Source organism: Lotus japonicus, chromosome 1, assembly GCF_012489685.1.
Source record: "Lotus japonicus ecotype B-129 chromosome 1, LjGifu_v1.2".
NCBI classification, from domain to species: domain Eukaryota; kingdom Viridiplantae; phylum Streptophyta; class Magnoliopsida; order Fabales; family Fabaceae; genus Lotus; species Lotus japonicus.
Genome location: NC_080041.1, coordinates 54574670 through 54646758, shown reverse-complemented (window position 1 = coordinate 54646758; position 72089 = coordinate 54574670). Strand labels below are relative to the sequence as shown.

General features: G+C 40.4%; 1 protein-coding gene and 2 pseudogenes across 1 annotated transcript; 1 reads left to right on the top strand and 2 right to left on the bottom strand.

Annotated features, from left to right (window-relative positions):
* Window positions 1-42648: 42648 nt before the first annotated feature.
* Window positions 42649-43367, top strand: LOC130738645 (putative F-box protein At1g58310; annotated as a pseudogene).
* A 4674-nt stretch (window positions 43368-48041) lies between these two features.
* LOC130738638 (disease resistance protein RPS2-like) lies at window positions 48042-53447 on the bottom strand. The gene is made up of 4 exons (XM_057590731.1): window positions 53429-53447; window positions 50899-50992; window positions 50336-50468; window positions 48042-50225 (listed from the first exon to the last, which is right to left on the bottom strand). Exons 1-4 carry the CDS (start codon window positions 53445-53447, stop codon window positions 48348-48350), a joined length of 2124 nt encoding a protein of 707 aa, XP_057446714.1. The 3' UTR covers window positions 48042-48347.
* Window positions 53448-65071: 11624 nt separating this feature from the next.
* Window positions 65072-67105, bottom strand: LOC130738614 (protein WVD2-like 4; annotated as a pseudogene).
* Window positions 67106-72089: the final 4984 nt, after the last annotated feature.

Sequence of the window (72089 nt, the reverse complement as noted above, 5' to 3'; positions counted from 1 at the left end):
AAGCATATAAAGCCTAATATGTTTCTGAATAAAATGAAAATACAACCAGCTTATTTCAAAATATGCAGCAGGTAAACATAACATAATGACCAGCTTAAAGAAGATAACAAGTTTGATGCCAGAGCTACCATCTTTAACCAAAAAGCAAAATTTAAGCATCAAAAATTTAAACTACAACAGTCCAACGGTGCTATATAGCATAATATGATGCCAAAACCAACTCCCATGTCGCCTTACAAAACCTGTGATAGGATAATTACTTTAAACTTCATCCTAATTGCAAATCTTAGTTCTTGTGTGACTTTTTGAACAAATCAATTGGTTTGAACATCACATGAAATCAAATATGAATATCATAACTTCCTGATAGAACTGGTACCAAATTCGAATCTGGGAATTGCACAATCAACTGAAACCCTAGAATCAAATTGTGATTCTAGTTCAAAGATTTATTGAAGAAACAGAGGATTACAGAGAATTGGGGAAAAAAACGTATGCAAGAAGCTAGAGAAGAAATGGAACTTGGTCACCACTGACCAAAACTAGTTACCACTAACCAGAACCCAAAGTTATTCCTAACCTCCCAAAAACTGTACCAACTAACAATTACAAGTGTATTTATACTACTAAGTAACTAACTACAGCTGTCAAAACTAACTGAAGTTAGTTATGCCAGTTTAACTAGTAACCGACAGCTAGCGGAAGCTGTCCTAGTCAGCTTTCTTATTCCTCTTCCTCTCATAAACCTTGACAATTGGAGGTTTATATGAAGGGGAAGACTTATCAATACCCCCTCCCCCCCTAAAAGAATGACCTTGTCCTCAAGGGGAAAACTAGGAAACTTGTCTTGCAGCACAACAACTTGTTCCCAAGAGTTGTCACAAGGAGGAAGATCCAGCCACTTGACCAAGACCTCCCCATTACCATGCATATCTTCCCTCATAGCTAAGAGATCCTCAGGTTGAACTTCAAGCTCTAGTTCTTCATTAAGCATAGGAGGCAGAGGTTGAGGTTGCTGACTGGGTTTAAGAGCTTTCTTCAATAAGGACACATGGAACACAGGGTGTATCTTAGAATGGTCTGGTAAAAGAAGGTTGTAAGCTACGGGTCCAACCTTGTCAGCAATCTGATAGGGACCATAGAATCGAGGGGCCAATTTAGCACAAGGTCTGGTAGCTAAAGATTTCAGTTTGTAGGGTTGTAGCTTCAAATAGACCCAATCCCCAACCTGAAATTCAATATCCCTCCTGTGTTTGTCAGCTTGTGCCTTCATATAACCATGAGCCCGATTCAAATTAAGCTTCAATTCTTCTAAAATCCGATCTCTGTGTTGGAAAAGAAGATTAACTTCCTCTACCTTAGAGGGAATAAGTCCAGCTTTGGCCAGGGTTGGTGGTTCTCTACCATACAAAGCTCTAAAAGGTGTCATTCCAGCTGAACTATTATAATTGGAATTGAACCAGAATTCTGCCTAAGGAATCCAATCTAACCAGACCTTTGGTTTAGGGCCCACAAAGCGTCTCAAATAAGTTTCCAATGTCCTATTAGTCATCTCTGTTTGCCCATCTGTCTGGGGATGGTAAGAGGTACTTAGCTTCAGTTTGGTACCAGAAAGTTTAAACAAATCCCTCCAGAAGTGACTGAGGAACACTGGATCCCTATCAGAGATAATAGAAGTAGGGAAACCATGTAGTTTGACTATTTATCTGAGAAAAACAAAAGCAACCTCCCTGGCTGTGTAAGGATGCCCGAGTGGAATAAAATGTGCAAACTTAGTGAGGTGATCCCCCACAACCAGCACTGTATCCTTGCCCTTCACCCTAGGCAAACCACCCACAAAATCCATAGAAATATCATACCAAACTTGTGTTGGAACAGGTAAAGGTTGCAGCAAGCCCCCAGGAGCCAAGGTAGAGTATTTGCTTCTTTGGCATACGTCACAATCTTGAACATACTGCTGAATTTGTTTCTTCATGCCTTCCCAGTAGAGGAAACTAGAAATCCTCTTATAGGTTCTAAAATATCCAGAATGCCCCCTTGTAGGTGTGTCATGACACTCAGCAAGAATAATAGGAATTCTGTTGGAGCTACTAGACAATACCAACCTGTTTTTGTAATATAAAACCCTTTTTCTCAACTCAAAACCAGCATGAGCAGTAGGAGAGATTGTCAAATCTTGTATGACCTACAACCACTTAGGGTCTTGTTGAACTTCTTGTGTCTAAGCTTCTGAATCCTCCATAAACACCATTGAAATAGCTTAGTACATTCCCTTTCTAGAGAGAGCATCTGCCACTGAATTTTCAGCCCCGAGTTTATATTGGATCTCAAAATCCAGCCCAATTAACTTGACAGCCCATTTGAACTGCTCATCTGTGAAAAGCCTTTGGTCAGTAAGAAATTTAAGGCTTTTTCGATCAGTCCTTACTATGAAATGATAACCAATCAAGTGGCGGCGCCACCTCTGTACAGCTTGGACTAATGCCATCAATTATCTCTCATACACTGACTTTTGTTGAGCTCTAGCTGAAAGTCCTTGGCTCCAAAAAGCCAATGGCTTGCCTTCTTGCATCAGAACTACCCCTAAACCCTTGCTGGAAGCATCGGTTTCAATCACAAATTCCTTAGAAAAATCAGGGACAGCAAGCAATGGCAAGTTAACCATAGATTCCTTCAGCTGCAAGAAAGCCTTGTGAGCTTGGTCATTCCACTGAAAACTGTCCTTTTTCAGCAAATCAGTCAGTGGTTTAGCAATCTTTCAATAATCACTCACAAATCTCCTATAATATCTAGTGAGGCCCAAAAATCCTCTCAAGCTCTTCACATCCTTAGGCTGAGGCCAAGAACTCATGGTATCTACCTTAGTGTGATCAGCTTCCACCCCATTTCCAGATATGATATGCCCAAGATATCCTAAACTAGTTTGACCAAAACTGCACTTCTTTTGATTAGCCTTCCAGGAGTTCTTGGCTAACAATTCCAAAACTAACTTCAAGTGTTGAACATGTGTAGCCATATCTGAACTGAAAACTAAGATATCATCAAAAAATACCAATGCAAACTTCCTCAAATATGGTTTCAATACCTCATTCATGAGGGCCTGAAATGTGGAGGGGGCATTGGTGAGACCAAAAGGCATCACAAGAAACTCATAATGCCCCTCATGAGTTCTGAAAGTTGTCTTGGGGATATCTTCTTCCACCATTCTGATTTGGTGATAGCCAGATTTCAGATCCAGCTTAGAGAACACTTGAGCTCCTCCTAGTACATCTCACAGCTATTCAATGATAGGAATAGGGAATTTGTTAGGAACTGTGATCTTATTGAGGGCCCTATAGTCTACACAAAACTTCCACCCTCCATCCTTCTTTTTGACCAAGATGATGGGGCTGGAATATGGACTAATGATAGGCCTTATGACACCAGCTTCTAACATTTCAGCCACTAATTTTTCCACTTCAGTCTTCTGGTAATAAGGGCATTTATATGGCCTTAGATTGGGAATTTCTGCCCCTTCTTTTAAATGCTTTGCATGATCATGCTGCCTTTTGGGGGGTAATCCTTGAGGATCACTGAATACATCCTCAAATTCCTGTAACAGATCTTTACACTCTTCTGGAATGACAGATCCTTTCTTGCCTTCTTCAGCCACGGTGTTACAATGAACAAGGAATCCTGCTCCTTCTGTTTTCAACAAGCTCATGAGTGCCCTACTGAAAAGTTCTGATTTGGTTAGTGAAGGGTTTCCAGTGATAGTATATTGTACACCATCCTTCTTTAGAGTCAATTCCAGTTTTCCAAAAACTGCTTTGACTTCACCCAAGCTGGCTAGCCAATCCAGGCCTAAAACAACATCTATACACTTTAACCCAAACAAGTAAAAGTCTTGAACAATTTCCAGCTTCTGAATAGTCATTTTCAACTTGGAACATTTACCCCTGCACTTAATTATGTGCCCATCCCCTACTTCAACTGTAAAAGCAGTATCTTAATTTACCCTTAAACCCAACCTGTCCACTAACTTCTGGGAAATAAAGTAGTGGGAAGCTCCACTGGACTGGGCGAGACACTAGGGTCCCTCGCCCAGGAGACCCAGCCTTAGGTGCAGGACACATCAGGACTTTGGGCCTCTCTCCCCAAGGCCCAACTGGCCCATTGAGATAGGTTAAAGACGCGAAAGCCCAACTCTGGCCCTATAAATAGGAGGGGAATACCAATTGTAAGAGACTCTTAGCTCATTTGAGAAATATTCAGATTGAAATTCAGTTATTTTCTCTCTCTCTAGCAGTTAGAGCTTCTCACTCTAAAACATTCATACCACTTTCCTCACACTTTGGGTACTCTACCCAATTCAATGTTCTCAGGATAGAACATTTGGCGCCGTCTGTGGGGATCGGTAGATTTCGATTCCCGGACTACGTGGATCGTGATTCAGTTGCGTGAAGCTCAATTTTCTGTGCGATTTTCTTCAGTTTTCAAGATTGTTTGTTTGAATTCTTTGACTCACTACCGAAGCAGATGGAAACGCGTCGTAGACGACGTGATGAGGATCGAGAGCGGCAGCGTGTTTCGCTGCCGCGTCACGTGAGAGGTAGACCGCGACGCGAGCCGGTACACCGTGAAGAGACGGATCAATTAACTCCTCCTCCCCCGACACCGCCTCCGCCTCCTCCTTCTCCGACGCCTCTGTTGCCTTCTCTACCTTCTTCGCCGGAGCAGCAGAGGACACCGGAGCATTCGCCTCTGGACTCGGGAGAGGAGACGCAGGCACCTCAGGCACCGATTTCCAGTCAAGATTGGAGACACTTCATTCGTAGTGTTGATGACATCCGTCAGCGAAACGATTATTTGCAGGAGCAACTGGAGTACTATCGCGTCGAACAGCAGGACGAGGGGGAGCGCGAGGCCGAGGCCGTGGCTGAATTAGAGCCGTTCTCGGCGGCTGTAAGGGAAGTTGTGATTCCAGATAATATGAAGAATATTATCCTTGAGACGTACAACTGGAAGGCTGATCCCAAGGAACACCTGCTATACTTTAACACGAAGATGGTGATCAGTGTCGCTTCGGACGCCGTATAGTGCAGGATGTTTCCAGCTACGTTCAAAGGCACAGCCATGGCATGGTTCACAACACTGCCTTGAGGATCAATCACGAATTTCCGTGACTTCTCATCCAAGTTCTTAGTCCAGTTCTCGGCAAGTAAGACCAAACAAGTGACGATTGAAGACTTGTACAATGTGCGTCAGTCTGAGGGCGAGACGCTGAAGCAGTATGTGAAACGTTTCAGCGCCGCGTTAGTAAAGATAGAGGAGTCGGAGTCAAATGCCTGTGCCCGTGCCTTCAAGAACGGACTGCAACCTGGGAAGCTAAATAGCAAGTTGAGTCCCAAGCCAGCCCGATCAATGGCTGAGGTTCGGGTGAGAGAAAACACTTATATACTTGACGAGGAGGACGATGCTTTTAAGCGAAGGCGCGCGAAGGTAGAAAGAGATGGCGATCAGAGGGATGCATCGCTAGATGACAAGCCGAGCAAAGAGAAGGTGGAAGGGAGCAAGAGACGAGATAGAAAGGTTCGTACGAGTGAAAAAGCGCCGAGAGAACCATTGTACCCCAAAAAGGAGAATTTCGAGCGCCGCCGACCCTGGCACCAATCAGACTCTCGTCAGCGGGAGGAATAAAGGAAGAGTTTGAATGCGTATTTGACGGAGCTGCTGCGTGAGGTGAAGGCGACGCACGCAGTAGAGGAAGGCAAGAAAGAAACAGGCTCGCCCAGGGCGATGTTAGATAAGACCAAGTGGTGCGAGTACCACTGCTCGGCAGGGCATGACACTGGGGACTGTTTTACTCTGAAGAATGAAATTGAGAGGCTCACCCGAGCGGGGCGGTCGCAGCTGTGTGACCGTGGTGATCGCTAGAACGGGGAGCGACAACGAGGAAACAGGTATAATGGATCTCGCCAGAAAGATGATCGTAAACGGGAGGATCGCCGTCGTACCCCAAGCGCTGACAAAAAGGAAACACTGGCCACACGGAAAAAGGGGGCAGAGGAGACCTTCAATAAGGACCTTGAGCCGCCGGTCAGAACGATAAACACGATTACAGGTGGTTTCGGTGGGGGTGGAGAAACGGCTTCGGCGAGGAGAAGGCATGTCAGGGCAGTAACGTCGGTACAGCAGTACGAGACCCCTTTCGGTTTCCATCATCCGGATATCGTGATATCGTCGGCGGATTTTGAAGGCATAAAGACGCACAAGGATGATCCCGTGGTTGTCATGGTAAGGATAAACAACTTCAATGTGCGACGAGTTCTTCTAGATCATGGGAGCACCGCTGATATCATCTATGGGGACGCGTTTGACCAGCAAGGATTGACGGATAAAGATCTGATGCCTTACACAGGGACATTGGTAGGTTTCTCGGACGGGCAAGTATGGGTGCGAGGATATATCGATTTGGACACAATCTTTGGTGTCGACGAGAATGCCAAACTTCTTAGTGTGAGATACTTGGTGTTGCAGGTTGTGGCTTCATATAACGTTATCATCGGAAGAAACACACTCAATCGCCTTTGCACTACAATTTCAACAGCACACTTGGCAGTGAAATACCCCTTGATGTGTGGAAGAGTGGGAAAGATTGTAGTGGATCAGAGAAGGGCAAGAAAGTGCTACAACAACTACCTCAACATGTACGGAAAGAAAGGAGCTGGCGAGGGACACCGGTGCCACGAGGTTGAGATTCTAGAAGGCAAACAAGACAGGTTGAGCAAGCGGAAGCAGGAGACAGAACAGACTCTCGACAGGAAGGTAAAGAGGCAACGGGACAGTCAGAGTCGGGTTAAGTAAGAAGGTAAGGCAGGGCGAAATGAGCAATTCACAGATATCCGGGCAGTGGAACGCTGGGCTGGGATTATTGATGACTTGGAAAGGTATAAGTTTAGTAGGGTGGTGCTGGCAATCGAGCCTAGGCTCACGCCAGGTCAGGAGCGGCGATTGGAGAAGTTTGTAGAGGATAATTTCGACCTCTTCAGCTAGAGTCCGAAAGATGCGACAGTATGGGAACTTCTGCGGTTCAGGACACCAGCTCTTTCGAGCAAGGGACCGAACGAGCAGGAAGGGAAAGTGGCGATAAGCCAGGACATGGACTCAGAGGTTTTTCAGCGCCAAGGTTACGAACAAAAGGGAAAGGAAGGGCTCGGGCGGACCCAGGGAAAGCAAAAGACGGGGAAGAGAGGCCCGACGTACCGCAACAAGAACAAGGGAAAGGCTAAGGCAAAGCAAGGGAAATCGGCCAGAACAATGACCTTCGGGAACAAAAAAGCCAAGTGGAATGAACAAGAAAGTGAATTAGAAGCAAGCTGGCAAGAAAGGCAACTCCGCGACAACAGGGAGTGGGTGGCGAGTACGTCAGGCACTAAAGGCGAGGTGCTGGGCATGATACTTTGATTTGGGAGTTTGGCAACCGAGGCGAGAATGCAGCCTGGCAACCAGGGCGAGGATACAGCTAAGGAACAACATTGGGAGGAATAGGACAAAAATAAAGATGCACTCTTTTTCTCCATCTCGAGAGTTTTTTAATGAGGCATCCCTCAATGTGCAAAAAATCATTTACAAATGAAATATAAAAAGGATATTCACCAGCAATACTCCTAATTCAAAAGATGCGGTTGCCCGGTGGGAAAAATTCCCCAAAGGTGGCAATCCCAACACGACCTTGATGTCTGGGGATTGCTCTGGGAAAGTCCGGCGCGAACCGGTGCTATCCAAATAGCAACTCAACTAACATTTCACGTTCGCTCGGTGGGAAAACTTCCCCGAAGGTGGCAATCCCAACACAACCTTGATGTATGGGGATTGCTCCGGGAAAGTCCGGCGCGAAGCGCTGATCTCTCGTTGGCGATGTGTGCGGGAAAGTGACTTATCCCCAAAATGGGGTGGGTCCCTTATCCCCTTAGTCTCCCCGAAATCTGGGAATACGAGGCCTCCTCGAAATATGCGCAAGAACACAAACTAGGCATAAGTCTGGGTAAACCCATATGGCCATTGGCCCCCTAGCGATGTAAGTCCTTGACGGGATAAAACCGCCAAGGCCACACCTGCTCTTACGGGAAATATTGGTGTGAAGAAAAGTCTCAGTCCAAGACTGAGCAAAAGTCCTAGTTTCTTTGGCACACCTTCAAAATCGCTACACGAGCGCTAAAGGAGAAACAAAGCCTAAACGGCGGAGAAAAATTCAAACGAGGCCTAAAAGGCAACGAGGCGACCACAAGGCGAAAATTCACAACGAAACCATGCATAAAATAAACTAAACAAAATGGGAATAATATTCAGTTACAAAACGGGAAAGGAAAATCAGTACAAGATAATTATATTACATTGACATTTTCTCTCTTTCAATTTCAGCAGCAGCAAAACGCTCAGCAGTGAAGCCTGGGGGATCGTCAAGACCAACAAGCCCCTGAGAAGTAACCTTCTTGAAAGCTCCCATCCCGTCGAGGTTAATTCCCTTGTATAGATGTTGCACCTGAGCCTTGGCGAGGAAGAAACCACGGCCACGTTCTTCCACAACCTCGGCTGCAACTCCAGCCACCAATCTTGCCTGAGAGGTCTTGATTCTGGAATCCATATCCGCAAGGGCTTGGGCCTTTGACGCAAGTTGGGACCTCACGTCGGCAAAAGACTCGTTCTTCGCCCCTAACTCGCTGCGAAGGGACGCGATTTCTCTGTCCTTCACAATGCAGGCAGCCCTTTACGCGTTGATCGCCTCCGTCTTCGCCTCCACTTCCTGTTGCAGCTCGACCCGCTCCATCTCCAGTTCTTCCATTACTCCTTTGCACGCAGAGAGATCTTCCTCGCGCTGGCTCATATCAACACCCAAGTTGTTCAACCTCGCCGTCTGAGTCACCACTTGGGTCAGCAATTTGTCACATTCGCCGTACACTTTTTGTGTAGCCACGCGGTAGCCCTCGGCTTCCTGGCGAAGCTCTTCCACCTCCGCAGAAGAGGCGGAATCTTGGGATAGCTTGGCAAAGAGACACCCCGCGCGCAAAAGTTTGAGGATGACTTCCTGCGCAACACCGTCGAGATCAGGATTCTCAAACCCCCTCATACTTCCGAAAAAGGAATCGGTCAGCATGAAGTCGATAAGAGAGGGTTTCTGGTTTGAAGCACAACCCATCTGACCATCAACAATGGGATGACCAGCATCAGGGGAAGAGTTGCGAGGAATAGGTGAGGCGCTGGGAGTTGAACTTCCACCGGGAGGACTCACTGGATGAAAAAGGGGGACCTCAGGTGGGTTCACCCCGACCTGAGGACTTGAGCGGTCAGAAGAAAGGATCACTAGGGGAATGCCTTCAGGTGTTTGTTGATCGGTGGAAATTCCCTCAGGACAGGGCGAGGGCTCGGCATTGCCCGCAGAAACTGTAAGGCCCAAGTTTTTCAGTTTATACCAAGTGAATAAATCCTTATTCACCAGTAGGTTTGATGTATTGTGAAGGGAAACCTGAACTAGAGTTTACCAAATGAAATAAATTTATGAAGGAGAAAGTTCAGGAAAAGTCAAAGGATTACATCATGATCGATAAAAGTTATAGCACGAACGTTTTACGCTTAAACCTAGGTCAGAAACCCTAGTATATAGCTAATTTTCACTTTTAGGCACGATGGCAGTTAATTCCAAAAATCTTCAGAGAAATGTTAGAATTTCTCTTTTTCCATATATCAAAATCGTTTCGAGGCGAAACTCTAGGATCTACGAACGTCCGATTCCAATCATCGGAAGTTTGCCGAAACCGAATCCCTGGTATTTCAAAACCCTAGAATTTCTCGACAATGAAGACTTTATCTATTCATAGCTTCAAATGAATATTCTACACGCGTACACCCATTTCTCTTGATGATTTCAATCTTTCTTCCGAAGGAAGTTTTCCATTCCGACATTCGAGGCAAAAAGCAACTTATCGGGTAAAATAGTTTTACACCGACTTTGCACCGACTTTGCATTAGTTGCCAAAAATACAAGGAGGCATCTTCTTAGCTTAGGAATTCCTTTGCCAAAACCTATCTTAGAATTCATGGAAAATGATGCCGGAAAAATCGGATTCGCGAAACTTTCATTTTCCCGCGAATTTCCACCTTCTATATATAGCAAATAAAGGAAGAAAAAACACAATTTTCCTCCATTTTCTCTCCTCTAAACCGCGGCCAAGAACAAGGAAGAAGGAAGAAGAGTTTTTCTTCATCGTTTGCTTGATCGTCGATCAATCAGTTGCTACTTCAAGGCTTCAAGGTATAGTCGCTAATCCTTACCTCCGATCGCTTTTTCCATAGCTTTTCTGTAGAGTTTTCTGAGTGGATAGTTTATGGGTTTTTGCAAAACTATCCTGAATCTTTCATTTCTGATTCTAAACCTCTTCTACATGTGCCCAAGATCACTTCTGCCGGATTAGATTTTCCGTTATGTCGCCGGAATTCCGCCGGAATCAATTTGAACCTAAAATACCCATTTTATGTAGTTTTTGAGTAAAGTTCCAACCTCTAGGCTGAAAACTATCGCCTTAGCTTAATGCTAGTAGGATTAGTTGTCATAAACGTCGTTGGTGACGTCCCTGCAAAATTTTATTTTTGGGATTTCAGTTTTGAAAATCCTAAGTTAAAAATCATGACCAAAATACCCCTGCGACAGTTTTCGATCCGATAATTTTTCCGAGTTCAGAATACCCTTAGTTACGGCTTATGAAAGCATAGGAACCAAGTTTGATCGAAGAAAAATCGAGCCCCATAATTAGCCAAAGTGGTCGAGCCCTATTAAGGGGGAGGAAGAAATTTCCTTTTTCCGAAAACTTGTCTTTCGCGCTAGATTATCGTACCTTAGAGCATAGATTACTTCGAGTAACCTTAGTAAGTATCGATAACTTAGTTTCCGATAGATTCTTATAGTATTCTGTGATTTCATTGTAAAGGTACTTTCGAGGATTTCCCCGAGGACCAACACTTTGAGTGCGAGGAAGCACTAGTTGATCATTCTGGAGAACTTTCAGGTGAGGGCTTCTCACTGAATCTCTAGTTAATGCTTAGGGTCGATATTTCGACATTGTTTACTGTTTATGCACTGAGATTGTGTGTGATTGAAAATGTTTTCTGAGGCTTCGGCTGACAATGTAGATGATTCATCTACTGAATGTTTTTGAAGATTGACTTACATGCTATGTGCTATGTGGGTAATCTAGGATGTGTGGTGCATGCTTTATATGCTAAGTGCTAAGTGTTAATGTTGAGATTTCTTGATATATGACATGTTGTTGATTGTGATGATTTAAATATGCTTTACACTGGAAATCTGAGATTCTGAATGGTGAGAATAGCGGGCAGGTCATGCCGATTTTATTTTGAGAGTTTTGAGAAAGTTTGATAGGACGAACGAGGTTCGGGCCTTGATTTTGTTTAGTGGATCGAGACATCCTCTGGAAGCGACTTGGGATTGGGAGATCCTGCAAATGCATAAGACTTGCGATAAGACAAAATGGAATCTATTTTATAAAGAAAACTCATAAGACCTTAAATAACCTCTAAATCTTTAAGTAATGATAACAACCTCGAAGGAAGGCATTGGAAGTGAAATCTTAATTTTGGAAAACGAGGAGTGTCGTCGGATCCAAGTGTTGAGTATGTTGTCGTTGTGCTGTTGGAGCAGCGTTTGATGTTGTGCTGTTGGAGCAGCGTTTATTGTTGTGCTGTTGGAGCAGCGAGTGTTGTTGTGCTGTTGGAGCAGCGAGTGTTATTGTGCTGTTGGAGCAGCGTGTGTGGTGGTGCTGTTGGAGCAGCTATGTGTCGTTAGGAAGTGTGTCTTTTGGTCGCAGAATCGACTTTACCTTAGGGTAAGCTTTTAGAGACTTTAACTTCCCTAGAACACGTGGCGACGTGTCGAGTGAGGTCGGAGACGTTGTTTGACTAATCATTTTGCATACATGCAACATTAATGAGGTATTAACACAGGACGTACTCTGGACCTCGTCGGTTTCCAAAATGGTCATAAGACCCGGAATGCCGTGAAAGAGCGTTTGTAGACGTCTCTTGTAGCAGACCGAAATGGCAGACCTACGGGTTTACTGCTGATCTGACTACCCAGTGGGAGTAAGAGACATCACGGGCCGAAATGGCACCACCGTGGCTGGTGAAGGGCTGATCCGATGATGTCCATCCGTTCCGGATTGCATATTGGTTGACTGGGTTAACCTGCATACATATCACGCAACATGCATACTGACTTAGTTGATGAGTGTGGTTGCTATTTGATAAACTTACTTGGAACATGCTAATTGTTATTATTGTCATTATGATTTTGTGGAACATGCAACCCTAGGAATGATATCTCTAGTTATAAGCCTAAGTGGCTATCTATTATTTGTACCTATTGGGTTTATTATCTACATAGTTCTTTTGAGTTGACCCTCGCGTCTTCTGTGTGTGTTTTGGCGGACAACGCCTTTTGTCAGATGAATATTGCGGACTGGTACACCATGGTCCACCCTTCGGGGGGGATTAGGTATGAGATGATCGATCAGGACGACCCCGGGTCGTGGGTGGTTGACCCCGCGAGCCACCGAGCGACGTATTCGGGGCGTATCATGGAGGATCACGTGGACAGTGGAGGACTCTTGAGGTCAGGAGTGTTGAGGCGATGCTCTGTCAGCTTCAACTTGCCACCGGGCGTTCACTGCGGACCAGGATTCGGAGGAGCACCGCCGCCACCGTCATCTTCAGAGGAGGAGGATCCCTCAGAGGAGATTCCAGTGGGAGTGCCTTCGGCAGGGTCTAGTGCACCCTCCGTTGCGATCATTGATGATCAGGGTTCGGGCCCTAAGCCCGTGAGTCCAGCATCGGAGCGCACTACGGTTGCGAGAGGAGGACGGATAGGGTTAGTAGACTTGGTCGTTCTGGATTCTGATTCAGACGACGATCATGCTAGCACATAGTTTGAGTGTTGGTATGAGCTCCTCGAGTTAGGATTAGTGTAGGAGTAGAGTTTTAGCTCTGACAGTCTTGCTTCATTGGTTACTTAGGGGACAGGGTAGATCCGCCTATAGCTTTTTGTGTGGTTTCCTTACGGGAATCACAGAGAGTTGGTTGGACTTAGGAGGTCTTATTTTCAGGCCATTGGGTCAGCTGATTCTCAGTTTTGAGGGATGGTGTTGCGGGAACTTCACCCTTTTCATTTGGTCTGTATATATTGCCTACGGGCGTCGCACTTTTCTTTCCGTCACTGGAGGTTTACTCGTGACGAGGTTACTACTACAGCGGGGGCTGTTTATATATTGTATATTAGTCCTGATTATTGTTATTGTTGGGTTTTATTTAATTCAGTCTTGTCTTAGTTATTATCGAAAAAAAAATATTCACGTTTTTCCGCATTAAGTTTATTTTGGTTACTAAAGTGACGCCACCGAAATCGGGGTGTACATTGTGGTATCAGAGCACGGTCGAGTCTTTCGGGAGTTGTTGGGGAATAGGTCTTCTGTGCTAGGTTGTGTGACTCTGCAAAGAGTGAAAATTGATTGTCTGCAAGCGATATTTCGCTTAAAAATTGATTGAAGTTATTGCTTAATCATATTGTATAGTTATGCCAGAGACTATCTTGTGATGAGTACTAACTGTTTGTTTGACTAAGCATAGGATGGTAAGCCCTGATCGAATGGCGATGGCAATAGCTACCATGATTGAGGCAATGATGAATCAGGCTGCTGAGGACGCTTACGGACGCGCTGAGGGGGCGGCACGTGAGCAACCTCAACCGCTAATCGAGGCGTCCAAGCACCAGCAAAGCAGGTTGGATCGAGCTAGAACTGGAGGGCCAGTGAGGTCAGGTTCTCAGGAGTACCGACCGTGGAAGCCATACCAGCATCTTGAGGGAAGAGACCCTATTCCGGGATCACGTAAGTCGACGACCGCAACCATTGGCCAGGAGGCTGTGTCATGCTACCGTTGTGGAAAGCTTGGACACTACGCCTTTCAGTGCTCAGTGGCTGGAACAAAATGCTGGAAGTGCAGACAACGTGGACATTTGGTCGTGAACTGTAGGACGTTCCAGGCAGGACCGTCTGACAACAAGATGAAGGGCAAGCTTCCTGCCATGGTCAGAGGGGAAAAGAAACAAGTGTCATGTTACAGATGCGGGGAGATTGGGCACTACTCCACGAAATGCTCGAAGGGGAAGCCGAGGTGTTTCAAGTGTGATCTACCAGGACATCTGGCCAACAACTGCAAGACACCCAAGGTTGAGCCGTTTGTTAACACCGTAAGGGGAAAGCGTTCTGCTGCTAAAGCAAGAGTTTACACCATGGACGGTGAGAGAGCCGAGGGGTTTGTCAGAGGAGAGCGCAAGGACGATGGTAACATTCTAACCATTCTTTCTCATTTCAGTATAATATATTCCATTACTCTCGTAGCGTGTGCAAACACACCTAACTTATTTATACTGTCTAAGCTTTGACCTTATAGTTATTACGCCTACTAATACCTTATTTGAACGTAGCTCGTATTTTAGCTATAGAAGTACCCGAGGTTTAAGATAACACGTTAAGCCTAGAAAGTCGTCTTGTACCGATGCGTCTGACCAGAAGCTAGAAGCTAAGGAATGAATCTTAGAGAGATTTCGTATGGATATTATACCTATGATGTCGGGAGTGTGTAGTTCCGAAGCGACATCATTGAGGATTTAATATCAAGATATTTGTGACTATTGGATGATAGGAACTCATTGACTGATCCAGTAGGTTTTTCTAGATTTCCACCTTCGATGTATTAGGTCTGATCAACTTAATATTGAGGGGGTGATATTCGGAATCACAGCTGGCTATGGACTTTGATAGAAGGATTGGTAAGATTAACTTGAATGTGTAAGACTTAGAGAATCGGCAGGAGTTTTCGGGAGTGACTAAGTGTTGAATCAATGATTAAGTAGAAAAAGAAAGTTTTAGCATAAGTTGAATCCTTGAGGTTGTTGATATGGATTTCAAAGAAAATATGCTCAGATTACTAAGTGAGATTTACTAAGTTGGATTGGAATCTTAGGGTTAAGATTGACCTTGAGAGTTGAGAATCACGTACGAGTAGGAGATTGGAGATCTGAAGATGAGTTGCGGATTAAGACCTTGAGGTATAGTATAAGAGAGATCTTGAAGTAAAGAAATTATGAGTTGTGTAGAGTGTTAAAGGTGGTTATAAGTTGGTAATCGATTGATGTTGATTATGAGACTGCGGACATAATGAACCATGTGATAAGATTTGAATGATGTTAGCATAACAAGTTATGACTATGGATATCAAGATCCAGTTATGAGTGTGAGAACGTGACGACACTTATCAGGTTGTTTGGGTAAGCGGAGGAGTTATAGTTTTAAGAAATGGATATTCACTTAAGGAGTATTGAGGGATTAAGAAGTTTATCGACGAGATGGTAATCAAGTTACAAGAAGGAAAGTGTTAGTATTAAGATGAATACTTGAAGTTATCATATTTGGACAGGCTACTCAGAGTCTAATAGTGAATGGAACTTTGTCATGGATTTCGGTGATGCATGCTAGAGTTAGCAAGTGAATTTTGCTCAGTTGAATAAGAATCCTATGATTAAGATTGACTTAGGGAGTTGAAAATCATGTATGAATAAGGGATGTAGTGGTGATAGCAGTTACGATAGTAGTTAAACCTCAGAAGGTTGGAGGATCGGATGATGAAATGACTAGTTAAGACCTTTGAGGTACAGTTATGAACTGATCTTCTAGAGGATAAGTCTCGATTTATGCGAAGTGTTAGGGATTTCAGTAAGTCTGAGTTGGTTTGAGTGAGGAAGGTTTTGAGGACGAAGACGATAATAATGAATTGTTAGATATTAAGATGAAGGTTAGCTTATAAGTTGTTGATAAGTTAATGTTAAAGGGGATGAGTCTTGTGATGCACAAGGTATTAAGACTCAAGTTGAGCATTCACTCCGGAGCATAGAGATGTACCGAGTTTCTAAACAACATTTTGGACGAACAAAAGCAAAGAAATAAGTGGTAAAGGCTGTGCGATTGCACGAATGCCAACAAATATTATTCCCAACGGAGACCCGATGCAAGTGGTCGAACCGGACAACATAGAATTGAAAGATGATATGTCTGTTGAGACGCCGTTGGTCAACATTGGGACTAGAAGAGTGAAACAATCGAAGGGAAAGCAGAGTGCTTTAGTAAGAGTTATTTGGAACAAAAAAAAAAAAAAAACACAGACGATGCCATATGGGAGTTAGAGAAAAAGATCAAGAACGATAGTCAGAGCTTTTACTGAACCCTAAGTTTCGAGGACGAAACTTTCTTTTTGGAGGGTAGTAATGTAAGGCCCAAGTTTTTCAGTTTATACCAAGTGAATAAATCCTTATTCACCAGTAGGTTTGATGTATTGTGAAGGGAAACCTGAACTAGAGTTTACCAAATGAAATAAATTTATGAAGGAGAAAGTTCAGGAAAAGTCAAAGGATTACATCATGATCGATAAAAGTTATAGCACGAACGTTTTACGCTTAAACCTAGGTCAGAAACCCTAGTATATAGCTAATTTTCACTTTTAGGCACGATGGCAGTTAATTCCAAAAATCTTCAGAGAAATGTTAGAATTTCTCTTTTTCCATATATCAAAATCGTTTCGAGGCGAAACTCTAGGATCTACGAACGTCCGATTCCAATCATCGGAAGTTTGCCGAAACCGAATCCCTGGTATTTCAAAACCCTAGAATTTCTCGACAATGAAGACTTTATCTATTCAGAGCTTCAAATGAATATTCTACACGCGTACACCCATTTCTCTTGATGATTTCAATCTTTCTTCCGAAGGAAGTTTTCCATTCCGACATTCGAGGCAAAAAGCAACTTATCGGGTAAAATAGTTTTACACCGACTTTGCACCGACTTTGCATTAGTTGCCAAAAATACAAGGAGACATCTTCTTAGCTTAGGAATTCCTTTGCCAAAACCTATCTTAGAATTCATGGAGAATGATGCCGGAAAAATCGGATTCGCGAAACTTTCATTTTCCCGCGAATTTCCACCTTCTATATATAGCAAATAAAGGAAGAAAAAACACAATTTTCCTCCATTTTCTCTCCTCTAAACCGCGGCCAAGAATAAGGAAGAAGGAAGAAGAGTTTTTCTTCATCGTTTGCTTGATCGTCGATCAATCAGTTGCTACTTCAAGGCTTCGAGGTATAGTCGCTAATCCTTACCTCCGATCGCTTTTTCCATAGCTTTTCTGTAGAGTTTTCTGAGTGGATAGTTTATGGGTTTTTGCAAAACTATCATGAATCTTTCATTTCTGATTCTAAACCTCTTCTACATGTGCCCAAGATCACTTCTGCCGGATTAGATTTTCCGTTATGTCGCCGGAATTCCGCCGGAATCAATTTGAACCTAAAATACCCATTTTATGTAGTTTTTGAGTAAAGTTCCAACCTCTAGGCTGAAAACTATCGCCTTAGCTTAATGCTAGTAGGATTAGTTGTCATAAACGTCGTTGGTGACGTCCCTGCAAAATTTTATTTTTGGGATTTCAGTTTTGAAAATCCTAAGTTAAAAATCATGACCAAAATACCCCTGCGACAGTTTTCGATCCGATAATTTTTCCGAGTTCAGAATACCCTTAGTTACGGCTTATGAAAGCATAGGAACCAAGTTTGATCGAAGAAAAATCGAGCCCCATAATTAGCCAAAGTGGCCGAGCCCTATTAAGGGGGAGGAAGAAATTTCCTTTTTCCGAAAACTTGTCTTTCGCGCTAGATTATCGTACCTTAGAGCATAGATTACTTCGAGTAACCTTAGTAAGTATCGATAACTTAGTTTCCGATAGATTCTTATAGTATTCTGTGATTTCATTGTAAAGGTACTTTCGAGGATTTCCCCGAGGACCAACACTTTGAGTGCGAGGAAGCACTAGTTGATCATTCTGGAGAACTTTCAGGTGAGGGCTTCTCACTGAATCTCTAGTTAATGCTTAGGGTCGATATTTCGACATTGTTTACTGTTTATGCACTGAGATTGTGTGTGATTGAAAATGTTTTCTGAGGCTTCGGCTGACAATGTAGATGATTCATCTACTGAATGTTTTTGAAGATTGACTTACATGCTATGTGCTATGTGGGTAATCTAGGATGTGTGGTGCATGCTTTATATGCTAAGTGCTAAGTGTTAATGTTGAGATTTCTTGATATATGACATGTTGTTGATTGTGATGATTTAAATATGCTTTACACTGGAAATCTGAGATTCTGAATGGTGAGAATAGCGGGCAGGTCATGCCGATTTTATTTTGAGAGTTTTGAGAAAGTTTGATAGGACGAACGAGGTTCGGGCCTTTATTTTGTTTAGTGGATCGAGACATCCTCTGGAAGCGACTTGGGATTGGGAGATCCTGCAAATGCATAAGACTTGCGATAAGACAAAATGGAATCTATTTTATAAAGAAAACTCATAAGACCTTAAATAACCTCTAAATCTTTAAGTAATGATAACAACCTCGAAGGAAGGCATTGGAAGTGAAATCTTAATTTTGGAAAACGAGGAGTGTCGTCGGATCCAAGTGTTGAGTATGTTGTCGTTGTGCTGTTGGAGCATCGTTTGATGTTGTGCTGTTGGAGCAGCGTTTATTGTTGTGCTGTTGGAGCAGCGAGTGTTGTTGTGCTGTTGGAGCAGCGAGTGTTATTGTGCTGTTGGAGCAGCGTGTGTGGTGGTGCTGTTGGAGCAGCTATGTGTCGTTAGGAAGTGTGTCTTTTGGTCGCAGAATCGACTTTACCTTAGGGTAAGCTTTTAGAGACTTTAACTTCCCTAGAACACGTGGCGACGTGTCGAGTGAGGTCGGAGACGTTGTTTGACTAATCATTTTGCATACATGCAACATTAATGAGGTATTAACACAGGACGTACTCTGGACCTCGTCGGTTTCCAAAATGGTCATAAGACCCGGAATGCCGTGAAAGAGCGTTTGTAGACGTCTCTTGTAGCAGACCGAAATGGCAGACCTACGGGTTTACTGCTGATCTGACTACCCAGTGGGAGTAAGAGACATCACGGGCCGAAATGGCACCACCGTGGCTGGTGAAGGGCTGATCCGATGATGTCCATCCGTTCCGGATTGCATATTGGTTGACTGGGTTAACCTGCATACATATCACGCAACATGCATACTGACTTAGTTGATGAGTGTGGTTGCTATTTGATAAACTTACTTGGAACATGCTAATTGTTATTATTGTCATTATGATTTTGTGGAACATGCAACCCTAGGAATGATATCTCTAGTTATAAGCCTAAGTGGCTATCTATTATTTGTACCTATTGGGTTTATTATCTACATAGTTCTTTTGAGTTGACCCTCGCGTCTTCTGTGTGTGTTTTGGCGGACAACGCCTTTTGTCAGATGAATATTGCGGACTGGTACACCATGGTCCACCCTTCGGGGGGGATTAGGTATGAGATGATCGATCAGGACGACCCCGGGTCGTGGGTGGTTGACCCCGCGAGCCACCGAGCGACGTATTCGGGGCGTATCATGGAGGATCACGTGGACAGTGGAGGACTCTTGAGGTCAGGAGTGTTGAGGCGATGCTCTGTCAGCTTCAACTTGCCACCGGGCGTTCACTGCGGACCAGGATTCGGAGGAGCACCGCCGCCACCGTCATCTTCAGAGGAGGAGGATCCCTCAGAGGAGATTCCAGTGGGAGTGCCTTCGGCAGGGTCTAGTGCACCCTCCGTTGCGATCATTGATGATCAGGGTTCGGGCCCTAAGCCCGTGAGTCCAGCATCGGAGCGCACTACGGTTGCGAGAGGAGGACGGATAGGGTTAGTAGACTTGGTCGTTCTGGATTCTGATTCAGACGACGATCATGCTAGCACATAGTTTGAGTGTTGGTATGAGCTCCTCGAGTTAGGATTAGTGTAGGAGTAGAGTTTTAGCTCTGACAGTCTTGCTTCATTGGTTACTTAGGGGACAGGGTAGATCCGCCTATAGCTTTTTGTGTGGTTTCCTTACGGGAATCACAGAGAGTTGGTTGGACTTAGGAGGTCTTATTTTCAGGCCATTGGGTCAGCTGATTCTCAGTTTTGAGGGATGGTGTTGCGGGCACTTCACCCTTTTCATTTGGTCTGTATATATTGCCTACGGGCGTCGCACTTTTCTTTCCGTCACTGGAGGTTTACTCGTGACGAGGTTACTACTACAGCGGGGGCTGTTTATATATTGTATATTAGTCCTGATTATTGTTATTGTTGGGTTTTATTTAATTCAGTCTTGTCTTAGTTATTATCGAAAAAAAAATATTCACGTTTTTCCGCATTAAGTTTATTTTGGTTACTAAAGTGACGCCACCGAAATCGGGGTGTTACAGAAACTGTCTCTTTCTCGCCCCCCAGATCTTGGCGAAGGGCAGAGGCTTCACCAGTTTTGGACTCTTTGGTTTTCTTTTTTTTCTTCTTCAACTTTTGAGGCGAGGAAGCCTCGGCCCCAGATTTTTCATCCGGGCCAGGATCAACCCTTTTGGACTTCCGGGACTTTTTTGAGGGGGAAGGCTGAGTGGCATCATTGTTGGACCCAGGAGCCGGAGCGTCAATAACAGGCGGCGGGGCGGAGCTCGGTATGGCTTCTCCATATCCAGCGACATCTGGGGCGGGGTCAGTTGAAGAGGACCCTTTTACCCTCTTCGACGGAGGGATGGCAGCCTCCGCATCAGAGTCGACGACAGCACGCTTCCTCTTGATTACCTTGGTGTTGAAAACAGGAGGGAACTCGAGTGAGTCAGAAGCCAGAGCACGTTGCAACGCAGCCTCGGTAAAGTTCATTTCTTCTAGGAATGGGCGGAGGGAGTTCTCACGTGCAGCCTCAAGCAACTGTGATGATTCAAAGATAGGAAACTCGGCGAAGAAGCCAAGGATGGCTTTGTCTTCGTCGCTTAGTGATGCATCTGACGGCGGAGGGACGTCGCGGGGGCTCTCGGTCCAATAAAAGGGAAACAGAGCGGTCCCGTCCCGGCAAGTGAAAGCCTCGGGATAGGTGGGATGCACGATTATGCGAAAATATCGGCGCCCAGGCCCCTTCTTGACGTTGCTTTTGTAAGGAAGAAGGCGTTGCCGACCCGTACGGGATTTCAGGGAGATCCACCCAGGGTCCTCGGTCTTCAAGGATTTCGGCTCCACGCCATAAAAATAGAAGAAATGGGAGGTTTTTGCTTCGAGACCGACGGCGTTACAGAGAATCTCGAAGCATCAAATGAAAGCCCAGGCGTTCTGATGGAGTTGGCAAGGGGCTACGTTGATCTCCCCCATAACCTGACAGAGGAAGAGGGAGAATGGTAGTTTGATTCCCAGATCAAGGAAGAAGTACTCATAAACATAAAAGAAGTGGGGTTGTTCTGCGCCCTGCTCGATCGTGCGACACTTCCAAGGACGGCGGATGTCCAAACCCGGCCTGTGATGAGGACATCTTCAAGGGACTTCTCGTAGCAAAACCCTTTGGCTTGGAGAATTAACTCGACGATGGACTTATCGGTGGACAACTCAGAAGGCTGGCAGATGGCCCCCTGAGTGGGTTCCCGAACTGTAGACGGGGAGAGGGTGGAGAAGACTTGGCGCCAAAAGGCATTTTTCTCGTTCTCATTGAGGGGAAGCCCCCCGGCGGGGGGAGGGTTAACCGGAGGTGGAGATGCTTGGGCAGTGTTGCGGGATCGAGAAGATCCTTTGGTGCGGCGTTGGGAAGTCATTTTTCGCTAACAAAGAAGGTTAAGAGCGAGAGGGTAAAGGACGCAAAGTTATCAGCAAATTGTTAGAATTCCAGAAGCAGTGAATGAGAGAAGAAAGAGGAATTCAAAAGTTGATATCAGAAACGGTTGGGGAGTCGTGCCTCATCATGACAAAGGTGGAATGATTACTCAAGGGAGCGTGGAGCGGTTTCCGAGAAATGAGGGTAGAGCATTAAATGGAAAGTTACAACGGTTAAGGCTGATTGGTTTGAATTCAAATTGTCACGCTTTATCACGATTCGAAGGGACGTTTCAGAGATAGCAGTTGGGATTCGCTGACCCTAGCATCACTTCAGAGCGTGACGCGTGGCGAAGGCTCGACACATGTCAAAGTGTTGCGAACCGGAGCGCGTGCGTAGCGGTGATGGGGCGAGCGCGCCGGAGAAGCTATTGCCTCAAGACTGCTTGTGGACTCCGTTCGCCCGAGAAGGGGGTGACGCAGCACAAAGTCTGGAATATATGCATTTTAAATGCTTTATTCTCTAAGCCATGTTGGCTACTGTTCTTCATTTTGTTAAAATTTTAGGTCTTAGCATCGATTAGGTTTTTATGGCTCGCGCCTTGGTTTTTCTTTTTAAAGACACACTTAGCTCTCATGCTTCGAGCTCGGTGTCTTGTGGACTTGTGACTGGGCGAGACTCTAGGGTCCCTCGCCCAGGAGACCCAGCCTTAGGCGCAGGACGCATCATGACTTTGAGCCTCTCTCCCCGAGGCCCAACTGGCCCATTTAGATAGGTTAAAGGTGCGAAAGCCCAACTCTGGCCCTATAAATAGGAGGGGAATACCAATTGTAAGAGACTCTTAGCTCATTTGAGAAATATTCAGATTGAAATTCAATTATTCTCTCTCTCTAGCGGTTAGAGCTTCTCCCTCTAAAACATTCATACCACTTTCCTCACACTTTGGGTACTCTACCCCATTCAATGTTCGCAGGATAGAACATCCACAATCTAGAAAGATCACCAGAGCATCATTGTTCACATCCCCTTCCACTTTCCATGACTTGGCAGAAGTTAATCCAGCCATAGATCTCAAGGACAGTTGCAATGAGTTAAATTCCCCTGAATCTAAGTCCTCTGCTTCCAAAGAATCCTCAACTTCTTCTTCCAAAATTATCATTCTCAGTTGTCTATTTTTACACTTATGTTCCCTTGTATAAGGTTCATCACACCTGAAGCACAAATTCTTTTCTCTTTTCTCCCTCATCTCTGCTGATGTTAGGTGTTTATAATCCCCTCCTCTAGTCATAGAATTCTCTCCAACTTGCAGGACTCTATTGCTATTTGCTACACTACCAGCAGCAGAAGTAGGTTTTATTTTCTTTTCACCAAATAAAGTTGAATCTCTATTATATGTTTTATTGTAAGAATTGCTTCTAAAGGTACCTGTTGTTTTCTGCAGATTACCATTGCCCTGCTTGCTTTGCACCAAATGGTTTTGCTCCAGCAGAATAGCCTCTTGAATCACCTCCACCAAGGTTTGAAACTCAAGCAACCTCAATTCCACCTTGATTTCCTCCTTGAGACCATTCAAGAAAACTCCCCTGACAAAGTCTTGATCTATTTCTGTCAAAGCTCCTGCATATTTCTCAAACTGCTCTACATACTCCTCAACTGTCCCTTCTTGCTTCAAAGCCAGAAGAACCTCGAATGGGTTCTGAATCATGGAAGGTTGGAACCTTCTGACAACAGCAAGTTTGAAGCTCTCCCAAGTTGGATTGGGGTTGCACTTCTCCCACCATTGGTACCAACTCAAAGCTCTGCCTTCCACAGCCACCATGGACGCTTGTATTCTCTCTTCCATTGGCAATTCTCGTAATTGGAAATACCTCTCCAATTTCTGGGTCCAGCCATAAGCATCATCCCCTGAAAACACAGGGATTTCCAATTTCCTCCAAGGAACCCTGTTTCTCCGCTCCTCATGCACCTCGCGAATTCCATCCCACTCTTCTTCTTCTTCCTCGCGATTTCGCTCCCTTCTGGTTCGCAAATTTGCCTGAAGCGAGTTCAAGGGTTCCTCTGAACGTCGAACCTGTTCTTCCGCTCGGCGCGCTTGCTCCTCTTCTCGCAGGGTGCGATATTCCATGTGCTTTGCGCGAGCTTCAAACATCTCCATCCTGAGTCGCATAGCTTCACTCTCATACCTTCAGCCATCTTCGGAATCGTGCTGATCAACGCTCCTCACCATGCTTCTCGTCTCCACCATGAAAGGACCTCGAGTACGCAGCTTCACAGGGCACCGAATCGATGCTCTGATACCAGTGATAGAACTGGTACCCAATTCGAATATGGGAATTGCACAATCAACTGAAACCCTAAAATCAATTTGTGATTCTAGTTCAAAGATTTATTGAAGAAACAGAGGATTACAGAGAATTGGGGAAAAACCCAAACGTATGCAAGAAGCTAGAGAAGAAATGGAACTTGGTCACCACTGACCAAAACTGGTTACCACTAACCAGAACCCAAAGTTATTCCTAACTTCCCAAAAAATGAACCAACTAACAATTACAAATGTATTTATACTACTAAGTAACTAACTACAGCTTATGCCAGTTTAACTAGTAACCGACAACTAGCAGAAGCTGTCCTAGTCAGCTTTCTTATTCCTCTTCCTCTCATAAACCTTGATAATTGGAGGTTTATATGAAGGGGAAGACTTATCACTTCCCTTTGGGGAATTGATAAATTCCAAAGGAAAAGATGGAGAATCATAATCCTTAGCATAGCCTTTTCCTTTTGGAAAATGGAAATTAATCAAGATTAAGGTGTGAGCATAAAGTCACAAAACCAAGCCCCCACAGGGATTAATCTCATAAATCCTTAAATAACCAGTATAGCGATGACAAAATACATTTCCCATTCTACAAAGAAATCTTTAACAGAATCATAATCCACTTCAGATATTAAAGAGAGCAGTTTTAAGGCACCCAAGATGACGAAAACTCTTAAAACGATACAATTGTGAATCAAGCCGAGAAAGCATTTTAAGAAGCAATCTACCACAGTCCATGAAATTAAGATAAGGAAAACATAATAGCTTGTTTGTCATTGCTGTTGAAAAGATTTGTTAATATCCTCAGACAGAGAAAAGAAAAATAGAATGATGTCTATTGCAAAAATATGTGAAAAGCAAACTGAACATGCGGATTGTGCAGAAAAGAACTAGTCTGGTAAGAAAAGTCTTTTGCCATTTTAACTGTCATTTTACAAAGTGCTCAACTCAACCCAAAGGCAATGAATGTACTTAAAAATAAATTATATGGTTTTCCTAGTGAAGCAAGCTTGAAACTGAGGCAGATTTACTGCAGTAGCTATAAAAATCTACCATTTATCACAGTATCTTAAGATTATCCACAAAACTGAGTCTTGTTCAAACGCAAAAAGGCTCCATTGCCACCAAATTTGTGTTGTTGCTGAGCCACCTCCGTTCAATGCAAAGGGCCCCGATCTCCTCCATTTGCCCGGACTGAACCTCTAGCCTCTTCGCGGCCCTTATGCTGCACAGGGCTCGCCGCAACACTGTTGTCGAACACACCACTGCGGGTACCAGAGGAAAACATCATCCCATTTTGCTACACAAGTCCTTGCATTCGTTGCTCCAGAAATAGCTCCAACCGGATCAAAGCAACAAAGAATCAGAGTTGGATTCTTTTTTTTGGTTACAGAGTTGGTTTCTAAAATCAACTTACTTGTATTTCAATGTGAGATGTTCAAAATGAAAGAAGATTAAAACATCAATGGGATGTTTGCAAGATTTTAGGCCTTCATCAATCAAATGAGACACCTTAAAAGAACCTATGATATTGCTGATCAAGTCAACAAGAGAGAAAAACTTTGAAAAAGAAGCAAAAATAGCTTTAGACAAATTAAATAAATCATTAAAAAAATGAATGAAATTTTCTTTTAAATGTTATTGGTAATCCATATTAAATTCAACTTCATCATTCACGGTACATATTGTGATTAAACAGAATTTTTTTTTTCTAATTTTGGTTCCATTCATAACATATTGTTTTGACGCCGGGACTCGGCGATACCAAACATGGTCCATGTTGTGTTATAGTCCAATTACATTGTTTGCATATGTCCGCATCCCTTGTTGCATCATATATATCAAACCTTTTTGTAGGGCTATTTTTCCAATAAAAATAGCAAAAAAATTTTGTTGTGCCCCAAATGTTGACTTTAAAACTCCATTCAACGAAGGCACCGTGATGGAGAAGATGTTCTCCAAGATCATCATCTCTGGATTTGCAGTGAATAGTTAGGTCCAGGTTCTCAGACAATGAATTTGTTACCCTCACATGTATTTTTTTTGAAAATGAACTCTGGCATGATGCCAACATAAGAAAGGAAAGTAAAAGAACATTTTTCAAAAAAGAGACATTCCAGTTGTGTTGATGTGTTATGGGTTGTGATTCTTTGTTATATATAGGCAACGATCCACTTGGTTAGATAATTTTAACAAAAACCTCCACAACTACTTACTCGGTAGATTTAAAAAAAAAAATATAATACTTATTTTTGTAAATCAATTTCTTTTAAAATTTTAAGAATTTATTTAAATAAATGGAAATTATTAATATTAAATATTTTAACATTTAGTTCAAAAATTGATAAAAATTTATCTTAATTTTTTATGGAATCTCAACATTAGTGTCTTGAAAAAAAAATTATGCTGAGACATTTCAATAAATAGTATTAAAGGTTTATTTGTGTAAATAACATATTACTTAAATTTAATTAATAATTTATATTTTATAATCATCAGTTCTTGAAACTATATTTAATAATTTTCATTAATGTAATTTTAAAATTTTAAAATTTTATTATTTAATGCGATAAAAAATCATTAAAGTGTCATCAATTAAGTAATAATAACATATTCTTTATATTCTTTATCAATAATAAAGTATTTTTATCATTTGAAATTATAATAATTAATAAGTTATAAATTTAATAGCGTAAAATACTATTTAGTAAATTTATATTTATTCAACTTTAGTCATAATTATTGTCCTATGTTATGCTTCCTTAAGTCATTTTTACTAATATATAATAGACCAAAAATACATTTAAGTAATCTTTTTCAAATAATACACACATACGTTATAACAAATAGTAAATACCTTATAACAACATTTAAAATGGTTATTCATGTATAAGTCAAGTCAACTAAGATTATTGTTATTATAATTATTATTTAAAAAAATTCAAGTTGTGATTATAACAAATTAGAGCTTACAACTTTACAACTATAGAAGATTATAACAAATTACTATTTAATATTGTTTTTCAAGTAAAGGACAATTCAATTAAATTTGTTATTATTATCATTATTATTATTTAAGAAATTTTCTCAAGTTGTGATTAAAAATTTAAATTTAAAAAATGATCATTTTCATTTTTAAATTTTAAAAACTGAATAAAAAACATAATTAGTAACTAAGATAATGAATAATATAACATATCATCAATATATAATTAATGTTTTTATTAATGTATAAGACAAATGAAGTTTAGTTATATATAATGATTTATACTTATTTTTCTCAAGTTGTGGTTAGTAATTAAAATTTAAATAATGACACTTTTTATTTTAAAATATGCAAAGCAGAAAGAAAATTTAGTTATATAAAAAATTTACAGATATCTAGTTATAAATGTGAAGGTCAAGTTCATTTTATTTTTACTTATTACTATCATTTATTGATTTTTCTTAAGTTGTCATTAATAATGAATAATTATTATATTTAAATATGTGAAACTGATTTTTTTAAAACTAGTAATTAATACTAAATTTTATAAATAACTAATTAATATTTTTATTAATGAATACATCAAGTCATCAATAAATAATTAATACATTTATTAATGTATAAAGTGGCATTTACTAATAGGCGGAGACTATGGTCCGGCCATTAATAAGGGAGGCACTCATGCCCCACCAATCCTGGCCGTATTTAATAATTTTCTAATTGAATGGTATAGATTGTTTGAGGAATGGGTTAGTCCTCTGAATTGTTCTAATATAATATCTGGTACAATCTCATTTATAGCCTCACGTAAATACTCCAAACCTTTCATAAACCCGTATAGGCCATCTAAGTTTTCTTATTTTTTTTGTAGTCCTAACTATATGTGCACAATAAGAACCAGATCTCTGGAGGATCTATAGATTGAAGTTTTATTATTTTATCTTGGTTCACCCCTAGAATGATAGGGTTGCGCCCAATCCTTGGCAGCACCGAGATTTCACTATGCAAGTATCAAGGACTTCTCCATACAAGTACTATTTGGACCCTGCCTCTTTAGGAAAAACAAGTATTCTTTGTCCCTGTCTCTTCAGGAAGTTGAGTATTCTCTGGCCACTGCCTCTCCAAGCATTGTTGAGTATTCTTTTGTTCCTGCCTCTCCAAGCACAAGTATTATCATGACTCCTCCTTTCTAAGTATTATCAGGACTCCTCATTTACAAGAAGTTTAAAGGACTTCTCCTCAAACAATCTTTCTCAAGATCATTTCATCTACAAATAGTCTCTTTTAATAAGAGTGATGGTAAATGCATTTAAGTTCATGAATCATAAAGTATTTTAGATGAGGTTTGACTTTGAGTATATACTTTATGTTCGGTTACATGAGAGAGTTACAAAGAATTTGAGTGTTAAGAAAATCTACTCTCCGTGCTAAAGCAGACGTTGTTGATGATCATCTCTGAGTGTTGAGCATTGAGGCTTCTTTTCACGCTTAATTGATTTGAGCATAGAAGCTAAATCTCTGTGAGCATAAGCGCTACCTCTTCAAGTCTTTACCTCTTCCCTTTATACTTATGAATCTTCTGTGAGATGAATTATAGCCGTTGGAGCTTTTTCTTCATGAAGATTCTAGCCATCGGATCAAACAGTACAAAATGTACTAGCGTTAGAGCGTTGTACTGTTTGATGGAGACCCTTTGTCGTAAAGATGTAATATGTCATCTAGCAAGTAGCATATGTATGAACTTCTATCTGTTGGTGTACAAATATGACAATGTGATACTAACATCACGATTCCTTGAAACTTTTTCACAAAGCTTTCTTGGCTTTTTCTTCAACAAGAAGTGTACTTGATTTGAATTTGTAGCTTGCATTGAGTGAGAGCTTGATTCTTCATATGATCTTCTGCTTCTGTCGTCATCACCTTTCTTCAGACGATCTTTATTCATCGTTCTTCATTTCTTCAAATGATGATTTATGCTTCAGTCATTCTGCTTTTCTTTTAGATGATTTGACTGTGAGGCATATTCTTCTTTCTTTCTTTCTGAAGTTGCAGACTTCTTCTTACAGTAGAAGTTGTCCTTTTGGAAGTTCTGCTTCCACCATTCATGTAGGCTTTAAACAATGCCTCTTTGCTTCAGCCGCTTTACTCTTTAAATGATCTATCAGTTCAGCACAACTTCATTCTTTTCTACCATTGGTCATTCAAAATGTATCTGATGGCGTTTGACCAAATCTTCTTCTTCTTCATAAATGGATTGTCTTGTGTTGCCTAAATCAGATTAATGTTTATAGGCATAAACAATAAGTTTTGCTCAATTTCTTCATTTCTTGGTGGAGAGAGAAAAAAAAAACTTTTGATGTTGACATGGTTGCAATTGTTCCTTGGTCAATGTGCTTTGTAGAGTATCACGTGATTTTTCAGCACTTGACTTTCCCCTCAAGAATGTCAGAGATATTTCTATTTGGATATAGTGTTATTTTCTCATGACATTGCTTTCCTTTAGTCAAACTTGAGATAGACATTGAACGTAGAAGTTGAGTGCAGTCTTCTCATACGATCAAATAGCTTGGACTGTTTCTTCATGGAGTGTCCTTAAATCTTTGAATCTTCTTAAAATAGTCTTGAAGCTTTGCTTGATCTCCATTGTGTAGCTCTAAAGCTTTGACTATCTCCTCAAGTGGATGTGCTTGAATCATGAGCTTTTTCCTTCTAAAGAAGATCTAGGTAAGATTTGACTCTTTCATGTTTTATGATCTCTTCTTCTTCTGAGTCTTCCTTTTCATAGACGATGTGGAAGATATGATACATCCTTGCTGGCTCATGATGCCTTGATACTTTTGATTCTTCTTGGTTGACCCATTCAACATAATCAGCATTCCTTTTGTTGGCCATCTTGTCTTGCAGCTTTGATCAATCTCTTCTTTGTTAATGCTCAGACGATGTGACATGCTTGACTTTCTTTCACTGTGTCGTCTGTCCTTGTTGTAAGACCAAGATTTGGTCATGTGGTACAACTCTATGTTTTGATGATAACAAGTTTATTATTGTGTATGAACAATTAGGGTACTCTAACATTTGTCTTTTAAGTGTGTGACAAACAGGTTCTGATTCTGATTCAAAGACATATATACCAGAAGTTGAAGACCCAAGAGTAACCAATGAAACGCTTCTGCAATCACTACGTTCTTCTGAACGGTAGCAAACGCTTCAGATGTTCTGAAGATCAAAGCTCTGATATAGACTCTGAACGACTCAAGCACTGATGTTCTGAGGAACGGTCCAGAAGCTGAAGACTTGAAGATTCAGAAGTCCAAGAGTAAGCTGGCTTCCAAGACCAAAGTACTTCAAATTCTGAAGGCTAGAAGTTCAGAATGAACGGTCCAGAAGCAGAAGTTCTGAAGGTCAGAGGATCCAAGCTTCCTTCTGACTCTAATCACATTGCTTCACAAGTTCCAACATGAAGCGTCGCCAAGATCAGAAGTCAACTAGGCTAAGGCAATGTCATTGTCAATTGTACAAAAGCAAGTGTACTATTCTGACCGCCTTACCTCCGATGATCAGCCACAACAGGTTCTGGAAATTCCAGAATTTCCCTCCAACGGATGGATTCTTTCAACGGATACAAACCCTAAACCTTGGAGTATTTAAAGGCTGAAGATAGAAGAAATTGGCCAAGAAACCATTGTGCAATACAAGTGAAAACCTACAAGCAAATACCTTAGCAATATTTCTTCATTGTTCTTATTGTGTTTACCTTTGCTTGTTTAGAAGCATCTCTTTGTAAACCAAACCTTCTACAAACTTTGTTTGTATTTTCCTTGAGAGACCAGTGAGGTCAGGATTCTTGAGAAGACTAAGACAAGGTTGTCTTAGTGTTGCTAGTTCTTAGATTTGTTAGTCACTGAGCAAGGTGTGCCAGTGCAGTTGTAACAATCTTTGAATAGTGGATTGACTTCATTCTAAGAAGGAAGAAATCACCTTAACGGGTGGACTGGATTAGCTTGAGGGATTTATCAAGTGAACCAGGATAAAATCATTGTGTGCTTTCCTCTATCATTTATCTCTTGCACCTTGTGTTCTTTATACCGAAAAGATTACCAAAATCTTAGAGGGAAAGCTTTAAAACTTCAAAACCCTATTCAAACCCCCCCCCCCTTCTAGTGTTTTTCATACCTTCACTTGTTGCTTTGTCCTTGCTTGCACTTGACTGGGTTGACTCCTTGCATAGTCTTGCTACTTTAATCAACCTCTTCTTTGTCTTCTTGTCATCTTCTTGCGTTGCTTCTTTAGACGAATTAGCGTGAGGGGTATACATGTGATTTCCTGAAATACAATTCACATGTTATATTTAATCACAACACTTACACTCTTGAAAATTGTTATCATTCAAAACATGATAAACGATATGATTAACGTTTGATCTTAAAATAGATATTCTCTCTTCTTTGAGATTAGTACTTCTTCCCTTGAAATGCCCCACCACCACCTGCTCTGATCTTGCACCACTGCGACCACTACCTTTGTTTCCCCTGAACCCGATCGTCGTCACGACACCTCTAAAGGTATGAAAAACGATAGAAAGGGGGGGGGGTTTGAATAGCGTTTTCAATCTAAAACTTTTCCCACTTGAGACTTTAACAAGTCTCTTCAAACACCGAAGATAAAAGTGCTAAGATAAGAGTTAGAGGAAAGCACACAATGATTTTATCCTGGTTCCCTTGATAAATCCCTCAAGCTAATCAAGTCCACCCGTTAAGGTGATTTCTTCCTTCTTAGAATGAAGGCAATCCACTAATCAGAGTTTGTTACAACTGCAGTTGCAACCTTTAAAGTGACTAACAATACAATGACTTAGCTATCACTAAGATTCACTCTCTTAGTCTTCTCAAGGATCTGACCAACCTTGGTCTCCTTAAGGAAAAACAAACAATTGTTTGAAAGTTTTGGTTTACAAAGAAATGCTTCTCAGAAAGCTAAAGTAAACACAATAAGTACAGTTTGAAGAAAGATTGCAAAGAGAATATTTGAATATTGCGTGAGCTTGAACAAAGTTTCTTAGGCGGCATCTTTCATCTTCAGCCTCTTTATATACTCCAAGGATTAGGGTTTAGACGTTTGCATGGAATGCTACCGTTGGAGGGTAGATACGGGTTTTCCAGGTTCTGCTGTTGCTGAATAAGTTAGGTAAGGTCGTCAGGAGTAGTACAGTTGCTTTTGTACTTTGGATAGCGACTTGACCTTTAACCTAGATGACTTCTGATCAGAGCGACGCTTTATGTTGGAACTTGTGAAGCTTGGTGATCAGAGTTAGAGGGAAGCTTGGATCCTCTAACCTTTGTACCTTCTGCTTCTGGACTCAGAGGAGAAGTACTTGGTCTTCAGAGCCAGCTTACTCTTGGACTTCAGAGTCTTCACTTCTCAGCTTCTGGACCTTCAGAACTTCTGGACCTTTAGAGTTCTGGACCTTCAGAGCTTCTGAACCTTCAGAGCTTCTGGTCTTCAGAGCTTCTGGACCTTCAAAGCTTCTGGTCTTCAGAACTTCAAGTGAACTGAATCCATATCAGAGCTTTACTATCTTCATATCTTCTGAAGCTTATTCTACTGTTCAGATTGAACATAGTGAGTGCAAAAGCGTTGCGAAGGTTACTCTTTGAGCATAGTGCTTCTGATTTATGTGTAATTAGATCAGAGTCAGAGTCTGTCATTAAAACACTCAGAAAACAACGTTAGAGTACCATAGTTGTTCATACACAATAGTTAACATGTAATCATCAAAACATAGAGTTGTACTACTTGATCAAAACTTGATCTTACAACCTCTAACACTCAAAGTCGCTGAATCGACCTTATCTTCCACACATCATCTTCCACACCCCATCGAATCCCTCTTATGCCTCACCAACACCTCAGCACTCTGTTTGTCCAAATCGTTATTAGTTTCCAAATCGCACTGCCACGTCCTAATCGTTATCTTTGTCCACCCTGAGGTCGTGTTGTAGGTCTGAATGGACCATGTCTGATTTTTTGCCGGGACTAGATCTATAGATAGAGAAAACAAATATGTAGATAGAGGACACAAATCTGTGGGAGAAGGAACATTGATTGTATGTAATAATTGGGCTATAGTTCTCTCTTTTCCTCATGAGATACTTGTTCCATGAGTGTTTCTTTATCAATAAATCTTTTTCATCCATTTCATAAATCTAATACTGCCCCGATCCATCATTAGTGTTCCCCCATTAGACCTTTCTAATGGAAGAAAAGAGAAAGGAATCATATGAATAAGCTTTTTTTTTGTGGCCCATCATTGTCACACCCTTCATTGTCGCCCCATCAAAATCAAGTTCACAGATACATCTTTCCCGTTTGGTGGGTAGGGTAAGTAGATAGTGTAAGACCCAGGTTTTTAGACCTAGATTAAATAAATTAATTTCCAACTGACGCATAGGTTTTGGTGTAGCGTGAGAGGAACCTAAACAAGTGTTTTCTGATTTGGAAAACTTAATGGAGAATAAAATTCAGGAAATGACTAAGGATAGTACAGTAGTAAGTTTAAGTAATAGCATGAGCCATTTCCACACCCGGCTAAGGTCGAGGGTGTCTGAAAAAGGATATTTCCGCTACTAGAGCACTGCTTAAGCAAAATTAAAAATCATTAGAGAAATAAGAACCTCCGGGTATTTTTCCCATGACCAGTGTTTCGTTACGGAACTCTGGATTGTATGCCGAATAGGTTATCCTTCCCGAAAGTCCGCCGAAGCTAGACTTTATCTTCTTAGAGACTTAAATTTAGACCCTGAATGAAGAGTTTTTTCTATTCGGAGCTTTTAACGAAGTTTCCGTCCACGGTTCCTCATTTATTTCGACGTTTGCGATATATTTCCAAAAGGAAGATTCGTCATCCAACGCCAATTGCAAAAAGTAGTTTTTCGGCATATTTTAATCCTTATTGCATTTGAATCATTATCTTCAATTTAAAGAATCTCGTTTTGAGGTTTTTGCATTATTTCGTCAAATACTCACTTTTAATCAGCTGATGGAAGTACCAAAACGACCAGACCAGGGAAATCTTTCTTTTTTCTCATTTTCCCTTCCCGATAAAAGGAAAAAATAAAAACACAAAACCTTCCCCATTTTCCCCAAGCAACCCGCGACTAGAGAGAGAGAGAGAGAGGAGGAGAGATTTTTCTCGCTTCTTTCCCGATCGTCCCGATTTCTGTTGCATTGGATTGCTAGCAAGTTTTGATCTTGGGAACCTTGGGAGCAAGCGAGGAAGCAAGTGAGAGAACCCCACATTGTAAAGTTGGACAACTTAGAGGTGAGGACAACTTACTTGTAAGTTAATGATTAGGCGTCAATAACTTTGACTTGCTTATTGATTATGATGATGTTTATTGAGCTGAATTGGAAAATGTTTTATGAGGCTTTGACCATTGTTAAACCTTGAGACTTGTGTCTCTGTTTTCTGGGGCTTCGGCCGTTATTTACTGTTGAGGTTTTGTGTTTTGCTATAGTTGATGTAGGGCTGAATCACATGTTATATATGTGCTAAGTGGCTAACCATATGTTGTGTTGATAGAATCTGTGCATATGTTTTGTTGAACTGTGCTAATTGAATTATGCATATATATCTTTGGAACGTCGTAGTGTGGGGAAACGTGAAGTTATGTCATGCTAGTGGCGGGGTTTTGAGAGAATGTTTGATAGGCCGGACTGAGGTTCGAGCCTTTGTTATTATAGGGGATCGAGACCTGCTCTGGGAATTACTGGGGTTTTAATGGGATCTTTTGACTTATATAGTTAGAGAAAAAAAGAAATAGGAATTGATTTGCAAATAAAATTCATAATACACTAAACAAAACTCGAACGCTTTAAAATAGTGATGATAATCTCTTGAAGGAGACTTAGGGCTTGGAAATGAGTTTTGGAAAATGAGAAGTGTCGACGATCCTACTTTTGGGGAAACCTTGTGTGCTTTGGCATCTTTTACTCGATGAGAAGTTCGTTGTTTGGCTATCTAAAGGATAAGCCTGAGAGACTAATAAGTTTCCAAGTACGTTGGTACTCTTTTACTCGCTGAGCTGTATTCGACCATCTAAAGGATGAGTCAGGTGACTCGAGTAGTCATCAAGGGTGTTTGCACTCTTTTTGTGTTGGAATTTTCGTCGATAAATCGCCATTGACCTTAAGGTGTTTTAGAGACAATATTCTTAGCTAGACACTTGCATTGTGAGGACGATACGATGTTTAGCTAACTATATTGCATCATTCATACATATTGAGGTTAATGCGGCAGGACACCGGAGCAAAGCCTTAACGATCAAAAGATCGGGTTTTCACATAAGAACACCAAGAGTGTGTCTTTGGTAGCAGATAATAAGGTTAAACCTATGGGTTAGGACCGATCTGACTATATTTAGGTGGTAAGCGTCACCCGAGCGTAATGGTTAATGTAGCACCCCGATTTCGGTGGCGTCACTTTAGTAACCAAAATAAACTTAATGCGGAAAAACGTGAATATTTTTTTTTTTTATAATAACTAAGACAAGACTGAATTAAATAAAACCCAAATGCGAAAAGCCATAGAACTAATATACAATATATGAACAGCCCCCGCTGTAATTGGCAACCTCGTCACGAGTAACCTCCAGTGACGGAAAGAAAAGTGTAACGCCCGTAGGCAATATGTACAAACCGAATATAAAGGTAAGTGTCCGCAACACTATCCCTCAAAACTGAGAATAAGCTGACCCAATGGCCTGAAAATAAGACCTCCTAAGTCCAACCAACTCTCTGTGATTCCCGTAAGGAAACCACACAAAAAGCTATAGGCGGAACTACCCTGTCCCCCAAAGAAACAAATGAAGCAAAGACTGTCAGAGCTAAACTCTACTCCTACACTAATCCTAACTCGAGGAGCTCATACCAACACTCAAAACTATGTGCCAGCATGATCGTCGTCTGAATCAGAATCCAGAACAACTAAGTCTACCAACCCTATCCGTCCTCCCCTCGCAACCGCAGTGCGCTCCGATGCTGGACTCACGGTCTTAGGGCCCGAACCCTGATCATCAATGACCGCTACGCTGGGTGCACTAGACTCTGCCGAAGGCACTCCCACTGGCTCCTCCTCTGAGGGATCCTCCTCGTCTGAAGACAACGGTGGTGGTGGTGGTCCTCCAAGTCCTGGTCCACAGTGAACGCCCGGTGGCAAGTTGAAGCTGACAGAGCATCTCCTCAACACTCCTGACCTCAGGAGTCCTCCACTATCTACGTGGTCCTCCATGATACGCCCCGAATACGTCGCTCGATGGCTCGCGGGGTCAACCACCCACGACCCGGGGTCGTCCTGATCGATCATCTCGTACCTAATCCCCCCCGAAGGGTGGACCATTGTGAACCAGTCCGCAATGGACATCTGACAAAAGGCGTTGTCCGCCAAAACACACACAGAAGACGCGAGGGTCAACTCCAAAGAACTATGTAGATATTAAACCCAATAGGTACAGATAATAGATAGCCTCTTAGGCTTATAACTAGAGATAACATCCTAGGGTTGCATATTCCACAAAAACATAACGACAATAATAACACTTAACATGTTCCAAGTAAGATTATCAAATAACAATCACACTCAGCAACTAAGTCAGTATGCATGTTGCATGAAATGATATGCAGGTTAACCCAGTCAACCAATATGCAATCCGGAACGGATGGACATCAACGGATCAGCCCTAGCACCAACCACGGTGGGACCATTTCGGCCCGCGTGCCTCTTACTCCAACAACAACGGTAGTCAGATCAGCCGTAACCCGTAGGTCTGCCATTTCGGTCTGCTACAAGAGACGTCTACAGACGCTCTTACACGGAAATCCGGGTCTTATGACCATTTTGGAATCCGACGAGGTCTAGAGTACGTCCTGTGTTAATACCTCATTAATGTTGCATGAATGCAGGATGATTAGACAAACAACGTCTCCGAATCTCACTCGACACGTCGCCACGTGTTCTAGGTAAATTAAAGTCTCTAAAAGCTTACCCTAAGGTAAAGTCGATTCTGCGACAAAAGACACTTCTTCACAACAACACATAACCCACGATGATCTCCAAATCATCCGACTCATCTCAATCCGATGGTCAAAACTGCTCAATGAGCAAGAGTATCAACATACTCGGGAACTATCAATTCCCCGGACTTATCCCCAGGATAGCCCAACAACATAGCTGCTCCAACAGCACAACAACAAACGCTGCTCCAACAGCACAACAACAACATCTACATACTCGAAACCTCTCAACTTTCTCAACACTGGGATCCGACGACACTTCTCGTTTTCCAAAACTAAGATTTGACTTCCAAGCCTTCCTTTCGAGATTGATATCATTACTTAAAGGTTTTAGAGGTTGTTTAATGTCTTATGAGTTTTCCTTATAAAATAGATTCCATTTTGTTTTATCGCAAATCTTATACATTTTCAGGATCTCCAAATCCCAAATCACTTCTAGAGAATGTCTCGATCCACTAAACAAAAACAAGGCCCGAATCTCATTCGTCCTATCAAGCTTTCTGAAAACTCTCAAAATAAAATCGGCATGACCTGCCCGCTATTCTCACTACTCAGAATCTCAGATATCATAGCAGCAGCATAATTAACTCATCACAGTCAACAACATGTCATATATCAATAAATCTCATCATAAACACTTAGCACTTAGCATATAAAGCATGCACCACACATCCTAGATTACCCACATAGCACATAGCATGTAAGTCAATCTCAAAAACATTCAGTAGATGAATCATCTACATTGTCAGTCGAAGCCTAAGAAAACATTTTCCAATCACACACAATCCAGTGCATAAACAGTAAACAATGTCGAAAGCATCGACCCTAAGCATTAACTAGATATTCAGTGAGAAGCCCTCACCTGTAGGTTCTCCAGAATGATCGTCTAACGCTTCCTCGCAAGCAAAGCCTTGTTCCTCGGGAAATTCCTCAAAAGTTCCTTTAAAACAAAATCACAGAAATACTATCAGAATCTATCGAAAACTAAACTATCGATACTTACTAAGGTTACACGAAGTAGTACATACTTCGAGGTACGATAATCTAGCGCGAAAGGACAAGTTTTCGGAAAAGGAAATTTTTCCTCCTCCTCCCCCTATAGGCTCGGCCACTTTAGGTAATTAGGGGACTCGATTTTTCTTCGATCAAACTTGGTTCCTATGCTCTCATTAGCCGTAACTAAGGGTATTCTGAACTCGGAAAAATTATCGGATCAAAAACTGTCGCAGGGGTATTTTGGTCATGATTTTTAACTTAGAATTTTCAAAACTGAAATCCCAAAAACCAAATTTGACAGGGACGTTACTAACGACGTTTATGACAACTAATCCTACTAGCACTAAGCTAAGGCGATAGTTTTCAGCCTAAAGGTTGAAGCTTTACTCCAAAAACTCCAAAAATGGGTATTTAAGGCTAAAATTAATTCCGGCGGAAATCCGACGGCATAACGGAAAATCTAACCCGGCAGAAGTGATCTTGGGCACATAAGGAAGAGGTTTAGAATCAGAAATGAAATATTCAGGATAGTTTTGCAAAAACCTCAAAACTATCAGCTCAGAAAAGTCTACAGAAAAGCTATGGAAAAAGCGAGGAGGTAAGGATTAGCGACTATACCTCGAAACCTTGAAGCAGCAACTAACGGATCAACGATCAAGCAAGTAATGAAGAAAAACTCTTCTTCCTTCTTCCTTGTTGAAGCTCGCGGCCTTGGAGAGAAAAATGGAGGAGTTTTGTGTTTTTTTCTCACTTGCTTGCTATATATAGAAGATGGAAATTCGCGGGAAAATGAAAGTTTCGCGAATCTGATTTTTCCGGCGTCATTCTCCGTGAATTCTAAGATATGTTTTGGCAAAAGAATTCCAAAACTAAAATGAGGTCTCCTTGTATTTTTGGCAACTAATGCATAGTCGGTGTAAAACTATTTTACCCGATAAGTTGCTTTTTGCATCGAATGTCGGAATGGAAAACTTCCTTCTGAAGAAAGATTGAAATCATCAAGAGAAATGGGTGTACGCGTGTAGAATATTCATTTGAAGCTCTGAATAGATAAAGTCTTCATTGTCGAGAAATTCTAGGGTTTTGAAATACCAGGGTTTCGGTTTCGGCAAACTTCCGATGATTGGAATCGGACGTTCGTAGATCCTAGAGTTTCGCCTCGAAACGATTGTGATATATGGAAGAAGAGAAGTTCTAACATTTCTCTGAAGATTTTTGGAATTAACTTCCATCGTGCCTAAAAGTGAAAATTAGCTAGGCTAAAAAGCATTTTTGGCCCCTGATGTTTCAAGTTTGTGCAAATTCTGCCCCTATCTATTTTTGTCGATGTTTCTACCCCTCATGTTTTCAAACAGTGCACCGTCTACCCCTGACGGAGGGGTAGACGGTGCACTGTTTGAAAACATGAGGGGTAGATGATGCACTGTTTGAAAACATGAGGGGTAGAAACATCGACAAAAATAGAGTAGGGGCAGAATTTGCACAAACTTGAAACATCAGGGGCCAAAAGTGCATTTTAGCCAATTAGCTATATACTAGGGTTTCTGACCTAGGTTTAAGCGTATAACGATCGTGCTATAACTTTTATCGACTTCGATACAATCCTTTGACTTTTCCTGAATTTTTTCCTTCATAAATTTATTTCATTTGGTAAACTCTAGTTCAGGTTTCCCTTCACGATACATCAACCCTAATCGTGAATAGGATTCTATTTACTTGGCATAAGTTTAAAAACTTGGGCCTTACAGTTAAACACAAGGCATGTGTTAGGACTAACTCGATGGTGTCCAGCCTGTATTCCGGAGCATCGTTTTAGCATAACATTGCCTGTCAAATCATGCACTTGATGACCTCGATGATTTGATGTTGATGAACATCATTATTGTAACTTGAGGATGCGATACTTATATGCTATGATAAGACCTATTGAACCTAAGTATTTATTCCCTTATCCTTACATGTTTTCTGTATTATATACATTATTCTGTGAGTTGACCTCGCGCCTTGGCTTGTATGTCTGTTTGTGTTTGCGCGGTCAGCAAAATGCCAGATGTCGCTGGGAGACTGGTTCTCGACGGTTCACCCTTCGGGGGGATCCGCTACGAGATGATTGATAGGATTGCTCCGCCGCTTGGGTGACTGAGCGACTTGCATGGGGTGACTGATGGAGGATCGAATTGATGAGCATGGAGATTTGACGAAGGGAGTGTTACAACAATTGACACTGAGCTTTAACTTGCCGTCTATGGTGCGCTTTGGACCCGGCTTTGGGATGTGACCACCTTCACCACCGTTGTCATCTGAGGATGAGGATCTTTCTAAGCTTGACGCTGCTACGGGAGCACTCCATGGACTGACCTCTCCTGCTGCCATTGACCCTACAGACATTACGTCTTCCTCGAGGCTCGTAGAGCCAAAGAGGGAGCCAGTCGCCACACCTTCCACCCGTTTTGGTGCTTCTTCTCCCTCTAGTGGTTACCGGGTGGAACCTTTGGTTCACATGATGGAGGAGCAAATTCTTACCGACGTGTTGATGTGGAGACGGGCATGACTAGGGCGGTGAGCAGGACTGTGAGGCGAGAGGTCCTTGATTTGGATGTAGAGGTGATTGTTGTGGACTCCAACACCGAGGATGACTACACCAGTGAGGAGGAGGAGGAGGGTTGGGAGACCCCCTCCTTGGGTGACTTGAGTAGGTGTCAATAGTTGTAGCTTTGATTCGTCATTTGTATTTTGGGGCAGGGTAGGTCTTCAACATATTACTTTCTGTGTGGTTCTCTTACATGGGGATCACAGGGAGTAGTTGGACGTTAGGAGGTCTGGAGGAGGTCGTTTTGGGCTGACTCTCCTACACTTTGGACGAATGTAATTATGACTCTTTCACACTGACCACCAGACTAGTACATATTTGCCTTCGGGCTCACTTTCTATCACTTGCAGGTACTTGTGACACTTTTGGTTACAACGGGGCTGTAAATATATGGTATATCAGTTTCTGTTATGCGCTTTTGAGTTGAGTCCTTATTTTGGACAAGTCTTTTAGTTTACAATGAAAAGAAAACGAAAAACAATACTTGCATTTTCTGCTTATAGTTTAGGACTGGTTACTTTTGTGACACCTGAAACTCGGGATGTTACAGACAGGATAGGATAGCGGTAATCCTATCCTGCTGCAATATGTTGTTTGTTGCGCTAACAGGATAAGATAACACTATCTTTTCCCTTATCCTATCTTGTCTATCATGTGTAAATGTTATTTTGAGGGGGGAGATAGGCTAGAGATTATCCTAACAGGATAGGATATCATTTTTTTTTCTTTATTACCATAACTCAAAATTAATTTCAATATTCATATTTTATATTTTTTAATTATAAATATAAATTTATAATTTTAATAAAATATTGATTTTAGTTGTTATTGTTAAGTTAAAATTATTTAGTTACTAGTAAATTTAATTAAAAATAAACTGATTTGTAAGTGGTTAAAATATTGGATTTACTCATATAAAATAATTAAATTTTTCTTATCACTTTCTACTACTTAGTTAAGATTAATTTTTTTTATTAATATTATAATAAAAATACACAAAAAGTTCTTCATTAAAATAGGCTACTCACATAAATATAAATATTAATTTTTAATAGTAAATATAGACTAATTTATATTGTCATATGGTATTATTTAAAATTATTTCTCTAATTATATAATTATAATTAATAATTTAAATATTATTATTTTTGAAAGAATAATATCTTTGAATAATTTTATACAAATTGGATTAATTTTTATTATTGATCACTTACCCCTACTAAGTTAAAACCCATTGTAACATATATAATAATTTTAATTTTGTAACAAAAAAATATTAATAAAATAGACTCCCTTAGAAAAAATTAAAATAGTAGAATTAATAAAAAATAATTTAATTTAATTTTAGTTAATATTAAAATATAAGTTCATTTATAAAAATGTAAAAAATTAAATTTAATAAAATAATCACTTTTAAAAAAAACTATTTAGAAAATTAAATTTTAAAAAATATTATGTATTTTTTATTTCAAAGGAAAATTTGATATATTTTTCCTTGTTGTATCATATCCTATCAATATCCTGTTCACCTCAAACGCGGGATAGGATAATAGTTTATGTTGCTCTTATCATATCTGTCATTATCCAATCATTTATCATGTCATGCTCTTATCATATCTAATCAATTATACCATACACAAAACGAACCAAGACAAAAGGGGAAGATCAAAGAAAGAGAACCAAAACCATCTAACCCAAATACCAAGCCTCAGCCATCTAACGTCCGCATTTTTTTAAACAAAATGACTAAATTGAAAGACTTTTGCCATTTTCAGGGAGGATCACTTCCACGGACCAAAATGAGTATATATTACAAGTTTACAACTAATTCATCCATTAACCAAACCAAACCCATATTCCCAGAAACATTAACAATTCATCAGCATCCGAGTTGTAGGATTTATGGCGCCGGCTAATATGATCGACAGGATTAGCATGTTGCCAGATGAAGTCCTCTGTCAAATTCTCTCATTTCTCCCAACCCAACAAGCTGCTGCCACAAGTGTTCTCTCAAAGAGATGGAGACACCTATGGACCTCAGTCCCCGTTCTCGACTATGATGAAGAAATCTATCGCAAAAACGGTAAACCTTCTTCTGACTTTGAAAAGTTTGTATACGCAACCATTTTCGCCAGAGATCTCAAACAACCGATTAAAAGCTTCCGTCTCAAATATGATGTTTCTCATTGTCAGCGTTCAGATGCTGATGTTAATGCATGGTTAAAAGCCGTGTTACGATGCCATATTGAGAACATTCGCATTGACATGTACCTTACAGATGTTATGATTAGTTTGAGTTGCTGCACTTTCAGGAGCACAACACTTGTTGCTCACAACTTGACAGGGTTATTTCTGAATGTTTCTTCTGTTGAGCTCCCCTCTCTTAAATCCCTGCATTTATATTGGGTTCAATTTGCGCGACATCGCAATTTTATAGAGCTTCTTTGCGGATGCCCGATTCTTGAGGATTTAAAAGCACATTATATTATGATCATGAGGGCTCTTTTTGTAAGGAAGAGTTTAAAAGCTTACCCAAGTTGGTTAGTGCAGATTTACATTGTCTTAGTGTGGATCATCCTGATGTTCCCCTGAAAGCAATATGTAATGTGGAGATTTTGAGCATCACAAAGGTTTGAAAATATAGGAAAGGGAAATGTGTTGTTGAATGTAACACCCCGATTTCGGTGGTGCCACTTTAGTGACTTTAAATCAATAGTGCGGAAAATGCGTAAATATTTTTTTTTTGTGGTTTTCTTTTCAAATAGAAGACTTAACATAATGAAGACTCAACCCAAAGATAATAAACATAAAGTAATTGGAGATAGTGCCTGCAGGCGAATAAGTATATCCCATGGTCAGAGCCATGAGTTTTGTGAATATAGTTTTCAAGAAGATAAGTCAGCCCCAAACGGGAAAGGACAATCAAAGCTGTGAAAACAATCCCCCCATATAATACACTCCTAACATCGACCCTCATCCGATCATGCATGAAGTCCGGTCCACGTCGAAGGCTCAGTTGTAGTCATTTTGCTCAGGATCCTCCCCGAACGACGAACCATCTTGAATCAGCTGTTGGACGTCTGGCAGCAGGCCGACCGCCCAAACACAACCATACACACAAAGCCAAGGCGCTAGGGTCAACTCACGGAATATAATAGATAATACAAGCAACATGTGATGAATAAAGGGGTATATATATATAGTTGTACATAGACATATAAGTTCTGCATCGTCTACCCTAAGGTATATACATAACATGTTATCAGATTTCTAATACAATTCAATCATCAAAGCACATAACGACATTTATCAACATCTACTCATCAAAACACATAACGATATTTATCAACATCAACTCATCCAAATCCCAACGAATATAATTAGAGCGCATGATATGTAAATGCAACGTCAATCTTGACGATTCCGGAAGAAGTAGGCTGGGCACGATCGAGTCGGTCCTAACACTGGCATTGTGTCGACCATAACCCTCAAGTGTCACTTACAACCTTGACATAGCCGGATCAGTCCTAACCCTGCGGGTCGACTTTTCCCTCCGCTATGCCCGACAATCAACAGGTCGATCCTAACCTCACGGTCGATCATATCCCCCGTCGATGTCCGAAGTACCTGAAGGTATAAACTGTACCCGAAGGCATAAACTGTACCCGAAGGCATAAACTGTACCCGAAGGCATATACTGTACCCGAAGGCATAAACTGTACCCGAAGGCATAAACATTATCTCATGATGATCTCCAAATCATCCGACTCATCTCTATCCGATGGTCAACACTTCTCAACGAGCAAAGAGCATCAACATACTCGGAAACTACCCGTTTCCCGGCTTATCTCTCAGATAGCCCAACAACACAACTGCTCCCAGAGCACAAGAGTATCAACATACTCAAAACCTCTCAATATCTCAACACTTGTATCCGACGACACTTCTCGTTTTCCAAAAACTAAGATTTGACTCCTAAGCTTTCCTTCGAGATTATTATCATTATTAAAAGGTTTAAAGGTTGTTTAATGTCTTATGAGTTTTCCTTACAAAATAGTTTCCACTTTTGTCTTATCGCAAATCTTATAAGTTCTCGGGATCTCCTAATCCCAAATGACTCTAGAGAATGTCTCGATCCATGAAAAACCATAACAAGGCCCGAATCTCATTCGTCCTATCAAACTTTCTCAAAAACTCTCATAAAAATTCGGCATGACTTGCCCGCTATTCTCACTCCTCAGTACCACAGATATATGTGAAATGACATAGTTAAATCAGCACAGTCAACAACATGTCACATATATCAACACATCCTAGAATAACCACGTAGCACTTAGCATATAAAGCAAATATCACACATCCTAGATTAACCATTTAGCACGTACCATGTAATTCAATCTCAAAAACAGTTAGTAGATGAATCATCTACATTGTCAGCCGAAGCCTCAGAAAACATTTTACCAGTCAAACACAAACAAGTGCATAAACAATAAATCAAGTCGAATTCGTCGACTCCTAAAGCATTAGCTAGTAAGGTAAGTTGCCCTAACCTCGAACTCGTCCAGTGTGTTCAAGCAAGGCTCCTTCACAATCCTCTTTTCCTGCTCCAAGTGTTCCTCCAAACGAATCTTTGAGCAAACGAAGCGAAGGTCAATCAAAACAAGTCAATTCGGTCAATATAATACTAACTAGCATTTAGACAAAGCTTAAGAAGCTTCAGAGTATAATTTTTAAGCATGAATAGATGACAGAACCTCGTTTGCTAAAACGAGCATAACTCGAGCTACAAAACTCGGAATGACACGAAACCAGCGCCAAAGTTTCGACAATCGAAAGAGCTACGCAATGGCTCAGGTCATAGAGACCCAAAAATTATTTTTGGACACGGTACCCTAAGCAATAGGTTTCGGACACTATGTAAAATAGGGTTTTCCGAACTTTTTCTTCGATCTAAATCGATTCCTAGGTATTCTTAGGCGATATCTAGGCCAAGGAAACTCTCAGAAAAAAATATCGAATCGAAAACTGTCGCAGGGGTATTTTGGTCATTATTTTCAGCTCAGAATTTCAAAATCAGAGTTTCGAAAAACATATTAGATGGGGTTGATACTAACGACGATTATAACGACTAATCTTACTAACGCTAAGCTCAGTCGAGGGTTTTAAGCCCAAAGGTTGGAACTTTAGCCAAAAATGGGTATTATGAGCAGAATTGAAACTCGGCAGCAATTCGACGAGAATCAGCAAAATGTAACCCGCTAAACATGCTCAGGGCACGCAGGGAATAAGTTTAGATAGAAAGATGAAGGTATTTGGATAGTTTTGCCAAAAACTCAAAAACTTAGAGCATAGAAAAACATAGAGAAAAGCTACAGAAGTTACGATCAGAAGAAAGGATTAGCATCAGTACCTTGAGACCTACGTGTAGCAACGAACTATGGAACGATCAGACAAGAAATGAAGAAAATCCCTCCTCCTCCTTCTTCTCTCCAAGCCGCGGGTTGTGTGTGTGTTTTTGGGTGAGATTTTGTTTCAAGCTTCAACATATATATAGGGAATGAAATGGAAGATATTTATCAAGGATCGGATAAGTATGAATAGATATTTATCAAGATTGGATAAGTATGAATAGATATTTATCAAAGATTGGATAAGGTTGAATAGATATTTATCAGAGATTGGATAAGAATGAATAGATATTTTGTAAACCGGTACAGATTTGTTTAGATATCGGAGGATTTAGCTCATAGAGTTACGATAAAAATATGAGAGTTATTTCCGATTCTTCCTACTGATTCTAAAGTATTCTAGACACGATATTCTCCCCGCTGAATCTTCTAATTCTTCAAAGAAATATCGGTATGATTTTTTGGTTTTCGAGGCTTGTTTTTAATGCTATATATAGAGGTTGGCAAAACGCGGAAAACGAAAGTTTCGCGATTCTGATTTTTCCGGCTTCATTCTCCGTGAATTCTAAGATAGGTTTTGGCAACATAAACCCAAAACTCAAAAGAGATTTCCTAGTATTTTAGGTGACTAATGCAAAGTCGGTGTAAAACTATTTTACCCGATAAGTTACTTTTTGCATCGAATGTCGGAATAGAAAACTTCCTTCCGAAGAAAGATTGAAATCATCAAGAGAAACGGGTGTACGCGTGTGGAATCTTCATTTGAAGCTCCGAATAGAAAAAGTCTTCATCGTCGGTTGATTCTAGGGTTTTGAAATACCAGGGTTTCAGTTTCGGCAAACTTCCGATGATTGGAATCGGACGTTCGTAGATTCTAGGGTTTCGCCTCGAAACGATGGTGATATATGGAAAAAGAGAAGTTCTAACATTTCTCTGAAGATTTTTGGAATAAATTCCTACAGTGTTCCAAGGGTGGAACATAGTTTGATTTCCTAAGGTTCTTGTCCTAGGTTTAAAAACGAATATTAGTCGTGCTATAACTTAAATCGACTTCGATACAATCCTTTGACTTTTCCTGAACTTTCTCCTTCATAAATTTATTCCATTCGATAAACTCTTGTTCAGGTTTTCCCTTCACGATACGTCAAACCTAATCGTAAATGGAAATCTATTCCACTTATTCTAAGCTTAAAAACTTGGGTCTTACATTGAATTTCTTACTTACTTTCCTTTTTAGTTAATCTAAATAACCTATATTTCTCATAATTTGTCTGTATGTATAACTTTTGCAGTACCAATTGGTTAAGGTGGTTCCTGAATTTCCAATTTAATGCATGTGGTCCTCAATCTTGTGAGCTGGGATTCGGTGCTTGAGATGCTAAACAATTGCCCCAAGCTTCAGGTTTTGGCAATTTCTTCATGTCAAGGTTCTTTTTCGCCTGACCCTCATATTGTTCCGAAATGTCTTACTTCACGGTTCAGCGAGTGCTCTCTTAAATGTTGCTATGGTACAGCAAGTGATCTGCGATTTGCAAAATATATAATGCATAATTCAACAACTTTACGGACCATGACGATTTGCTGTGAGTCTTCCTTACGTCCACCCAGAAAACATGAAATGCTTAAAGAATTAGCTTTATGCCCAAGGAGATCTGCATTATGTGAACTCTTATTTAAATGATAACTGCTAGGCTGCAAATTGTTCTTAGATAACTGCATATGTTACTAGTTAATTTAATGCAACAGCTGGTTTTGAAGAACAAGAATTTTATGTAATTGTTTCGTTTTGTCCTGTACTCATTTATCTGCTTATTGTTTGATAAACTCAATTCTGATTCCTGACCACAGGATGTGAGGGTTTATATGGATAACAGTATTTTGGTGAGGCATTACTCTGTCTCTCTCTCTTTAAAAATATTATTTTTCTTTTCTCTTTTGATAACAGTATCAAGGTCCCTAGTCCTGACTGCCATGTTTATGTGTTCTTGAAAGTAGAGATAGAAATCTTTTATTTCGAAAGTAAACTCTAGTTCCTAATAAACCAGCCCAACCAATTCCAACTAAATCAAAAACTCCTAACTGAGGCTTTGATTCCTCTATTTACAGCTAACACCTAACTAACTAAAAGTTAGTTACAATTAGTCATTTTTCTTCTCTGTTTAAGCCTATACCTATTAGACACTGTGTTCTTCGTTGCAAAATTAATGGTTAATGCAAGATGAAGGAATCCATATCGGCTAGAATCTTTTTTCTTTTTTCAGGTGCACTGGAGAAATCATTGGTGTTTTCAGTACCAATAATGTGCGACTCAGGTGAAAGACTAACAAGTGAAGGTAAGGATTCAAGCGTTAGAGAACGCATTTTCGGGAGCCTGATCTTGCTAGTTTGTCCAGCATCCTCTTGTTCTTCCTTGGCTATGATATAGGTCATATCTTTACATTCTGAAATCTCAATTTCCAGAAGTTCAGAAAGGTGTTTAACCATGGAATGCAATAAAACAGACTCCATCCTATCACAACCCTTTACTTTGATAAGTTGCAGTTTGGTAAAAGCTTGTGCTGGAAGTGGGCCAGTGCATATTCTCTCCATGTTAATCAGACTGTGAATGATCAAAGACTCCAATTTGGGGAAGGCATGATCATGATGAGCCCACTCAGTTGAGCCAATAATGCTCTGCATTTCATCACAGTTTTGGATATTAAGATGCTTCAATTGTGAAAATCCTTCATCATTCAATTCATAAAGTATTTCCTTGACACCCTTTAGTTCAGCTAAATACAAATCTTCAGCGTGAATCATCAGCAACTTCATCCCATAATCCATAAGAATGCTTGGATCCATGCTCAAATTTAGCTTAAGAACTCTTGAAGTTTGGTAATTCTCAGACTCCACAGCGGACCATTTCCATCCATCCCCGATGATAATCTTGTAGCTTTCAAGTTTTCCAAAGGCTAGCAAGTCTCTAGGAAAAACTGAAGTATATTTTATCTGCATATTCAAAGTTTTTAGTCCATGCAAATGTCTTAACTCACTCAATCTTGAATTAGTCATTTCATTTTCATTTCCCTCGGCCTCCCATTGAATATTACAGTTCCCCATGTAGAGCTCTTCCAAGCTAGTCAAACTAGATAATAGGTTGCAAGGTATTTCTCCTAGTGTGGAGCAATCAGTCAAATATAGCAACCGTAGATGAGTCATTTCTCCTATTTCTGCAGGGAGCTCTTTGAGCTCAGAATTTTCAAGGTTGAGAATCTCTAAAGTTGGGATTTGTCCAACAATACTAATGTCTTCCAACATGCATTTGAACAGACTCAACGATTGGAGGTTTGTCAAAAGACCAAGAGATGGAGGAAGGGATGGAGTACAATTCACTCCTCCTAAACTTAGGACCTTCAATTCTTTCATCAGAACAAAGAAATTGTCAGGAACTTTCAAATTGTTGCCTTGACAGTTGAGTTGGAGTATCTTCAACTTGGGACATTCTAACATCTCAGGAAGTTCATGGACAAAACACCAGTCCAGGAAAATATGATGACAAGTTTTAAAGAGATCCATTCTTGGCCATTCTTTCAGTTCAGTGTTTCTCTGTACAGTGAAGAAAGGTTTGACCGTGGATGAAATGGATGCAGCGACATTGCGAACAATATCGAGCATCACAAGCGAATCTCTTTTCCCTTCAAATAACAAACAAGCAGCTCTCAGGTTGTCTATCAATTTGTAAAGTCTGTTTCTCCCATCTGCCAGTGTATCAACATGTTTATGCAAACCCAAGCACCAACCAAACACCAACAAATCTTTGGTGCTACAACCATTTCCCATTGAACCCAAAAGGAGGAAGAACGTTTTGAGTTCTTGGCTTTCTAAATAATTATAACTCATCTCAATAGAAGATTGCACTTGAGAATAAAAGCATCCATCCAGGTCAAAATTTTCTATCTGCTCTAGCGCATCCTTCCAAGCATAAAAATCCTTGTTCTTTAACGCGTCCACCATTGTGACTAACAAAAGTGGCAAACCAGCACAGCTTTTGGACACTTTCATTGCTACAGGTTGAATGCTTGTGCTTCCTCTACAGCTGCATGCACTCTATTAAACCAGTCGCCTACAGTGTCTTCTATCTCTTCACCATTCCTTTTGGCTGCTTCAACAGTGTGTCTGACTTCTTTCTCCTCCCGTTTCAGCTTCTGAATCTGGACCTCAAGGTCTGTGAGGTAACTGTTGTACATCAATACATAGGTTATGTTTCGTAGTAAAGGTACAGCCACGTTTGAAGCTACGCTAGCAATAGCATCCATATTTGTCTCGGGCTTCTTGGTTATGTTCCCTGATCTGTATAAAATGGAACAAATTAAACTAAGAAAAAGATTTTATTCTGTGTTAATTGGCAAGCACCAGATTTTTATTCTTTTATGTGTCACTGTCAGGAACTTGCTGAGTATGCCACTTATTTTCATGTAAGAGTCATTAGAGATAAAAGATCAAACAATTTTAATCACTTCCTCAGTGATAAAGGAAAATAAGAGACTCAAATCAATGTGGACTCAATACATACAATACGTGAAGAAAAGCAAGGAACCACAAGTCCGAATTAGAACTGAACTTGAATAGCAAAAACAGACAAAAGCAACAAAGAAATTAGTTGAGTTGAACAATACATAACAGTTGGCATAAGAAATATTTACGAAAAACAGAGATGCTGATATGAATCAATTTGGTCAAAGGACATGTAACACAATAATGTTTTGAGATGCACTCATACCTATGGGCTTGATTGATGTTCTGCTCCCTTAACCTCTTGAATCTTGATACAAGCACCACACCACCAGCAGTTGACTTGAGAATACACCAATATCCTTCTCAGCTCTCAATACTCACTCAATAATAACATTTAATAAGAGCTGGGACCCTGGCAGCAGGTTTTATCATATTGGAGCAACAACTATTTTTATTTCATCAAACTCCATCTGCATAATATTGTTGTAAAACTTTTTAATACATTCACACTCACTTTCTGTTCTATTTAAATGTATTTTATTTCTATCTTTTTTTTCTTTTTTATACCATATTACATATTATATTTTCATTTCTCTCTTTATATTCATATTTGTCTTTAAGTCTGTTCCGTACTAAAGTCTACATAAGAGATAAGGGAATATTCTAGTAAACCCTAGCAGAGCATAAATGGAAAGATGATGTAAAATAAAGAAATATTCTCATTAATTATCAAAAAGGTGTCTAGTAAAATGAGGAGACCCCCTTTTATAGTGGATGTAGTCCTTATCTAGAATATTCTTACATTTGGGTCTCACAAACAATGTTCAAATCTCTATGCAAATAAGACAAAAGGAGATAGAATCGGACAGCTGGCCTGGGACCACGTATCAGGCGGGTATCTCTTTTACTGCCCTGATGGTCGCAGGTGTTTAAGCAAGATCAATCCCGCCATGCTATTTTAGTATTCTGGGCGGGCATTTAGGTAAAGCATACCCGCCCAGGCCACAAGCCCACAAGACACGAAACTCAATGTCATGCCTTAGAGTTGAAGTGTCTTTCAATGTCTTCAAGTTCCTTTAGGAGCCACGTGAATAGCGCTCGCCAACCCACAAGATACGAAGCTCGATGCCCACGAGTTGAAGTGTCTTTCAATGTCTTCAAGTTCCTTTGGGAGCCACGTGAATGGCGCTCGCCATCCCACAAGCCCACAAGATACGAAGCTCGATGCCCGCAAGTTGAAGTGTCTTTTGATGTCTTCGAATTCTTTTAATCTATCACATAAATAGCGCTCGCCAACTACAACGACCTTTGCCCTTTCCATTTAACTGTTCCTTCGTATTCTTTCTTCAAAAGTCAAACGACGGTCTTTTCGCCGCTTATCAATCACACGTCAATCAACTTTCTTTCTCACTAACACACGCTTCACGTTTTTCAAAAAATTTGCCATCATTGCCAACGTCATTTACTAACTCATTTATGCAATTTGCCACCGGAAGTAAGAGATTTGAGGAATTTCCTCGTTTGGTGAAAACCAAGGGTTTAGGGGACGTCGTTTCAGTTTTCGCCTAGTCTTTCTCTTTCTTCTCCCGACATTTCACGCTTTCATTCCACTCATTCTCTTACTTCCGGTGTCGTTTCAGCCTTCCACACACTCATTTTTCCTCTTCCATTTGCCTATAAAACCCCCTTCCCCCTTTTCTTTCAAAACTTCTTCCGCTTTCAAAGTCCTAAACTCTCAAACTCTCCAAAGTTTCTTGATTTTTCCGGTGAATCTCCCTCCGTTCAGTCGTCATTGCGCAATGCTTTTCTTTATCCTACGTCCTTGCCAATTATCCTCCGACAGATAATTGAGCCTTATTTTTCTTTTACCTTCTTGTTTTGGTGTCTGTTCTTCTTCCTTCATTGTTCTTGGTTTTTTATCTAAATTTCTCATAATGTCTTTCAAAAGTAATAGTGTTTCAACCTTTGAAATGTCTTCTTCTTCAATGGATGACGATATTTCCTCGCCATCCTTAGTTGTTATTCCGGATTCCCCCACCTTTCAAGATGAGTCTAGCCCGGCCTGCTCTATCGATTATGTTCTGTCTTCTAACAGGAAATTAACTTTGCCAGAGTGGCGATACAACGAGTATCTGGTTGAAGATAAGTGACTGTACCGCTCCGTTTGGGGTAGTGTTGGGAGTCTGAATTCCCACCGTTTGAACGCCCAGGGTTTTACCAAGGTGAATCCCGCCACCAATTGCAACGATGATTTGCTTTTGAACGTCGCACCCTGTGGCGACGAAGTCTTTATTTATTACTCTTCGAAAAGAAGCGTTAGATGGGTCGCTTGACTTCTTCTATGTATATGGTTATTTCTTCAACGATCTTAACATAAAACTCCCATATTCTCCTTTCATTTGTCATGTTCTTACTTTCCTGAATGTGGCGCCTTGTCAACTTCTTCCCAACGCGTGGGGTTTCATTCGATGTTTTGAAATCATGTGTGAGCACCTGAGTGTCACGCCCACATACCCTTTATTCTTTTACTTTTACAAAACCGTTACCACAAAGCCTACCTCCATCAAGTGGATTCCTCTTCTCGCCCGAAAAAAGATGTCGTTGTTCACCCCTTTGAAGAGTCATTTTAAAGTTTGGCAAAGAAATTATTTCAAAGTGGTTGAATCTCCCGAGATAAGTAATCTTTTCCGGGATTCTGAAAACTGCCCCCTTTTTACTGGACAAAAAATCCCCGCCAGAATATAAATGTTGACTTTGAAGCTTTAGAGCTTTCCGAGCAAGGGGTCGCCTATTACCTGAAGTAATTGCCCACATTTTTCGGCAATGATTTGATTCAGGCCGCCAAAGATGGAACTGTTGCTCAATTTTTTAGTAAGTTTATTTCTTCATGTGCGTATCTTCGCTCGCCATTTTCTCAAGTTGTACTAACCTTGGATATTTTTTATGCAGCTAAAATGGGTAAAGGCAAGGCTGACACAAGTGTTGTGACATGGCGGCCTACCAAGCTCAAGTTGTCGCTGAAATTAAGAAGAAAAAGGACCAGGAGTCCCGACCCGAGGGCAAATCCGATGCTAGTGATGGGCGGGAACCGAAACGTCAAAGAACCTCCGGTACCACTGAGAAGACCGCCAGTGAAAAGGTCTTGAAGCAAACCACTCTTGATCAAACTGGCCCGACTCCAAAGTCCAAACCCGCTGCGGAGAAAAAGAAGGGGGATATTCTTCCCCCGCCTATCCAACAATATCCAAGCGCCTTGATCGCCCATACTCGTCCTGCAACGCCATTTGTTCATGTTGGCTCTAGTTTAGCCCCTAGAAGTGGCTTCGCCCCGCCCTCTTGAATTTCAACGATCTTCAATTCAATGGCTTAGACTTCATGAGTTATACATTTGACAACCGACTCCCAAAGGACGTTACTGACCAGGGTGCCACTTGTATCGCCGCTCTGGCGATCCATCAGGCTCTCTCTACTTCTAGCTCGGTGGCGGGCATGGTTCAGTATGTCCGCAAAACCCACCTGGCCAAGGTCCGCCTTGAGAAGAAGGTGAGTGAGCTGAAGTCTGCTTATGATAAGCAGAAGCACGATGCTGAAACTGCTAACAAGCGCGCCAATCTGGCGTTGAAGAAAGCTCAGGAGAAGCTCGTCGGGGTTTCTGAGTAGCTGTCCCAATCTGACTTACTTCTTCAAAAGGAGAAGTCTTTGAGGGCTACAATTGATACTAAGCACACAGCTGCTCGATGAAGTGTAAGAAGGTGGTGGGCCAGTATAAGCGATTGAAGGCTTCCATTCTCGAGCGTGCTTCACACCAATTTGCTCGGGGATTTGATAAGGCCAAGGAGCAAATAAGTGTGGTTGATCCTGACTTCGACCTCTCCCGGATTGGATTTCTGAAGGTGATCAAAGATGGTTAAGTCACCGACGATGATGACATTGATCTCAGTTATCTGCCCAAGTTTGACTCCGAGAGTGAGATAGAAGAGGATGAAGATGAAGATGATGATGACGGGCATGACCCCGAGGCTTCCTTGAACAAGGACATTGCTGCCAATGAACAGGCTCCAGCCTGATTTTCTGTCTATTTGTTTTTGTAACGGGCCTCGCCCCTTTCTAAATGGACTTAGTTTATTTCCTTTGATGTTTTCGTTGTTTTTCTTTTCTCCTTTTTTCTTTTGTTTCGTTGTAATGGCCTCGCCCCTTTTTGTATTTTGTTATCATTATGTATCGGGCCTCGCCCTTTTTCATTATATGAATGAAGTTTTTATCTATACTTGAGTTATTTTCATTTATGAACGGTTGTGTTGATTTATTGTTATTTCCTTACTGAGGCTTTGTTGGTTGGCTTGAGTTGTTTTTCATGGTTTAGTATGTCTGCGAAACCCACCTGGCCAAGGTCCGCCTTGAGAAGAAGGTGAGTGAGCTGAAGTCTACTTATGATAAGCAGAAGCACGATGCTGAAACTGCTAACAAGCGCGTCAATCTGGCGTTGAAGAAAGTTGAGGAGAAGCTCGCCGGGGTTTCTGAACAACTGTCCCAATCTGACTAACTTCTTCAAAAGGAGAAATCTTTGAGGGCTACAATTGACACTAAGCACAAATGTTCCATACTAAGGTCTACTTAAGAGATAAGGGAATATTCTAGTAAACCCTAGCAGAGAATAAATAGAAAGATGATGTAAAATAAGGAAATATTTTCATTAATTATCAAAAAGGTGTCTAGTACAATGAGAGGACCCCCTTTTATATTAGGTGTAGTCCTTATATAGAATATTCTTACATTTGGGCCTCACAAACGAGGCCCAAATCTCTATGCATATAAGACAAAAGGGAATAGAATTTGACAGCTGGCCTGGGACCACGTATCAGGCGGGTATCTCTTTAACTGCCCTGATGGTCGCCAGGTGTTTGAGCAAGATCAATCCCACCATACTATTTGAGTATTCTGGGCGGGCATTTGGGTAAAGCATACCCGCCCAGTCTACAAGCCCACAAGACATGAAACTCGATGTCGTGCCTTAGAGTTGAAGTGTCTTTCAATGTCTTCAATTTCCTATGGGAGCCACGTGAATGGCGCTCGCCAGCCCACAAGCCCACAAGATACGAAGCTCGATGCCCGCGAGTTGAAGTGTCTTTCAATGTCTTCAAGTTCCTTTGGAAGCCACGTGAATGGCGCTGGCCAGCCCACAAGCCCACAAGATACGAAGCTCGATGTCGTGCCTTAGAGTTGAAGTGTCTTTCAATGTCTTCAAGTTCCTTTGGGAGCCACGTGAATGGCGCTCGTCAGCCCAAAGTCTGGTTGAAATTAGGGTGGGAACAAATTATTTTCCTTAAGTTTTTTTTCTTCATGGAAAAATATAATATATAAGGTTCTAGCAAAGGTTCTAGCCAAGGTCGTGCAAGTGAGAGGGAGAGAGAGAGAGAGAGAGATAGGGGAACTTTGCGACCAATTGTTCGTTTCTTGACCGATCGACGTGAAGGCAAGGAGGTAAGGATCATTTTCCATTCATCCTTTTCTACTCTCTCATATCTTTTTCCACATCTTTTCGTACTCAAAGTTTGGAGGTTTTTGAAAAAAGGTTAGTTTCCCTCCGTTTCTGCTTTCAAATAGTTTCTACACCTTCTCTATACTTCATATTCATACCCCATGCGCCTAGATTCTCGCTTTGTTGATGTAGATCTAATTTTGGAGAAAAACTCATTTTCGAGCAAAAACCAAAACTTTAACATGCTAGAGCCTGACCCATGCTTAGCACCTTTAGAATAGTTTTTGATAAATGTCTTGTTTAGTGCTATTCAAAACTGTTTCGTAAAATATAAACTTTGAGTTTTTGAGCTTTTAAAGTTGACCCAAAAACTCTAAATTCGTGTTTTAAGTCCCGTAATTTTTCCGAGTGTTTTTCTACCCTAGATATCACCTAAGAATTAAATTAGATCGAAGAAAACGTTCGACAAGCCCTATTTTCCCCTAGGTGGCCGGGAGCTCCATAAGGTTAGGGGAGAAAATCTTTTTCGCGAAACTTTAGAGACGATGCATGAAACTGGGTTGTTTTCGGACAAGAGTTGCGTAGAGCATGATTTCGAATATGTAGTTGGTGGAATTGTCCCCGAAAAGTGTTTTTGTACAAAACTTGAATCGAGTCAAAACTCACTCATTCAGGGAAAACTCTTCCATTCATGCCTATGTGTTGAACTCTAAAGCTTAGAAGATTTTTCCGACTTCGGTTAGAATTATTAGATCGTATTGTTTCTTAGTGACTAAGCAATGATATTTTTCTTAAGGTTTGGATTGAGTTGAGCTGAGGAAGCAAGATTCGGAAAAAGTTGTGTAGTCTCAAGACGGAAGAGAACACCCAAGAGGTGAAGGCAACTTACTCTTTTAGATAATGCTTTAAGTGTTGAGAATTCGAGATATATTGATTATTGATGATTGTTGACTGATTGAGGCTTATGCCATTGTGACCGATTAAGGCCTATGCCATTGTGACTAATTGAGGCTTGTGCCATTGTGACTGCAGAGGCTTCGGCCGTTTACTGATTTTTGTCTTACTGCTTTCTAGTGGATATGACAAGATTATGTTTTACAACACATATAATATGCTTATCGCTTTCTAGGGGATATGACAGGGTTATGTTTTACCGCACGTAGTTGATAGACAATATTGTGTTTTATCACTTGTGCGGAATGATGATAATGTTGCATATGTTTTATCTGTTGGACTGTGTTGGCTGGAATATATGCATGTTTATGCAATTGCAGAGTGTGGGAAACACTAAGTTATATCATGGTAATGACGAGTTTTTGAGAGAGTTATTGGGTAGACTCTAACAAGTGGTGTGAGCCATCGTCGTGTTGAGGATCAAGGCTTTCCCGGGGATGTCACTTGGGGGTTAGTGGGAATCTTTGACTTGATAGGCTTTGGAAAAGGAAGAGCAAAGAAAACTTAGATTTTGTAAATCAATGACATAATGTATTAACTCAAGATAGAACCCTTTATTTGTTAAGAAAATCATTTCAAGTAAACTTAGGTTGTGGAAAAGAGTTGAAAACGGGAAATGTCGAGGGTTCGGTTATTGAGAACGTTGAAAGCCTAAGTTACTGACATCATGAGGATGGGCCGTTGTGACGGGGAGGTCACTAAGTGTGAATGGCTTTCCTAGCTTGATAAGTGTTTGGTCGGTCATCAAGATGATGTGATGTTGTGACCGAGAGGTCACTGGAGTGCGGGAGACACTCGTAATTGTTTCAGTACTTTGTTGCGGGCATTGTGAAAGTGTGTCATTGTGACGAGAAGGTCAGTTGGGTGCAAGATGCATTCTTTGCTAGTAAAGAAAGTTTTTTATCGAGGACCACTGTTTACCTAAGGGTACTGTAGAGATCTCATTGAAGCGTGGGCCTTCATGAAAGCGTGATACTTCATAGATGCGCGAGACTTCATGAAACGTGAGATTGAGATTTCATTGAAGCGTCAGACTTCATGAAATTATGGGATTTTATTGAAGTGTCAGACTTCATTGTTGTATGAGGCTTCATGAAAGTGTGAGACTTCATGGAAGCGTGAGATCCCATCAATGTTTACCCTAAGGCAAACGATATAGACAATGAACATTAGCTAGACACGTATCCGTGGGGGGGGGGGGGATGAATCGTTGTTTGGCTGACCATATTGCACTCATGCATGCATAATGAATGGTGTAAAACCAATGAAGGGTGTGAAACTGATGTATGGTGTGAAACCGATGGATGGTGTGCAACCTATGAGTGGTGTGAAACCAATGAAAGGTGTGAAACTGATGAATGGTGAGAAACCTAGAAAGAGTGTGAAACCTTAAGTGGCAATGTCGTTGGCTTGTCCCGTCCTCCGTGAGAGTGATGTTATCCGGATCATATTTTGATCATGACATTGCAATGGTATGTCATGCATCTCACTATATTGGATGTTGTGATGATGATATATTCGTTAGTTGAAACACGATAACATGCTATGTATATACTTAGGATATGTTATGAAAAACCTATATATATATATATATATATATATATATATATGTTGTTACTTTGTTGTCTTGCATTTTGTCAAAAACAACTGGTTGTCGAAGCCGATGACGTGGCATCTGACTTTGTGTAGCTAGGACATTAGTCCTCTACTTGGAACGTTAGTGTGGGCCCTTGAAGTTGTTATACAGATATGTTTTTAAGTTACTTGGGATTCAAGTAGCTGTTCCAAAAGGGTTTTAAGTATGGGTTGTTATTTGTTGAAACAATCTTTGATAAAAGATTTGTTTCTATCTTTACTTGTGCAAAACGCAACAAGATCTTTGGAGATTGCGTTTTGTTTGAATTGTTGTTGCAATCTGTTTCCATAGCCCAAGCTAACTCTAGCATCTATGCTTTCGCTGCGGAAGGATATAAAAGGGTGAAGACCTAAAACATGAAGACTACCGAAGCTAATAGAGAGAGATCAAGTGTTTTAGGATTGTTCATTGTTCTTTGTCCTTGTTTGTCCTTGTTACTTGTGAACAAACTTTGCTCCCTGATTCTATAAAGCAAAGCATATCTCAATATCCACAATATCATCAATTCGCACAAGCGATTAAACATAATATAGTCTATTCACTATGTGTGGTAAAACATAACCATGTCCTATCCACTAGAAAGCGATAAGACAAGATATTTGTGCTGTAAAACATAACCCTGCCCTATCCACTAGAAAACGAAAAGACAGAAACCAGTAAACGACCGAAGCCTCAGCAGTCAACAATGACATAAGCCTTGGCAATTCAATAATTGGCCTAAGCCTCAACAGTTCGAAATCATTTAACAATGGCTGATTCTTCGACACCTAAGCATAATAGCTAATAACTAGGAGAGTTGGTCTTACCTCTTGGGTGTTCTCCTCCGCCCTGAAACTTCACAGCTCGTTCCGAAACTTCCTTCCTTAGCTCAACTCGATCCAAACCTTAAGAAAAATATCCTTTCTTAGTCACTAAGAAACAACTCGACTTTGTAAGATCAAGTTTTGATCTAGTAGTACAACTCTATGTTTTGATGATTACATGTTAACTATTGTTTATGAACAATTATGGTACTCTAACGTTGTTTTCTGAGTGTTTTTATGACAGGCTTTGACTCTGATCTAATTACACATAATTCAGAAGAACTTTGCTCAAAGAGTAACCTCTGCAACGCTTTCGCACTCATTATGTTCAATCTGAACAGTAGATTAAGCTTTAGAAGATCTAAAGATAGTAAAGCTCTGATAAGGATTCAGTTCACTTGAAGCTCTGAAGGTCCAGAAGCTGAGTAGTGAAGATTCTGAAGTCCAAGAGTAAGCTGGCTCTGAAGACCAAGTACTTCTCCTCTGAGTCCAGAAGCAGAAGGTACAAAGGTCAGAGGATCCAAGCTTCCCTCTGACTCTGATCATCAAGCTTCACAAGTTCCAACATGAAGCATCGCTCTGATCAGAAGTCAACTAGGATAAAGGTCATGTCACTATCCAAAGTACAAAAGCAATTGTACAATTCCTGATGACCTTACTTAACTTATTCAGCCACAGCAGAACCTGGAAAACCCAGATCTGCCCTCCAACGGTAGCATTCCATGCAAACTTCCAAACCTTATTCCTTGGAGTATATAAAGATGAGAGATGCCGCCTTAAGAAACTTTGTTCAAGCTCACGCGATATTCAAATATTCTCTTAAGCAATCTTTCTTCATATTGTCCTTATTGTGTTTACCATTAGCTTTCTGAGAAGCATTTCTTTGTAAACCCAAACTTTCAAACAACTATTTGTTTTTCCTTAAGGAGACCAAGGTTGGTCGGATCCTTGAGAAGACTAAGAGAGTGAATCTCTGTGATAGCTAAGTCATTGTATTGTTAGTCACTTTGCAGGTTGCAAGTGCAGTTGTAACAAACTCTGATTAGTGGATTGCCTTCATTCTAAGAAGGAAGAAATCACCTTAACGGGTGGACTGGATTATCTTGAGGGATTTATCAAGTGAACCAGGATAAAATGATTGTGTGCTTTCCTCAACTCTTATCTTAGCACTTTTATCTTTGGTGTTTGAAGAGATTTGTTAAAATCTCAAGTGGGAAAAGTTTTTGACTGAAAACGCTATACAATCCCCCCTTTCTATCGTTTTTTCATACCTTCAGACTTAACCAGACTAACCGCAACTAGAAAAGCTTTCTAAGCTTTAGAAGTTCAACACTCAGGCACGAATCGAAGAATTACCCCAAATGGGTGGGTTGACACGAAACTAAGGTTTTAAACAATTATTTAGAAAGTAATTAATGTTCCGACTCCATATTTGAAGCACAAAGCATGTTATCAACAACTTAAAGAACAAGTAAAACTTAACAAACTCCACAAAATTCATAGTCTATTCTAGCTCCCCTTAAGCATGTTATTCAAGTACTCTAGAAACAAGCAACACATAGAATGTTTATACATAACACATGGCATAATCACCATTTTCAAGCAATGATTCTAGTCATGTTCCTAGTGCACACATAGCCATTTAGTTTTCCTAGAGCACAAGAAAACACTTAAGCATATTTCAGTAACACTTAGCATAAAACACATATCCATGTCAGAATCAAACCGACATTTACCCGAAATCATCCTACGTTCATGCATCACCTCTCGGCCACCCCTAGAGAAATAGGGAAAGCCGAACTTTTCTTCCGATCTAATTTAATTCCTATGCATTCTTAAGTGATATCTAGGGTAGAAAAATACTCTGAAAAATTACGGGATTTAAAACTAGAATAAGGGCTTTTTGGTTCACTTCAAAAGCTCAAAAACTCATAGTTGATATTTTTTGAAACAGGTTTTGAATAGCTATAAACAATGCATTTATCAACAACTAGTTCTAAAGGCGCTAAGAAAGGTTAAGGCTTTTTTCATAAAAAAGTAACGTTTGATCAAAATGGTTTTTGGTCAAGGAATTCAGATGAACGAAACCACAGCGAGAATCTAAGCGCATGGATCATGAATATGAAGCACATAGGAGTTGTAGAAGCTATTTGAAAGAAGAAAACAACCTAAACTGACTTTTTGTCAAAAAGCTTCAAACTTTGTGCATAGAAAGACATGGAAATAGACATGAGAAAGAAGAAAATGATGCAAGGGAAGTGATCCTTACATCATAACGTTTCCAACGCAACTAAAATCACGAGAAACGGTCGAGAATTATACGAACAACGCCAACTCCTCTCCCTCCTCTCTCTAGCCCCGACTCCTCTCTTGGAATAATGAGGAAAATGTGATTTTCCTCCTTTTATAGGAGGAGGAAAAAGAATAAAAAGAAATATTTCACGAGTCCGGTTGTTTTGGTACTTTCATCTGCTGATTTAAAGTAAGTATTCGGCGATAGAATGTCGAAACTAATTTCAGAGCTCATTTAAAATGAGGAAATGGCATAAACACAGTCTGCTTCAAAAACTGCCGCAGAACTGCTTTTTGCAATTGACATCGGATGAGAAAACTTCCTTCATGAAAAAGATTCCTAGCAATGAAGGTATTAAGACCACGCAGATTTAATTTCCGGAAGAAGCATCGAATGGAAAATACCTTTTGTACAGGTCTCACTCCAGTCCCTGCGGAGATAAAGTTTAACTTTATCGAGTTTCTGTAAAGCGAAAACTAACAAGCTTACGGTCGAAAGTTCCATAATGGAACACACGTCAACAGAAAAATACCCTAATGGTCTTATTTTCCTACTGATTAGAAATATAACTTAAACAGTGCTCTAGTAACGGAATTAGCCTTTTTCGGACACTCCGAACCTCATTCGTGTGCGAATATGACTCGTGCTATCGCTCAAACTGACTATAGTGTCATAATTAAACATATGTTGAACGTTCCAACTCGTTTCACTTGTCAAATCGTTAATCACTTGCTCAAGTTACTCTCACGCTTACACAACAACCTAAGCGTGAGTCATAATTTATTAATAATATAAATTTTAAAAATATGGAATAGCTCTTTGATAGTGGAGAGCTCTTCTAAACATGTGCTTTGTGCTCCTCCAAGTCTTGAGCAAGTTGAGCAGTAAGGTCTGTATTTATTTGTTCATCACCAACATCAAGTGGTGCTTCCTGATTATGGAACCAGCCTTCATCGTCAGCATCCAGTGGTGCAGAATTATCATCGTTCAAGGGTGCATTGTTCTCAGCATCAAGTGGCACATCAAGAGCATCATCATCATCAAGTAGTTCTTCAATTAAGACCAAGGATTGAGCAACATTCCTTCTTGGTACAACAGTTGAAGTAGTCGATGAGCCTTCATCGCCATCATCCTCTAGTTCTTCAACAAGATATTCCTCTTGAATTTCAAATTGTGTAAGAGCAGCAACCAATTGCTGATTATTTTGCATCATTGCTCTACTTATCTGAATTGGAATTGATGATTGAGTGAGGAAAGGAGCAAGTTCATCAACATCAGGATGAGCATAACCTACAGGAAACAGTAAAAAGGGCCAAGAAGACCAAGGAGCTATGAATGCCCAAGGTCTCTAGAATAGAAAGTATGGTGAAAGTTTGAAACAGTTGCCATTGTGAAAGATCAGCTTCAGGTTCAGGGACAATGTCTCTTTGAGAAACTAAACTGAATCTCATGCCAGGTGCAAACGACACAGTCCAGGAATGCATGATCTGCTCAAATTCCGATTGAATTACTTGTTGAGCAAGACGATGTAGATATAGAGGCTCGGATGTTGAGGCCTCTGATGATGTATTGACCTTCTTCCTCTTAAAGGATTCTTGCATCAGGGTGCTGAGAGGCCTCTTGTGAGCTTTGGAGGCTGCATGGAAAGTGCCAGCTTTTGAAGACGATGCTTTAGACAGCTTGTCCTTGGGTTGAGCAGCAAATGGTGATTGTGGAGAGTTGTGATAGTTTTGCTCTTCACCGTTAGAGCTTATGGTGTGGATAGTATGAGAGTCATCAACATCTAATTCAGAATCTTGTGATAACTTGGATGTGTGGTGGAGTGAGTACTTCATCCAGATTTAGATTTGAGTTGTTGGACGGTGAAGAACTTCCTCCACAAGTGACTAGCTTTATCTTTTTGGAAATAGATGAAGGTGAAACTGACTTTCTCTTCAAACGTCTTCTGGAGGAATCAGTTAAAATTTCAGCTCCTTGCATCGTTTGCGATGAGCATCAGAGCGAGTCCTTGTAGCTATTGGTTGAGTCACAAGAAGTGATGCTTCATTTCTCGAAACACGAGCAGGGACATTGCTGAAGTTGATCTGAGTAGGACAAGAAAAGGGGCTTAAATCGTGGCAACTAAAAACTTGGTTTTCCAAACGATATAAAGATTCATCATCCTTGTTGGTATCGCTTGATGCAGCGGAAAAGTAAGAGCAGGGAAGTAGACAATGCACGCCAATTTTTTTAACTTGGTTCACCCCTAGAACGATAGGGAAACATCTAGTCCTTGGCATCAGCAAGATTGCACTAACAAGTATCAAGGATGTAACGCCTCAATTTCTATACCGGGATCACATTAGTAACCCAACAAATATGGGGACTAACTCGGGTTTTTTTTTTCCAAAGGGTGATAATTTCGAAAATGAGAAAGGCCCATCATCACCCAAGCAATGGCCCGAGAAGTTCCCAGGTATGCTGGCCGGGCACAATGCATCATTGAAAGCCCTTCTTGCCTTAGACAGAACAACATGAGTTCTTACTTGAACTCAAATGTGGTTTTTAATATCAATTTCAAATTTTTTTCCAAAAACAATTAATTAATCAATTTTCCAAAATCCAATATTCATTGCAATTAATAATAATAATAATGATACCCAAATATTTATTTTTATAATAAAATAAGTTTAATTAAATGGATAGCGGCGAACTTTCAAATAATATCTAAGATAACGTTGAAAACCACAAGGTCAATTTAACAAAGTTATAATACAATTTAAAGATCTTCATCTTCGCCGCCTCAAGCTTCAAGTTGCCCAACCGCATGGCCACGTCGCAACTCATAGACTCTCCATAATCAAGCAAGTCAACTTCACGACCTAATAGTGTTAAGCACCCAAGTAGAAATTATCAAACATAAAGGGTTAACTTCAAACTAACAAGGACAATGACAACAATTAGCTAACCCAAATTAAATTTCAAACTTATTTCCAAATTTGAAACGCTAACAACTTATCATCAACTATAAACGAAACAACAACATATCTTCGATTCAAAACCAATTAACAACATATCTTCCATTTACGAATAAGATAACAAAAGCTAATTAACCTCATCAACAAGATTAAGGTCCATCCCTTTTACCTTACAAAACCCGCAAGTTAATTCCATTAATTTTTTTCCAACAATAGCATGATCAATATTCCGCTCAACAATGAAATTCAACAAAACAAACATGTAATTAATAAAAAAACAGCAACATCTCAAGACAAATAATCAAGAAACAACGCCTTAAACATCTTCCTGAATTTTCTCTTCTAACTTTGAGAAGAACTGATGAAAAAGGAGAAAATAAAGTTAATAACTAGCAGATGCAATATTAATATAAATAGGCTGTAAGGTTTCAAGAACAACCTCCTTCCGCTTTTCAGCTCGTTCTTGCAATCTAGAGGAAAATCCAGAACCATTGTTCCTCCGCGTAGCACTTCTGAGAGCATATAAACGGAATTTCATGCATATGTTAGCTAAAGAAAAAGAAGAAGTTCAGAAAAGTCAATAACAAGTATTCAAATTCTAATAAGATGGATGGACAACATAGAATGACATGATGATCTGAGAGTTTTAGTGTATAATCTTACGAAGTAGTGGAATAAGAATCATCATCCTCTTTATTTGGTTTTTCAGTTTTTGCTGGGTTTGAAACCTGATCAATAGGTCTGCAATAATGTCAAATTCATAAACCACTTAGCAGAAAAATGCAGAGCATTCTCTAAAAGATATGTATAGTTTTCAATACAATTGAGACTACCTTAGATTGAAATACATTGGCAGAGAATATTATAAACTGAGATAAACTGTAAATAAGGATTCAGTAAATCCTGGAAGTTAAGAAATTTACATGGATGCCTCAGATGTAAGACTCTTGGCAACTGCTTTAACCGAAGTAGACCTTCCAAACTAGTAGAAAGAACAGAAGTCGTGACTCGTGAACATGGAGACCAGTTAAAAGAAGCTATCAGCTACAAAAAGAAACACTGAGAAGAAAAGAAAAGAAAATCTACCACAGAGCGTTTAAAGCTATTCATGGATGTCAAAGAAGTCCTTTGGTTAGAATTTCCAGGATTTGTCTTTGCCTCCTTTGAGTTTACTTCAGAGTTTGTCAACCTGCTCAAAAGTCGAACAGAAGTCGCAGATCTAACCCCATTACCTTGATTATCAAGCTTATTTTCTGACTTCACAAGAATCCCATCAATGCTTTTCTTCATACCATCTCCCCGAGCTGATTTGGCTGGGAAAGAAAGGCTCTTCGAAATTTTGGCCTCTGTGTTTGAGATGATGAAGCTGAGGTCTTCACATTGTGCTTATCTTTGGTTGCATGTTTATTGTTCTTTCCAACAACACTATTATTGCTACCAGGCTCCTAACCATGTTAAAATGAATTAGTTTTAGTGGTCCATCATGCCATATGTGCAGTAACTGCTTCATTGATGATAAACGATTCTGATACACAGTATACCTTGGAACGTTTTGGGATTTTACTTTCTGCTGAATTGTGGCTTTCAGGTTCTGTTGTGGGTTCAGATACTTCATTCTTGGCCAGCATTTCAGCATTAGGGTTGTTTTCAGCTTCTTTATTTGGGCTCTCCTTGGTAGTTTCCTCAATAACATGTTTCTCGTCCTCCATTGCAAATCCATTTTCAGATTCAATTGTACTATAAATAATCACAAAAATTAAAGTTCAGTATGATCAGTTATAAAAGAAAAACACTTCTATTTTTCAGTTTCTGAATCATATAAAGAAGTACACAAAACATTGAATAGAAAACCCAATTAAATATGCACATTTCTTCAAATCCTTAACCTCTCAATCTCAAGGCTTCTAGCTTCTTTGGATAGTGAATGATGCATATAAATCAACAAAAGCATATAAAATATGTATATGCCATTGTAATTCAACAAACGTATACCCACCCTTAGATTATAGTTTTCACTCAAAATTCCAGATCCTACTCATGAAGGAAGCAGTTCTCTGAAAATCAAATCATATTTAAGGACAAATTTAAAACATCAAGAGTAAACAGTGCCTTCTGATCCATCTTGATGTGTATCCCCTGCAAAATTTTCCACAGCTCCTTGAACTTTTCAAATCCCCAACTGGAATATTCATTTTCTAATAACAGAATATAGTACAACTTCAATTCTGTGCAACATTTGACACAAATCTAAACTCACATTCATCACCATTGATCAACCCTTCCTTTATCTCTCTCTCCAAATTTAAATGAAACTACTTAAAATTCCATCATTATTCTCTGCCTCCTGCATTCAAATCCACAGATTCCAATGCAAATTCTCTAAGTAAGAATAAAAAATTGACAAAAAAACAAAGAATGACATTGGATCTTCATCCCCTGTAACAAACTCCTCACAAAATTAACACAGAACCAGATAAAGATAAAAAAAACCATAGTCCAATAAAAGAAGCTAAGCAGAACCCAAATCAAAATAGCAGAAACATAGAATTCAATCTGGAAAACAAACATAAATGTGGGAATTCATGTCTTCTATATACTCTGGATCATCATATGCATATGAAACACACTTTGAATACCTCTAGAATTTGGTTTCTGGGCAGGGTTGACTGGATTTACCAACAAGATTACAAATTCAGACACTGAATTACGCTAAAAATTTGTAGAGTTTGATGATCGATGGTGGTTTTGTTTGGATTAGAAACTCTGACTATGATGCTTCCTTATCAGAAGATGTCTAGTTCAGAAGGTAACTTTGTCAGATGCTAAGTACCCATTGGTGCTTACTCTGAGACAAGACAGCAAACGTGTGTCAGTTTATTCTGATGCCTCATTCCTTGTGCCCGTCCTGACAATCTGTTGTAATGAGTGTAGATGTGCTTATTCTCCACCGTGTGTTTTGTGTATTAACTGTTCATAATCATGTCTTTAATTTCTAGCCGTTGATTTTACTTTTGCTTTACAACCAACAACGGTTACTTTCTAAACCACTACGCACACACGTTCTCCACCACTCTCTATTTTTGCTTCTTTCTCCTGAATTGCAAAACCCTTATCTTCTTCATTAAACTCTCTCTCTATCGTTCATCCATCTTCTACCCAAACCTCCAACCTTCAACCTTCAACCTTCAACCTTCTTCACAATGGTTAGATCTGAAAGGGCTGATTCCGCCGAAAGGGCTGATTCCGCTGATGGAAGAGTGTTCCCCAATTTGGTAGTAGGTCTCGCAACGGGTCAAGTCGGTCCAGTTCTTCATCCCAGATCCACAGAGGCTACTCAAGCGGAAAATCAAGAAACAAGGGATGTTATTCCAATAGCTCAACGAGGTTGTGCAGTTACTTGTGACTTTCCTCCAGAAGAACTTCAAGTTCTTGCTGAATGGTGTTTTGATCTCAACAACATTGCGGCAAATGGGGTTGATCTTCGTCCTGAAGTGCAGGCTCAAGGCTGGGAAAGGTACTTCCATAGACTACCTGGTCCAGCCTATGAGAAGCTGGTGAAGGAATTCTGGAAGCATGCTGATTGTGATGAGTATCAAGTGGTTTCCTATGTTCTGGGCAAGAGGATCATCATCACTGAGAAATCTATTGCCAGGCTTCTGGGTGCAGAAACTAGTAACGGTTACAGGTTTCAGTTACAAGAATCAAAGGTCAAGACAAAAACCAAAGAAAAGGTTAACAAGGCGCTATACTCTACCTGGAAACCAGGTAAGAATGATTGGAAGACAAAGGAACTTCACCCTGATCTGAGAATTTGGCACAAGATCTTACTGAACTGCATCAATCAAAGGCCAAAGGGAAGTTCTCCAGACTACATCAACTTCACTCAGAAGGTGTTGCTTTACTTCATCAAGGAACACACCAAAGTCTGTCTTCCTTACTTTCTGTTCTCCTATCTCAAGGACTGCATCAGAAAATCAAGAACTACTGCTTCACCCAAGTCTGCTATCAAATATATTCCATTTGACAGATTGCTATCTGATTTCTTCACTGAGAGCAAGTTGATTTAGGCTCTGACCAAGGCTGGATGCATTGAAGACCTAACAATTATTGTTCGAGATGTCTTCACTCCTACATCAATGAAGAGGATGGGCCTGATAGATACAAAAGTTGAAGCTGACTCTGCTACTACAAAGTCTAATGTGAGGAAAAGAAGAGTCTCTCTGAAGGACTACCATCTCTGGTCAAAGGATGATGATCCATAGGCCATCATGTACTACCTTGATGATCTGAAGAAGCAAGGTTATAAAGTTGATGTGGATGAGTTCTTCAGAAGTCTACCAGAACCTCCGGACTTTGAGTCTCCTAAGAAGAAGAAGACCAAGAGGAAGCAAGAGGACACCTCTGAAACAAAGGATCCCTCTGATGGTGATGATGACGATGAACCACCACCTCAAAAGAAGACAAAGAAGGTCAGAATTGCAACCAGAGTCACTCATCTGGAACCAACTCTGGAGCCTACTCAGGCTGCAATTTCTACCAGAGTCACCAGATCTGCAGCCAGAGCTTCAAGTAAGTTTGTTGTTCTTTCAGATGAAGATGATTTAAATTTGCTTGATGCAAATCCTGTTGAATCCAACCCTGATGCTACCATAACCTTACCTTCTCCTCTTCCTGAACCCACACCCGTTGATCTATCAACTTCTCACATCTCACCGCCTAGGCCTTCTTTCTTTCAACCTTCCATTGAGGAAGAACCCCTCTGGAAATTGCTCCAAACTCCCAAGTCCTTTAAACCAACCTCACCCATTATACTTCCATACAATCCACAAGCTTCTGAAACACAAGCTCTTGAGACACCAACCAATGCAAAGGCTGACTCTGAGCCAAAACCCTCTGATCACTCAAATCAAGAACCCTCTGATAGATAAATTATCTCTCCTGCTCCTTATGTGTCCTTTCCTACAAATGTTGTCATTTCCTCTCCATCCAATAACTCTGAGTCTACTCGAAAATTCTTTCAAGTTGCAAGTGAAAAGCTCTCTGAAATTCCTGAATATTACCAAAGAGTTTCAAGCCCAAACCGCTGTCCTGGACCCAGACCAGAACCTCTGGTTGCTCCTGATTTTCCAATCAAGCGGTCCCTCTGACTTCAGTACCACCTCCTCCTCCTCTTTCTCCTCCTCCTCAAAATGAAAAGTCTGTCTCAAACCACTTTCCAAATCCCGAGACTGAAACTTCTCATCCAAACCCTGAGACCAATACCTTCGCACCTCAAACTATGCAAATTGGTTCTCCTCAAGCTGTCTCTGAAGCTACTAGTAGCAATCATCCTTCCTCACCTGAAACCAATCTCTCAATCGTTCCCTATACCCACCTTGGACCAAACACCCTGCTTGATTGCATCAACTTATTTAATCATGAAGCATCTATAAGGGTTCGCAACGTGCATGGTCGCACTGACCTCAGTGAGAAACCAGACATTGTTGCTGCAGACTGGGATCGTCTATGCACTTGGATGCTTGGATCGTCAATCAGCATTACATCATTTAAAAAGAATGCTGCCTACATTCTAAGTGGACCAAGCTCCGGCGCAGTTCCTGCCTCTCAGGACCCTCTACTGCTCTGATTTCTTCATAGAGGTTCAGCTCCTTCTGGAAGAGTTCTTGCATTTCCTCCACAAATCTGAGGAAACCTCTGAGGATGTTGTCCATCTCCGAACTCAGACTCATCCCCAGCAGCTGATTGGTCAGCTGGTAGATGCTAGGATCCTCTAGATGCCTAACATTGATGAACAAGTCTTCATCAAATGCCTTCTTCCTGAGCTCTTCTATGCAAGCTATGTATGATGCAATTGCTACTTCAATTCTGAAGCAGATGAGTTGTGAAGATTGTTATGGATTTACTTGCTATTTATAAGTTGCGTTACGTCTCCAGATGTTAATGCTAAAGCAGTTTCTCGAGCTATTTTCATTGGAAATCGATGCAAGCATTTAACCTTTTGGCCGGTGGTAAACGTTCTTCTCTTCTTTGGCCGGTGCTCTTCACTTCATTTAATTTTCTTCATCTGCATTAATTAACTATTTTCTTAATTAATTATATTATTATCCTTTTCTCCATTTTTTTAACTTAGACCTTCTCTAAGGGGGAGTGCCTTGTACTTCAAGCTAACTTTTTCAAGCCCCATGCTTTTTTCTTATGACAAAAAGGGGGAGTACAACCAGTTTTTGATGTGTAAGCTGTGTTAGTGTGATTTCTTTTTCTTTTGGAGAATTTAAGAGTTCCATTCTTTATGACCTTAGATCTGTCAGTGGGCATTTGCAAGGAATACATTTTCACTTCTTCTGAAGTGATCGTATGCTAAATCGGTTGACTCTGTTACCTTTACCTTACCCTTGACTCTAACTATTTATGCGCTTTGATATTCATAGATTATCCATGTCATAAATTCTCACTCTGAACTCTTTTATTATTTAGATCAGAATCTAGATATTACTAATGCTTTCATTAAGTCTTAGATTCAGGGGGAGCTAAGCTCATAATCAAGTTGTGACTTGGATTCAGAATGAGCAACATAAACCATTCACCTCAGGATAAGTTTATCTCTATTCTCTTAACTCTGTGTGAATTCAGTTTATTGTTTAAGAATTGTTCATCAAAATACTTGGTTTTGTCATCATCAAAAAGGGGGGAGATTGTAAGATCAAGTTTTGATCAAGTAGTACAACTCTATGTTTTGATGATTACATGTTAACTATTATGTATGAACAATTATGGTACTCTAACGTTGTTTTCTGAGTGTTTTAATGACAGGCTCTGACTCTTATCTAATTACACATAAATCAGATGCACAATGCTCAAAGAGTAACCTACGCAACGCTTTCGCACTCACTATGTTCAATCTGAACAGTAGAATAAGCTTAAGAAGATCTATAGATAGTTAAGCTCTAATATGGATTCAGATCACTTGAAGTTATGAAGACCAGAAGTTCTGAAGACCAGAAGCTCTGAAGGTCCAGAAGCTCTGAAGGTCCAGAAGCTGAGAAGTGAAGACTCTGAAGTCCAAGAGTAAGCTGGCTCTGAAGACCAAGTACTTCTCCTCTGAGTCCAGAAGCAGAAGTTACAAAGGTCAGAGAATCCAAGCTTCCCTCTGACTCTGATCACCAAGCTTCACAAGTTCCAACATGAAGCGTCGCTATGATCAGAATTCATCTACGTTAAAGGTCAAGTCGCTATCCAAGTACAAAAGCAATTGTACTATTGCTGACGACCTTACCTAACTTATTCAGCCACAGGAGAACCTGGAAATCCTAGATATGCCCTCCAATGGTAGCATT

What these genes read in the sequence shown, in the direction of transcription:
- LOC130738638 (XM_057590731.1), bottom strand. An exon ending in AACATCAATCAAGCCCATAG is followed by an intron (nt 50,469 to 50,898) that starts GTATGAGTGCAT and finishes CATTTTATACAG; the next exon opens with ATCAGGGAACATAACCAAGA. An exon ending in GTTACCTCACAGACCTTGAG is followed by an intron (nt 50,226 to 50,335) that starts GTCCAGATTCAG and finishes CTGGTTTAATAG; the next exon opens with AGTGCATGCAGCTGTAGAGG.